The following is a 72,089-nucleotide window of genomic DNA, read 5'->3' as shown; positions in this document are numbered from 1 at the left end:
TTTCGGAGTCTAATGTGTCGCCTCTGATTAGGATGTCTTTATGTTTGGAGTCTTATGATTAGTTGTTGTTTTATGACTCAGTTGTTGAGATGAGATTTTATGCTTGGTGATGTATTATGGCTACTTAGAAATGTTTTACTAAATGTAGTTATCATGATGTTTTATTACGCTGCGACGTTTTGTGAAAATTATTATTTATTTATGTTTTATTGGAAGTCTCTTACTTTGTGCTTGAGCATTTGTAATCAGATATTGAATTTAGTAAACTCTCCTTATTAGTGCAATGGGTACAAAACTACTTCCGGATTGTGGAAGGAACCTATATAATTGCTTTGTGTCTTTCTCTTCTCTCTCTTTATCTTTACTTTATCCACTGCATTAGACTCTGAACCTTGTTCTTGAATCTGAACTCTAGCAGACTCTGAACATTGGACTTAGTTTAAAAAGAAGAAAAAGCTAACACAATTCAACCCCCCTTCTTGTGTTTTTTCAATCACTGACGAACTTCAGACTCTTGGTGATTTCAGACTCTTGCAACGTAGCTTCCCTTTAAAATTACTTTGCTCTCATTTGTTCTTCCAAAACCAATACTTTGTTTTAAGACTTATAAATTTTAATTTATGGTCCTGCGCACTTAATAAAATATTAGCATATCCAATTAAACTTTTAATACCTTGTTATCATCAAAAATTAAGGTGGCAATGTTAAACACATTTTGTTCCAACAACCAAATCTTTGTGGGCGGGCTTAAGTTCCTGACAAAACACATCGAGGGTCGCCGAACTAAGTCGTAGATGAACGCCTTTGATCGAACGCCTCCTTATACCGCAAAAGTCATTGAGCCATAAAGGCATCAACGACTTGGGGGAAAACTATTCTAGACCAGTACCAAGACCAATCCCACGTCTACACATAGACTACAATATGTCGCCTTAAGGTTATGCACTCAAGAGAGCACGCCAACTTGCCTGCACCGTGCCGTACAGGAGCACGCCTCCTCGCAAGGATCACATTATGTAACAACCCGATTTTTTCTAGAAGTATTTTAATTAATTATTATGTGTGTTTATATGTGATTATTTATCTCTGTGTGTACTTTATTCAGGATTAGTGGATTTTGGCTTCGAAAGGGTATTTTAGTCATTTGGGACTCAGGGGTATTTTGGTTATTTGGTGAGCAAGGGTAAAATGGTCTTTTGGGTACGAGGATTATTTTTAGTATTTTAAGTGAGAGAGGTTAGTTTTACTAAGTTATTAGTAAGTGGTGGTAACTAATTGGAGACGGTAACTATTCGTTATTTTTGACGGTTAAGAGAGTAGTAACTCAGTGAATTAATTAGTAAGACTTTATGCCCATTTTATACAACCAGGGTTCAGCACATTTGAGTAGTGACTATATAAGCACTAGTCTTATGAGAAATTAGGTCATATACTCAATCACACATTTCACAAATTTTTGAGAGGTAAAGAGAGAAAAAGAGCAAGAACAAGGGTTAGAGAAAAGAAAGCTTTGGAGAGGAAGACAAATGGTGGAGATTCAAAAGAGTGGAGCAAAAGTGAAGCCAAAGCTAGGATTTCCTTGGTGAGAGGTAAGGGTGATAGGATCCATTCATAATTTAAGTTATAATCTCTTTTTCTACTTAATTTCATAAGTGCTTATTTTGTTGTCATACCCCATTTTTGACTGTTTGTTTCTCATTTTACTTGTCTTTTAAAGCTGGCAATTTTCGTCGTTTCAGACGAAATTTTGGCAGAGGTATTTTAAAATACCTCATTTTTTATTCTGAAGGCGACAATTTAAATTTTTTAATTTTATCTTTTTTTATTCTGAAGACGAAATTTTGGCAGAGTGGTATTTTTTAAAATACCTCATTTTTTATTCTGAAGGTGACAGTTTTATTTTAATAATTAATTTGTTTGAAGGGTGTTTTTAAGCAATTTTAGTCCTTTTAGAGTCCAGTTTCTTTTTTTTTTTCCAGTCCTTATTCATGAATGTCCAATTATGTCCATAATTTGTCCACCCCAATAAGGGCATTGGTTAAATCACCTCTGCAGAGGTCATTGTCCAGGGACACCTCAACCCTAAACAAATCTCAAAATCTAGTATAAATATGACACCCAATCATTGGGCTCAAGAACCGAGAACAATTGATGAACCCTAATTTCATACACAGACGGCGCATACCCAAATCCGAATAGCAAGAATACCACAAATCTGCAAATTCCAGCAATGACAAACATTAAAACCTCAAGAACCGCAACATCCCATCATCAAAAACTCAAAGTTCATTTTCGAACCAACATCATAACAAACCAAAACATATACCCATTTTCGAATTTATACACCACAAATAAACCTTTTTATTCATCATAAGTTTTGAAACCGAGAAGGAAGAATACTAGAAAGTATAGAGATTTTTTTTCTTTGAAATGTTTCTTTTGGTTTCAGATCTAGAGTTTTTAAAGCTTGATTTCAAAAAACCGAGGCCAGATACTTGTTCAAGACAAAAATGGATGTCTGAAAAGTGTAAAACATTCTAAAGAGGTGGGGTTAAGCTTTCGGTACGGTGGATTAAGGATTAAGGATCGAGTGGATGATTTGGAAGTAAGAGATAATTTGACCGTTTTGACTTGGCCAATTAGGATTGAGGATCGATTGGTGAAGAATTTGCGAGGCAATGAGATCGTTTTATTGAAGGTGATTTAGGTTGGACAAACTGGCGAGAGTGCTACCTGGGAATCGGAGAGTAGGATGAGGATTTTGTATCCGGAGTTGTTTTCTTCAGATAATTTTCGAGGGCAAAAATTCTTTTTAGGGGGTGAGTTGTAACAGCCCGATTTTCGCTAGAATTATTTTAATTAATTATGTGTTTATATGTGATTATTTATCTATGTGTGTACTTTATTTGGGATTAGTGGATTTTGGGTTAGAAATGATATTTTAGTCATTTTGGATTCAGGGGTATTTTGGTCATTTGTTGAGCAAGGGTAAAATGGTCTTTTGGGTACGAGGATTATCATATACTCATTCACACATTCCACAAACTTTTGAGATGTAGAGAGAGAAAAAGAGCAAGAACAAGGGTTAGAGAAAAGAAATCTTTGGATAGGAAGATAAATGGTAGAGATTCAAGAGGGTGTTGCAAAAGTGAAGCCAAAGGTAGGATTTGCTTGGTGATAGGTAAGGGGGGTAGGATCCATTCATAATTTAAGCTATAATCTCGTTTCTACTTAATTTCACAAGTGCTTATTTTGTGAACTGAGATTTTTGTGAATTTAAATGATGAATTTCGTGTTCCTACTTTGATGCTAAGTTTGGGTATGTATGTTAAACATGTTGTTGTTGCTGTTGATTTTATATGTATGAAATATGTTCATGGGAAACCTTGGTTGTTTTTGCTCAATTTGATGAAAAATGATGTTGTTGTTATTAATTGTGGATGAATTCATGATTGAATGATGTTGTTGTTGTTGTTGAATTATGCCATGTGTATTCTTATCGGTGAAGTTGTGGTTTAAATTGTGAAGTTGTGTTGATTTTTATGTGTGAAGGACCAAAATGAACTAGACGATGATTTGAGACGAATTGGTGTTTTACTCTAATGTTTGTTGTGGTTTTGAATGTCTTTTTATGTTTGTAATCGAGTGTTTACACTATGGGGTCAAATTTGGGGTTGAAGGGATCAAAATTGGGGATTTTGGATGGAAAATGGTAAAAACCCCTAAGAGTTCTATCAGAACAGGGGACAACGCGCTTGAAGCGAGCTGGGAGCGAGTTCTCTTGGAAGCAACTTGCTTGAAGCGAGTAAATCTAGCTTGAAGCGAGTTGCTCAGGATCATGGATTTAAATTATCGATTTAGAGAGAATTAAGTTTGGTTTTTTCGCCGTCTTGCTGCATTGTTTTACTTTCCTTTCTTATTGCGGTGCCCGTTCGATTCAGATCGACAAATTAGCTCCATTTTTGTGCACATCAATGATTTTGAAATATTCAACATTATCAACATACATTTTGGACACTTTAATTTCGTCATATTTGTAGGCTTTACCATAATTGAAAGCATTTTTCCGTTATATTATATTAATCTAAATGTTGCGAGTTTGCTTTATGTTCATCTTGTTCGATTGTAGCGATTTGAATTTTGTGTTGTTGGATGTATTTCTTTCAATTTAAATGAATGAATGTGCTTTTTAGTAAAGAAAAAAGGCATGAAATATGTATAGAGGAAGAATTATAGAAAGAAAATGAGAACGATAATATTACAAGTGATGACATATATTACAGTGACACGGCCATGCGACTGCTGCTACATTTATTGAAATTCAGATAGATATCCAAGTAAACCAACTGATAAGTTGGAACAAAGATATTGTTTATTAAAAGTAGTATGTAGCTGCATATTTTGTTTCTAGAACATATCAAGATTAAGTGGCAGTCTCGACCGGCATCTTCAAGAATCCTTTTCCATTGGAGTAAGAGATCGTCTTCTGGAAGTTGTATTTTGCAGCTTCGTTATTGAGAATATCGAAGTAGCGTTCTGCTTCGACGTTGGAGGTAAAACACCTGCCATGTTTGATTTCAGAATTAGGATAATAACCGCAAAAGCTCCCACTTCCCTTTTTGATGCAGTCATCGTGAGATTGACATAAGTTGGGATGATCCTCGACCACCTTCATCGCAGTTGGTGTGGGAAAGCAAATACCACTAAATATTGAAAAAATGATGCAAGTACAACTTGGGCCACAATAATATACCTCAAATACTGTGCAAATAGTTCTTTCACATCCAGCTACCTTCTTCATTGGTGATATTACTGCAAATGGAAAATTCAGTTAAAATTCGAACAAATACAACCACATACTTACACAATCATGAATGCAAACTTACGGCCCTAGGTTATTGGTTATGTGGATCTTGGCTCTCACTATCTTTCTAATATCATGTATATATTAAAAATTGAATACCTATTTTTATAAGCCAAGAAGTAGGTTGGGCATCAAGCAACGCCAGAAACATTCCAACATATTATTAAAAAAGGGAAAAATATATATGCAAGAGGGAGACTAGGTCAAAACCCTTAAAAAGAAACGCATAAAAAGAAAATAAACAAAAGAAATCCTAGGGAAAAGGATAGTTAGGCAAGCTATTCTTATCCCTAAAGAAATTCTAAGACAGAAGTGACATATAGTAATATAGCTTGATAAAAAAATATATAGTAATATAGATATTTTTACTAATATCATATATACATAGTAACATATTATTATATACACATAGCAATCCTTTTATAAAATTATGGAGACCATAAAACGTATTGTGCACTCATTACTTTCTTCGTTTCTTTTTATGTATCGTTTGAGTAGAGATTTTGTGATTCTATTGAACTGTCATTTTTGTAGTTTAAGGTTATAATTTGTCAATTATACACTTTCTCGTCTACTTTACTTTTTTTGGTAAACCTAGAGTGAGGAAAAAAATCAAGGCGCAACACAAACCAAAACCCTTTCTCAATTACTCTTACAAATATTATTCATAATGTACACGCATTAGCACAATAAAAAAATGGACATAAAGATACCAAGTGCCCATCCGAAAGGTAGTAGTAGACTAGTAGTAGTAATAAATAGAAAATAATAATAATAATAATAATAATAATAATAATAATAATAATAATAATAATAATAATAATAATAATAATAATAATAATAATAATAATATATATTAGAACAATGGTTAGTTAGGTACTTAATAATTTATTACTAAAAAGACTACTCCATTATTTGGGAGTTGTTTCTGATAAATATCTCATGAATTCTTACATAAAATGAAATATATGGTATATAATGGCAAGACGAATAGTAAAATAGACGCAGATTGTGGCAATAAAGATGAGAGCCATAGTAATTGCTTAAATATAAAAAGAAATGCATGGTATGTATTAGTGAGAAAAGTTGTAAAATACTTGTGGCAAGGAAGACAACAGTCAAAGCAAGCTTAAGATAAGCCATTTTTTGATCGAAAGGATAAACTAGCTTCAATTGTTTGTTATGAAAGATTAGCTTTGAGTTGCATTAGTTTATTCCGGGATGCAACAATATATAGAGACATCCTGATAATAGTGACAATAATAATAATTGTATTAAATTGAGAAGGACGGATCATTGGATGAGTAAAGATAAATAAATATTACTACGACCCAAAAAAAAAAATTATTAAATTGAGAAGCAAAGTTCAATAGGATTAGAAATAAGTTGAGATGAGTCAAGCTCGTCTATGTTCGACTCAATAAGAATTGATTCAACTTGAGTCTCAGAGAAACTTTTTTTTTCTTCCATCTTGAGTTTGGGTAGTTAAAGTTGATAAACATTTTGGCTTGGCATAATGTTGCAAATTATTCTTTAAATGGTGATAGTATTAGTAGGTGTATTTGCATGTTAGTAGTATTTGATTGTTTTTATTAATATGTTTTTTTAAGGAATCAATAAGCCATGTTTAATGACCACTCTCATTTAGATTTGATTATATTAGTAGCTATAATTATTTTTTAGGGATATTTGGTTGTTTTTATTAATGTGTTTTTGACTCTATTTCAATATTATGGAATCAAGAATCAGGTGATTTAAATATTTTCTTTCAACAATCTACTTGATTTGAGAATAAAAAGTCAATTTTTTTTTAAAGTTTTGATTCTGTCATTTGAGATAATAATTCATGCCCAAAGACAAATCATTATAAAACTTGTTCAAGAACAAATCCGCAATGCTCCTTTACTTGTTGTTGCATATATGAATTTTATTTAATTTTTATATAATGAGTATTTTTTGTTAAAATTTATTCATACACTTGAATAGAAGGCAAGCGGACAACAAGGTGCGTCGCTATACCTTTTTGGATGGCAAAATCAATACTCATAAACACAACATTCATGGACTTAGGAGACATGACATTGCTATACATGCCCTTTTGGACTCTATATTATGTAGAATGTCAACAACCTCTGGTGCTAGGAAACCAAAAGTGTCAAAAAAATGGTATAAAAGCATGTTGATTGTCACAACACACTTTCTTATATTTAGCCACTTTACTTGACGCAACTTTTAGGGCTGCATGTCTTACGGTAAAAGGCCCGACACATAATCCCACAAGTGGTGAGACCCCAATCAAGTCTACACATAAATGTCTTCCTTCTACCCATCCATACACCATAACATCCACATACTTAAATATTAATCATTTATTAAGATAATTTACTTCTCATGCAATGCACGGGTCGAATTTAAATAAAAGTTAGTATGGACCACAACTTTTACAAATGAACCAAAGCACCACAACATCTGACATAGGCTGCTAGCAAACAGAGGTACTACGATACAAAATGTTAATTATCAGGCCACCTCCGTTAAATAATTAAATATTTTGGGTTTTCTTTTTCTTTTAAACAATATTGTGGGTTGTTGATTCACGGGTTGTGAAGGTAAATAAATATTTTTTTTTTGAGCAAAGTAAATAAATATTTATTCTTTGGTTTGTCAAAAAAAAAAATATTTATTCTTTCGTTAAAATAGTAAAAATTTCATTAATTATAAAATAAATGATCCGGCGAAGTTGATGAATAATTAATCTATTTTGTTTAAAATAAATTCATTCAGTACCCATTGCTGATTGACTGATCCCTCCTTCTAATATGATGAGGGTAGCAGGGAAATTTCCCCTCGTACTCACGTATTGAGTATTCATCGTGGGCATGTTCGCTGTAAACTACTAGAACATCGACCCGTGCGATGCACGGGTCCAACAAACGAAGAAAAGCGGCGAATAAGTTATATTGTCTAATTGGGTTGTAATTTAATAGTTTTATAAGGAATATGATGTATTACATAATTAATATTAGGTTGACATCGTTAGAGTTTGACATCATTAAAGTACAAATAAGAGACATGGACAATTTGTGCAAACACGTTCTTGGATTTACATGGACAATTTACAAAGCAAAATTTTACTACATTTGAATATATAACCATCTTTGATTTTTATAAACTCTAAATGGGAATGAAGATAATGGAGGTTAGATGTTTGAGACATGCTAACCTCTAAGGCTTAAGAGAGGTTACACGTTCATTCAATCCTAAATAGTTTCAAACATATACATTCATGTATGCTTTACCATATCTTACATTAAAAAAAGATAACTAATGATAGAAAAGTATCTTGGCCATTTTCTGATTGAAATTACATATGGATGCATGTTAAAATCATAAAATAAGTTGAACTTTTTAAAACTTGAGTACTATTAATATATCCAAACTGAGTTGAACTTGTCAACTTGTTCAAATTTGAGTATTTTAGATCCTCTAAATTTATATGTAGGTGACCTGCTTAAACTATATATCATGTGATGTCCAATAATTGTTAACTTGTAGAGAAGTAAGCTGATTTAATTATATTCTTTGAGGTATAGAAGCATCTTGCTCAAATTTTACACTATGTCTGAGCATATTTGATGTCTTATAGCTTTGCTTCTATCTTTTAAAATCACAAAATAAGTTGAACTTATTTAAATTTGAATATTAACGATGTATCCAAACTTTGTTTAACTTATTTAAATTTTGTTTACGCTATGTCAGCGCATAATTTTTTTTTGTCTTTTATATTTTCTTCTAGCACTATATCAGATGAGATAATTTGCAAATACATTATATTATACTGAATCAAAATAAAGGTGGACATATAACTTAAAGCAAAAGAGACATTCATTAGATTTTCCTAGGTTAAGGAAACATTTTACACGTTGTTACTGAAAATATAAAACAAAAATACATCTCTAAATCATCATTGGTAAGTCTGAGATTAAAAACAGAAACAACTTAAAAACATATAAGAAAAATACATAGAACTAACCACATCTGAATCCCGTGTATTACAATCAAAATTCGATTTTATCTACATTTTCAATAACCCCAATTAGAAATTTCTGAAACATGGAGTGACTCAAAGAAAATATGATGTATCTAAAATACCTTAAAAAAACACACATTTCCTTGACTATCCTGACCCGTGAGAGGGTGAAGATGATTTCTGCCGAGGGAGTTAAGCTTTAATAATAAGAGATAGACATGAGCATATGAATGTCATTCATTGCGTGACAAAGGGGTGAGAAGGTCAAATGTTAGAATTTATTGTATGGTTAAAGAGCATTTAAAATATTGATCTTAAAGAAGAAGGTCAAACAATTGCATTTAAATGAGGATAAAATTTTCGGATTTGATATGAATGAAATTCATTGCGTGACAAAGGGGTAAGAAGGTCAAATGTTAGTATTTATTGTGTGGTAAAGGAGCATTTAAAAGATTAATCTTAAAGAAGAAGGTCAAACAATTGCATTTAAATGTTTAAATGAGGAGAGAATTTTCGGATTTGATATGAATGGCAAAAGTGCATTTAATGAATGTCAAATGAGTGATAAGGTCAAATGTGAGAATTCGAAATGCTTTAAGGACATTTAAATGAGAAATTCAAACATGAATGACATTTATTGCGTGACAATTTCGCACAGTGATCCCTAGCAATTTGAGGTTTTGTAATTAATGTTATGAAGGTCAATGTTGTCTTTTTTCGATTTTTAATAAAAGATTATTTATAAGTAGATTTATTGTTAATTATCCTACATGGCAAGTCACCTCATCATTTTTAAATATAAAATATGAAAAAATTGACTTTTGTATGTTTGTTACTTGTATATACTTTAAAAGATAAAGGACCCAAATGTTAAAAAAAAAAAAAAAAAAAAAGATAAATGACTAAAGTGATACAAATAAATAAGATAAATGATCTTTAATGTAATTTTGCCTAGATTATAAGTCATCCTCTATAAAATCATACTTTATGAACTAACTTATCAATTATCCGTTATTTTTTATCAAACAAATCCTATGTTAATCAGCTTAATGCTCGACTCTGCAAAAATGGATGGGAAAATAATTCTTAATGTAATATCATCTTTCTAACTCTTTTTTGGGATAACTCATCTTTTGTCCCTATACATGAAACCATTTGATTGTTAGGTTTATGCTATCCTTTTGAAGGCAAAATCAGGTTAATGCAAAATGTTATTTGAAAACATTTTTCAAGTTCCAATCATGAAATGAAAGTGACTAAGGATGTGTTTATTAGAACGTAGCCACTAACCATATTTCTCGTTCCAGCTGGATGTAGTTGCAACTTTAAATCATCATAAATTATGTTTCTAAGTTGGAGAAAGTTGAACTTTGTAATAATTTCAATTTATTAGTGACTGAGATCATATATTTCATCCATTGTACTGTTTAAAGAAGTAATTCCCTGCAGAGTGACGGGGCTAATACTGAATCTGCTGCTGGCTCATAGCTTACTTTTTGGAACACCAATTGGTTCATTTCTGGATCTTTTTTCTACTTCTCGTGATACCTGTCTCACTGCCTTCTTCGGCAAATAACGTGGCCGGCTCAGCCAAAGTCCTCCATCAACTATCATAGTGTCGCCATTAATGTATTTTCCTTCACAAATTTAAACGATTGTTAAGTTTCCTTAGACAAATTAATTCGAAAATTAAAGGAATAAAATAGTCACTGTTTGAGATACCTAGGGTTACAAATCCGTTTCAAAAGAACTACATGGTTAGTATTCATTGAGTAAAAATGGGATAGAGAAACAAAGACTAACAATCTGATAATTATATGATGGCAAAGATGATACAAGGATATAAAAAGAACACTAACGAACCACCTTGCAAAATTCCTTTTTATCAACATATGAAAGTTCGTATGTTGGCTTCTAAACCCTTTTGTACAGTGTTTTGTTTGTACACACTCTCACACATATTCATCTGATACAAGGTTTATATTTATAGTGGAAAGCATCCCTCAAAATATAGAAACAATACAGGCCGAAAAAACACAATTTCTAATTTTGTTGTTACGCAAAATCGGCCACCGAATGCTCCAAATCGGCCACCGATTTTACCTACCTGAAAACTGATTTTGAGTCACTTTTCAACAGTCTCCTCCCCTTCTCCATACAAAACACACATACGTGACTCCCCTGGATCTAAAATGTGAGCGTGCAAGATTTGATCGTGTGGGAATACGATCAAGAAGTAAAGTTCATGAAAACGCCACAATATTAGACGTCGTCGGACTCTTCCATACATTACCAAACACCCCTTCTTCAAAAGAACTCAAACCTTTGTCTAGTAATAAAAGCTTCCCTAACACTCTCTAAGAATAGAGAACTAAGAAATGACCCTCCTCCTCCGGCATCCACATCCACACGTCCTCCTCCTCCCCCAAAACAACACCTTCAATAAGAGTCGATAAATTTTGAATTAAATCGTCTTCCCAATAAATTGATTGTCTCCTCCAACAAAGGTTCCAAGACGCCACCCCATCTTGAAGTCTCCAAAAATCCCCTACTTTGGCCTCTTTTTGAGTCGAAATAGAATAAAGTCGAGGTGATAGAGAGTGGTAGGTACCTCTCCCTCCAAAACCTAGTCTTCCTCCCACTAGCCACCCTTCGCACCACCCTATTTGTGAACCAATTTTCCCCCACACTCCCTTCCAAAGTCAATAAATCCTTCCAACACCCCTAGGTAAATCTTGTCCATCTAGTCCCCTCCACCGGCGTATAACCACTAACATTGTTCCCGTACTTTTATATCAACACAATTTTCTAAAGTAATAGAATCTCAGAGTAAACACCATTTCCACTTAGTCAAAAGACTCATGTTTACAATCTTCATGTCTCTTACCCCCCAAACCTCCCTTACATCTTGGTTGGCAAACCGTCCTCCATTTTACCCAATGAATCTTTCGACCATCTCTAATACCTTCCCAACGAAAATCTCTTTGAATACGGATCACCGTTCTAACCACTTTTGCCATAATTTTCAAGAATGACAAATAGAAGATTGGAATTGCATTCAATACGGGATTGAGGAGTATTATTCTACCTCTTACAGTCACATATCTACTTCCCTACAAGGTAAGCCTATTTCTCAATTGATCCTACATTGGCTCCCAGGTCGAAACCTCTTTTGGATTGGCTTCCACCGGCAACCCCAAGTACTTGAAAGTAATAGTTCCTTCTTTACAATGCAAGAAACCACAAGCCACGTCCATAAAGACTCTTGGGACATTCACCAAACCACTAAAGTCAACGGCCACCAAGAGAAACAAGAACGGTGCAAGAGGATCTCCTTGCTTCAAACCTCTTTGTACATTTATCTCCTCTGTCAGACTCCGACTAACAAGAATGGATGTATTCCCCCCAAACACACAAGCCTTCATCCACCTAACCCATTTTTCATCCATTCCAACCTTGTTCGTCATATATTTCAACAAACCCGAATCCACAGAATCATAAGCCTTTTCAAAATCAACCTCTAAAATCAAACATTCTCGTTTCGACCTTTTCACCAAGTCTACCACCTCATTCAATAACAACACTCCATCCACTAAATGCGTCTAGCCTTTTCATCAAGTAATAAAGTTAGTAAGTAGAGTATCGTATCCACAGGGATTGTCCTTTCGTCCGAACAATTCTAGTTACTTATTTTTGTAAGTTTGACGGTATAAAATTTAGTTGCAGTTTTTATTTGTTTGCAACAGAGCGAAATTACCTGTTTTGCTTGCAGAAAAGTAAGCAGCGGTTAGGATTCTTCGAATCCCCTCTGTATATTCGTTATTGGATAATACGTAATTTAAATGTCGCATTTATTTATCTTTTGGTAACTATAAAAGTGATAAGGTCGTTGGGAGTTTCCTAAATAGGTAAGGCACCACCTGACTCATCATCTACTTGGTACCTAATTAGGCCTTTCCCTCTGATGGCTAACTGCAACTGCTGATCACACGATAATCCTTACACGCGGGGTCTTGCTAATTCAAAAGTAATTGAAACATAAACTTTATATTGGCTTTCCAGGGTTTCCCAAGGCAATGAAGGCCAAGGTTCCCTTAGGTCTTCCCATCTATGAATCTTAGGACACTCATAGCACACTCTCTCTACACTTACTTATTAGTTCTACAAACGGACAAGCCTAATCTACGTCTACCTTACTAAGGGTTTCAAGAGAATGATTTTATTAGGTTATAGCCTTAAGTCGGATAGCTAGGTGTTTGTTTCCCTAATTACTAACTAGTTAATTCCTAGCTTCGGTAATGCACCACATGACCCAATGAGTAACATCCACTGGGTACCTACGTCTAGGGTCAACATATGGTATCTTCAGCTAATTAATAATCACTTACTTCCTAGACATATAGTTATGAGTAAAGGGATATATATATCAAGATATAAGCATCCGGTTAGTGATAGCAATATTAGGTCCTGTCACAACCTAAGTACCTAATCTAGGGATGCACCTTTCACAGAAATAAAGACTATAATCTAATAAAACTCTATATTGGACAAAATCATAAATAAAATAAATAAACGACAAATTGAATTAAAAAAATATCAATAAAAATATACAGAGGTTCATCTTAGAACTCTAACCTAAAAAGATTTAGTTACACATGGTAACTAAAAACAAATTACTAAAGATAAAAACATACCCTAGAAAATCAAGGAGAATATAGAAACTCTCCTGAAGCTCCAAAGTGGCCTTCCTCTTGAACTTCTCCAGTTCTGAACGAGATATTCTGAATGAGGAAGGCTGGTATTTATAGTGAGAGTTTCTACCTGGGTTAGGGTTAAAAGTGCGGGCTTTACCCAAAATGTAAGTAGGAAAAGACAGTAGCGCCCTGACTTTTTGCATGTACGGGGCGCATAACAAATGCACGGGGCGCATAGTTAGCACCCCAATCCATGCCCTAGCTAGGCGCATTCTGCCTTTCTTCCAGACCCAATCTCTGATTTTCCGTCGTTTTTAGGTCTTCGTCTTCAAATGACTTGCCTCGGTACTTTGGAACAGAATTCCTCTCATTTATAAGTCTTCTGAGGCCTATTGGGTCTTTATTCTTGTTACTTGAATCTTCACAATTCTTTGAATGTTCTTGATTTGCCGATTTGCATGATTTCTTCGTGAATTACTTCAAAAACCCCCTAAAATTGCTACGTTTCGGGAAAACTAGAATTACAGACTCAAATATGGAAAACATTACAAAAGTCCAGAAATCATAGGCAATCATAGGCAATCCTTTTAGCTGTTAAAACCTACTGAAAATGACAAAAAAACATGCTAAGAATAACGTAAGATGACTTATCATCACCTTTCGAGAAGGACGATTGCGACCCGGAAAATGAAAAAAATTCATTACCTTAGAAAGCCTTATCGCCAATACTTTTGAAAGGAGTTTATATAAACTTCCAAGAAGAGAAACTGGATGATATTCTTCCAAAGACATCAGTTCTTCACCTTCGGAATCAAAGTCACAAAGAATGAAAGAAAGCTCTTTAGAAGCTTCTAGTTGGAATAGAATTGATCAAACATTACTCGAACTTCATGTTTCGAAAGATACCAAAATTCTTTGACGAAAGGGAAATTGAAACCGTTGGGACCCGGGCTTTTATTACCATCAATTTCCTTCACCACCAATTCGATCTCCAATAGGGAGAAATGAAACTGTATATTGTTGTGGTGGAGGAACTCATAACCGAAAATGGTCACGGCGAAGGAACACATAATCAAAAACCGTTAGGACGGAGAATCATCGAACGATCCCCTCCTTCTATCACCAAATGATCTATCATCTGAAGATTATAGTTCTGAAATGGTGATTCACAGTGCTCTAGTGTGAAGGAGGATGAGCTTCCACAGCGGAGGAGAAAGGTGTACGCAGACCTGTTTGTGCTCCAATGCTCAAGTCACTATTTAGAGGTGGTTATGTGCGAAAAGTGGTGGAAATTGAATGTGTACCTTGAAGGTGATGCTAAGTCACCTTTATATTGGTGCAAAGGCTTCTAATAATCCATGTGTGATGTGGTGCGATCAACGGAGGCGGTTAGAGATGAAATCAATGGCAGAGATTGGCTTGAGGCATGTTTGAGTGCGGTGATATGCACAAAACCAAGCGTGCACCTTCAGTGTATTTTGGCCTTGTATGCTCTTGGGTTTTGTCTCTTTTGGGATGTTTTCACAAGGCTCTGGTCAAATCCAGAACACTTTCTGATATTTCTTCGAAATATATTCTAAATATGTTTGAAATTTACCTTAATTATGTTTGTATTATGTTTGCAATATTCTTTTCCTTAGTCTGAAATCCGTTTGAAACCAAATCAAATTAACTCAAATATCGATGTATAGATTTGCTGGAATTCTGTCTGAAATCTATTTGAAGGAATCTGGGACAGATGTTTTCCATTTACCACGAGGAGACGGGATACTTTCGTACGAAATCCGTTCGAAATGCATAATCTATTTGAAAACCGTCTGAAGTTTGTGGCCATTCCATCTCTACTTCGTCCCTAAATATATATCTGCAAAAGTGAAATTTTTCTAGTAATGATAGTTGAAATCTTAGTCTCCTTTGGAAAAATTGTTATATAAAATGTTGTTCCTTGACCATTCCATGGAAATTTGGATGATGGATGCTTTGGTTGGGTTGTCTATTTTCCCTCTTGAAACTTCCCTTTATTTCCCTTAAGTTTGCCCTCTCTCTCTAGGCTTCTCCACCACATTCTCTGTTGGAACAAAATGTGTTTAACAATGAACCTTAAAGAGTTTTGATGATAACAAGGTATTAAAAATTGTAAATTGGACTAGCTAATATTTGTTCAAGTGTACTGGACCATAGTTAAAAATTTACATCTTATAAAGGTTCTGAAGAACAAAAAGAGAGCTAAGGAATTAAGAAAAGTAAGCTTGAAAGCATCTGAAGAAAAGTGCATCTGAACGTAAAAGTGCTCCTGAAGAATGATGACATCATCCGAAGCTGAAGGTCATCAGAAGCTGAAAGTCATCAGAAGCGGATAGTCATCAGAAGCGGATAGTTCAGAAGCGACTTCATCAGAAGCTGGAGCTCATCAAAAGCTGATTATCACCAAAAGCTGAAGATTCAAAGATCAACACTTCAAAAGATGTCTATTGGAGTCGAAAACACTGAAGAAGACTAGTGGATGGTTGCAACGGTCATTTTGGTGAAGATTTGAAGGCTTTGGAACCTTATCTTCAAAAAGCGTTGACATTGTACTTTGTACGAACTGTACAACCACCATCTCCACTACTCTGTTTTGTGTCTACGCTACAGGACTAGAAAACAGCTCCAGAATAACAGCTATGCATGCAAAGATGTTCCTTCACAATGGGAATGGATTTGAAATTGGTTCTTCATAGGAAAACAACCAAATCAAGCAAAAGATCATTGGTGAAAGATCAAGCTTCAACAACGACTCTTTGATGCGCTGGAAATTTCACAACGTCTCTTTCACACCTCTATATAAAGGAGTAAAGACTTAGAGATTTGGCAATGTTGAACGAAAGACTCACAACATTTTTACAAGTGCCAAACCTCTACTGAAATTGTTCTGCATTCACTTAGAATTTTTGTGTCTCAAAGTCATATCTTAGAAATTCTTAAGTCTTAGAGTCTGTATCTGATGTGTATTATGAGCACCTTTGATTGCATATCAAGTGTTCAATCTTAAACAATTTTCTGTGTAATTTTGTTTAGAAGTCTCTTGCAGTTGTGCTTGAGCAAAGGAAGTCTCTTGTAGTTGTGCTTGAGCATAGAAGTCTCTTGATTGTGTTCTTGAGCATAGGAAGACTCTTGCAAAGTGTGCTTAAGCAAAGGAAGTCTCTTGCAGGTGTGCTTGAGCAATTGTAATCAGATATTACTCTTAGTGAAATCTCCTTGGAAGTGCAAGGGGGACTGGACTACTTCCGGATTGTGGAAGGAACTAGTATAGTTGCTTTGTGTCGTTCTTCTTCTTCTCTCTCTCTCTCTCTGTTTTATTCCGCTGCATCTGATTTTCTTATTATCACTTTAGAAGCTGTCTCACTTAGCTTCTGACCAGTGTGTTCAGTTTTTAGGAGAAATTGAAGAATTTTCCAAAACACAATTCAACCCCCCCTTCTTGTGTTTTTCTCACCTTCAATTGGTATCTAGAGCCTTGGTCTGTTGTTAACACTTAACCGTGCAACAGTAAAAGATCTGAGAAAAACATGTCTGGTCCTATTCCTACTCCTACTCCTGGTCAAACTAGCTATAATAATGTCTCACATGATTATAGTGATAGTAAGAAATCCAGTGTTGGAAAGATTCCAAAGTTCAATGGAGATGCTGAAGAATTTTCTTGGTGGAAAACCAACTTCTATAGTTATATCATGAGCTTAGATGAAGAACTATGGGATATACTAGAAGATGGTGTTGGTGACTTGGTTTTTGATGAAGAAGGAGCTGTTGTGGATAGAAAGAAACATACTCCTGAGTTGAAGAAACTCTACAAGAAGTATCATATTATCAGAGGAGCTCTTGTCACTGTTATTCCAAAAGCAGAGTACATGAAGATGAGTGACAAGTCCACTGCTAAAGCTATGTTTTCTTCTCTCTGTTCAAATTATGAAGGCAGCAAGAAGGTCAAAGAAGCAAAGGCCCTCATGCTTGTATATCAGTATGAGTTATTCAAGATGAAGGATGATGAAACTATTGAGGAGATGTACTTAAGGTTTCAAACCTTAGTCTCTGGGCTACAAATCCTAAAGAAGAGTTATGTTGCTTCTGACCATGTGAGCAAGATACTCAGAAGCTTGCCTGCCAGATGGAGACCAAAGGTGACTGCCATTGAGGAAGCTAAAGATTTAAACACTTTAAGTGTCGAAGATCTTGTTAGTTCTCTCAAAGTTCATGAGTTAAGTCTTAATGAACATGAGTCTACTAAGAAGAGTAAATCAATAGCTCTTCCATCCAAAGGCAAGTCATCAAAAGCTCTCAAAGTGGTTGAATCTGAAGAAGAAGAACAATCAAGTTCAGATTCTGAACCAGATGCTGCTGAAATGGCCATGCTCTCCAACAGACTTCAGTATCTGGCCAAGAAGAACAAAAAGTTTCTAACCAGAAGGAGCAACTCCAGAAGCTCAAGGAAAGAGATCAGAAGGGATGTTTCAACTGTAAGAAGCCTGGACACTTCATTGCTGAATGCCCTGATCTTCAGAAGGAGAAGACAAAGGACAAGTCAAAGAAGTCAACATTCAAACCAAGCAAATTCAAGGAGCAGATTAAGCAGATTTTAATGGCAACCTGGGATGATTTAGGAAGTGAATCTGGATCTGATAAGGAGGAAGCTGATGAAGACGCAAAGGTAGCTGTTGGGTTAGTAGCTACAACAACTTCAGAAGCAGGATCAGATTTAGACTCAGAAGATGAAAATGAGGTATATTCTAAAATTCCCAGAGATGAACTTGTTGAGTCACTTAAAGAACTTCTTACACATTTTGAAGTAAGAAACAATGAGTTGAAGGATTTAAAAGAAAAATATGATGATTTGGTAAAACAGCAAAAATCAACTCTATTGGATCTGAAAGCTTCTGAACAAGGACTTAGGGGCTTTGACTTCATGTGTAAAACATATGAAGATCAGCTCAGGTTCTTATGTCAAGCTACAGGAAAAGTGTAATGAAAAACCTTTAAGCAACCATGAAATTGCACTTGAAGATTTTATCATATATTGCATTGACAGAAGCAGAGTGGCTTCTATGATTTATAGCATTTACAAGAACAATGGCAGAGGAATTGGTTTTCCAGAAGTGAGACTTGAGAAAACCAATCTAAAATCCTATTGTGAATGCACCAAGGAAGGATTGAAAACCTTCTTTGTACCTGAAGGTGCTGAGTTGGAAACTGTTGTTCAATCAGAACCTGAAGCTTCTAGCTCTAAGGCAAAGATTACTTCAAAGCCAAAGAACTCTAAGCCAAAGGCTATGATCAAATCTGATTCCAAGACTTCAAAGGTTAGGATCCTGAAAAGATCAGAACTTATTCCTAATCTGAGGTTCTGAAGTCTAAGTTTCAGAAGAAGACAGTTACTACTTCTGAAGTACCAAAACCTGAGGTGATGGTTAATCAGAAGCAACCCAACTCACAGCACAAGGTACAAGAAGTGAAGAGTAAATCATTAAGTACTAACCTTCCAGGACCCATAGGAAAATGGGTACCTAAATCCAAAAATGTCAATGATGCAGGTATGTCTAAGAGCGGCGCCAAAGCAAAGATCATGGTACCTAGACAGTGGTTACTCAAGACACATGACAGGAGAGAAGTCCATGTTCCTCAGCCTAACAATGAAAGAGGGAGGAAATGTGAAATTTGGAGGCAACCAGTCTGGCAAGATCATAGGTACAGGAACCATTGGTAATTCCTCTACCTCAATTAATAATGTATGGTTGGTAGATGGTCTTGAACATAGCCTTTTGAGCATTAGTTAATTTTGTGATAATGGTTATGATGTGCTTCTTGAGAAAACCAACTGTACTGTAATCAACAAGGAAGACAAATCCATTGTGTTCAAGGGAAAGAGAGTTGATAATGTCTATAAAATCAATTTTTCTGAACTGGTTGATCAGAAGGTGATTTGCCTTCTATCAATGAATGATAAGAAATGGATGTGGCACAGAAGGTTGGGACATGCTAACTGGAGATTAATTTCTAAGCTTAGTAAGTTACAACTTGTCAAAGGCCTACCAGACATTGACTATCATTCAGATGCACTCTGTGGTGCATGTCAGAAGGGAAAAATTGTGAAATCATCTTTTAAAACCAAAGACATTGTTTCAACATCCAGACCCTTAGAACTACTCCATATTGATTTGTTTGGACCAGTCAGTACTACGTCCTTATATGGAAGTAAATATGGATTAGTCATTGTTGATGATTACAACAGATGGACTTGGGTGAAATTCCTGAAAAGTAAGGATCATGCATATGATGTGTTCAGTAACTTCTGCAGACTAATTCAAATTGAGAAAGAGTCAAAGATTTTGACAATCAGAAGTGATCATGGTGGATAATTTGAAAATGAGCCATTTGAAGCTTTTTGTGAAAACATGGAATTGCACATGAATTCTCTTCTCCTAGAACTCCACAACAAAATGGGGTTGTAGAGAGAAAGAATAGAACTTTACAAAAAATGGCCAGAACCATGATCCATGAAAACAATTTGGCAAAACATTTTTGGGCAGAAGCAGTTAATACAACATGTTATGTTCAGAACAAGATCTATATCAGACCTATTTTGGAGAAAACAGCATATGAACTCTTTAAAGGAAGAAAACTCAATATCTCTTACTTTCATCAATTTGGATGTACATGTTACATTCTGAATAACAAGCTCTACCTAAAGAAATTTGATGCCAAGGCCCAAAGAGGAATCTTCTTAGGTTACTCTGAAAGGTCAAAGGCATACATAGTGTATTATTCAGAAAAACTTTGTGTTGAAGAATCTATGCACGTCAGATTTGATGACAAAGAGCTTGAAGATAAAACTTCAAAGCAAGGTTAAAGTGTTGCAGAGCTACAGGTTCCTGAAGATACTCTAGAACCTGATCAGATAGCTGAATCTAAAGACAGTCCAGAAGCTGAACCCACATCAGAAGCACAAGATGAAGTTGCTTCTGATGAAGCACAAGATGGCTCACATCAAGCAGATCCTCCCAGAAACACATTCAAGCATAAGTCTTCACATCCTGAGCAGCTAATCATTGGAAACAAAGATAGTCCAAGAAGAACAAGATCATACTTCAGACAAGAAGAATCAATGATTGGACTAATCTCAATGGTTGAACCTACAACAGTTGATGAAACACTTTCAGATGATGGATGGATCTTAGCTATGCAAGAAGAGTTTAATCAATTTCAAAGAAATGATGTGTGGGATCTGGTACCCAAACCTCAGCACAAGAACATTATTGGAACAAAATGGGTATTCAGAAACAAGTTGAATGAGCAAGGAGAAGTAACAAGAAACAAAGCAAGACTTGTTGCACAAGGGTATAGTCAACAAGAAGGCATTAATTACACTGAAACAATTGCTCCAGGTGCAAGATTGGAAGCAATCAGGTTACTTCTTTTCTACGCAGTTAATCATGGCATAATATTATATCAGATGGATGTCAAGAGTGCTTTTCTTAATGGAGTCATTGAAGAAGAAGTGTATGTCAAACAACCACCTGGATTTAAGGATATTAAGTATCCTGACCATGTTTTTAAACTGAAGAAATCACTATATGGCTTGAAACAAGCTCCCAGAGCTTGGTATGATAGACTAAGTAATTTCTTAATCAAAAATGATTTTAAAAGAGGACAGGTTGATACAACACTCTTCAGAAGGACCCTTGGGAAAGATATTCTTGTTGTGCAAATATATGTTGATGATATAATATTTGGTTCTACTAATGCATCTCTTTGCAAGGAATTCTCTAAGTTAATGCAGGATGAATTTGAAATGAGCATGATGGGAGAGCTGAAGTCCTTCCTTGGCATTCAAATCAACCAATGCAAAGAAGGAGTTTATGTTCATCAATCAAAGTATACAAAGGAGCTTATGAAGAAGAAGATTGTAAAGTGATGAACACTCCAATGCACCCTACGTGCACCTTAAGCAAAGAAGATGAAGGAGCTAAAGTAGATCAGAAGCTGTACAGAGGTATGATTGGTTCTTTGTTATACCTCACTGCATCTAGGCCAGATATTTTGTTCAGTGTATGCTTGTGTGCATGATTCCAATCAGATCCTAGAGAATCTCATATGACTGTTGTCAAGAGAATCTTCAGGTATTTGAAAGGAACAACTAATCTTGGACTCCTTTATAGGAAATCCTTAGATTATAAGCTAATTGGATGTGATGTTGATTATGCTGGTGATATGATTGAAAGAAAGTCAACCAGTGGCAATTGTCAATTTCTAGGTGACAATCTTATATCCTGGGCTAGCAAAAGACAAACAATTATTGCTATGTCTACAGCAGAATCAGAATACATTTCAGCTGCAAGTTGTTGTACACAACTACTTTGGATGAAACATCAGTTGGAATACTATCAGATAATTGCTAACGGTATTCCCATTTATTGTGATAATACTGCTGCTATTTGTTTGTCTAAAAATCCAATTTTGCATTCAAGAGCTAAGCATATTGAAATCAAACACCATTTTATCAGAGATTATGTTCAAAAAGGAGTTTTAGATATACAATTCATTGATACTGAGAATCAATGGGCTGATATATTTACTAAGCATTTAACTGTTGAAAGGTTTGATTTATAAAGAAAAATTTGAACATGCACTACGTGGATGATTAAATTTTGCTTGCTCCTGAATAGGATTTTAGGTTCTGAAGTCAGTTCAGAAGAAGTGGTCCATCAGAAGCTCTTTATTGAGGTTTTGAGGAAAACTCGCTTCTGATGATGACGTCAGCATCTGAAGTCCAGAAGCTGGATTTTATGCTTCTGAATAGTAGAGTTAATGGAAAAGTTGGGAGTTACTTTTTATGGTAACTTCTGGCCCACTAACGTGGTAGTTACTCTGAGAATTTCTGACGTGGCCTGTCTGTATTGGTGTATAACTCAAAAGGGCAATGATGATTTAATAGCTTTGAAAGTACTTTCACGCGCCCCCAATTTTGTCATTAATGTTATGTTTGTTTGTCTCTTTTGAATTGCAATCGTTTTTACTCTTAACACTTTGTCAATTCACAGACTACTCACTTCACAACAAACACTTTTCTTTCGAACCTGTTCTTGCGAAGTTAGCGCATTCTCTCAACCCTAGAACACTAAAAGTATCATCTTCATCTCCAATCAAATGGCATCATCAAGCTCAAATGCTCCAGAATCTACCTCAAACATGCAACCTCAAAGTGTTCCAGAATTAGGGTTGGTCATCAAACCAAAGACCATGTCTATTTCTGAAGAAAATTTGATTGTTCAAAAGGAAACACCTTTTGACTTCACTTCTCTGGAGAAATACGATGTGAAGTTGGAAGCCTACATCAAACCATAGAAGCTACATGGTTACTTCCTTATGTTGAATGGTCCAACATTTGAGAATCTGGTAAAGGACTTCTGGTTAAGAGCTGAAGTCTACGACAAGGAAGCAGCAAGACAGGAAAAGAAAAGGGCTGTAAAGAAAGATTCAAGTCTAAAAGGAAAAAACAGAGAAGAAATGGGTTTAAAACCTTTTGAAGGAATGGAGATTAGACCTGCAGTAATGGGTATCCCAGTAGTCATCACAGAAAGAGCAATTTCCAAAGCCTGCAAGGTATCCTCAAAAGGATTCTTCAAATGGGATGTCAGTTCAGATGATGTTCTGTTACAGAGCTTCGTGAATCTGTTCTACAAAGGAAATCCTAAGACTAAGACTGCGGAAATGGAGGTGTGTCACAGATTGTTGTTAAAGTTCTGTGCACATTGCTTCTTTCAAAGAGGATGAGGAGCTGATCAACCAAATAAGGATCATCAACTAGCATTGTACTCAATGGCTACGTTTCAAAGAATTGATCTTCCAAAGTACTTGTTGCATCATCTGTGTTGGGCTATTAAAGAAGGTATCAGCAAGGAAAGAAAGCAAATACCTTATGGAAGGCTTCTGTCAGAAATCTTTCCTCAAGGAAAGCTGCTGGAGATTCTGAGGAATTTCAAACAAGCTTTTGATAGCTGTTTCTCAGTTTCAACCTCAGACCGCATCTGGAACAACAAATCCTTGTATGCTATGAAGGTCATCAGCAAACTTCCTGTTGATGAAAAATGGGTAGAACTGACCACAGCTGAGTCAGAACCATTGAAGAATTTTCCCTCAATTCTTCAAGAAAACAATGCTTAGGTTCTGGCCAGTCTGGTAGCTGCTCATGCCAGAGAATCAGGAGTCAACATTGTAGCTGTTGCTGCTGCTCCTGATGTATCTAAAGGAAAGAGGGCCAGAACCAGCTCTGACTCTGACGCTGTTGGTACAAAGAAATAGAAAATTGGTGCTACTTCTATTCCCAAGAAGAAGAAAAAGCAAGCATCAGAGCCAATCTTCACTCCAATGGTGGAAGTAATTTCAGACATGAAGAAGAAGGCTGATGTGCAAGCTGCTCAGATGTTAGCTTAACAGAAGGAAAGGGAAGCTAAGAAAAGGAGGGATATGGATGAAAGGCTTAAAGCCTCAGGCCATGAAAAATGTGATGAGTTCTTCAAGGAGAAGTCTGTGCAAGTCAAGGAAGTGGCTGATAAAGCTTCTAAGAAGGTTGGTGCTTCAGAAGTTGTTCTACAAGTTGATGTTGTTGAAAACATAGAGCAAGGTCAAAAGGATCAGGGAGAGAATCTTGGAACAGCAGAAGCTGATGCTTCAGGTTCTATTCCTTCAGCTGGTGCACCAGTATCCACTTCAGAAGCGGATAACTCTGTCAAGGTATGTCAGATTCCTGTCAGCTCTACCCTCATCTCACCCTCTTCATCACAACCATCAGCACCTGAACAAACAGAAGACACTTCTGTCTTGGACAATCTTGTTAATCACTACTCAAGTGAATTACCTAAAGATAAGCCTAACTCAGAGAAAGCCTCGGAAACAACCCCAGAAGCAGATGCTTCTGATAAAGTTGTTTCAGAAAGCCCCCAACAATATACACCTGAACCACATAAGACTCCATCACCCCAACATCAACAATCACCCAAAGCTGATAGTGACCCCCAACCCAACATTCAACCAGAGCAAACATCACCCCAACCAAACCCACAACCAGAGCAAACATCACCCCAACCAAACCCACATCCAGAGCAAACATCACCCCAACCAAACCCACAACTAGAGCAAACATCACCCCAACCAAACCCTCAACCAGAACAAACTTTACCCCAAGCTACTTCAATGGATATTGACAATCATCAAGTCAATCTCCAAGCCTCAACATCAACTGTACACGTTGCTTCTGACCAACCATCTTCTTCAACCCAACAACTCATCATCCCAACATCTAAACCTGTTCAAGATCTTTCTCTTAGTGACTCTGACCTAGAAATCCTTGAACAACCACCCCTGGATATATTGGAATCTGAGTACATTGACTATGAGCTACTTAAGATCCTTTCAGCGACGCATGATCTAGTACAGAACAGAAGGATGATTGATCTGCCATCAGCTTATGAAGAACAATGGGAATCCTTGCAGAAGAAAGCTACTGATCTGATAGCATCTGTAAGTAGAAAATGTATCAGAATCAAGACTGCTGATGTAAGGAGGTTTTTGAAGGGTCTGAAGTTAGCCAAGGGAGCTAGAGGTCCAAGGCTGCTTCTGACAAATGAGCCATTCTACGCAGAGGGAGATTATATGACAAGAGAAGCTAGGATGTTCAAGCTACTAAGGCAGAAAATGGCAAAGCAACAGGAGGAAGCTAAAGCAAGGGAAATTGCTCTTCTTCAGAGGCAACAATCTCTTGAAGAACTGGTGAAGAAGCAAACAGAACAAATGGAGAAGATGATGAAACAACAACAAACAGAACCTTAGTTGCACACCCTAGTGTCTATTTTCTTTGTTGTTTGTTTTAGTTGTTTCAGTTCTTGCTTCTGAACATTTCATGCTTTAAATTTCCTACTGTTTCTGAATGCTTAGTTGATTCTGATTCTTAATGCCTGGATATTTTTGTTCATAGATATATTCATTGCTCTGATTTACTGATTTATTTATGCTCTGATTATATTTTGATAAGATTATAGGTTCTGATTGTAGTTATACTCTCTTCATGTTTGAGTTTTTCTCAAATCTTTTTGTCTTTATTACTTATTTGCTTTTTCCTAATGACAAAAGGGGGAGTATATGTGATAGTATTTAAAGGCTATGAGCCCCATTAATGATATTTGAAAATTATTTTGAAACACTTCTATCTTTTTTACCTGAAAGGTATAAGCTATGAACGAAAGAAGGAGTATTAAAGTCAACTTGTTAATTAGATTAACAACAATTGATCAATTTTAAATACTATTGTTTGTCATCATCAAAAAGGGGGAGATTGTTGGAACAAAATGTGTTTACCAATGAACCTTAAAGAGTTTTGATGATAACAAGGTATTAAAAATTGTAAATTGGACTAGCCAATATTTGTTCAAGTGTACACGACCATAGTTAAAAATTTACATCTTATAAAGGTTCTGAAGAACTAAAAGAGAGCTAAGGAATCAAGAAAAGGAAGCTTGAAAGCACCTGAAGAAAAGTGCATCTGAACGCAAAAGTGCTCCTGAAGAATGATGACGTCATCAGAAGCTGAAGGCCATCAGAAGCTGAAAGTCATCAGAAGCGGATAGTCATCAGAAGCGGATAGTTCAGAAGCGACTTCATCAGAAGCTGGAGCTCATCAGAAGCTGATTATCACCATAAGCTGAAGATTCAAAGATCAACACTTCAAAAGTTATCTATTGGATTCGAAAACACTGCAGAAGACTATTGGATGGTTGCAACGGTCATTTTGGTGAAGATTTGAAGGCTTTGGAACCTTATCTTCAAAAAGCGTTGACGTTGTACTTTGTACGAACTGTACAACTACCTTCTCCACTACTCTGTTTTGTGTCTACGCTACAGGACAAGAAAACAGCTCCAGAATAACAGCAATGCCTGCAAAGATGTTCCTTCACAATGGGAATGAATTTCAAATTAGATCTTCATAGGACAACAACCAAATCAGGAAAAAGATCATTGGTGAAAGATCAAGCTTCAACAACGACTCTTTGATTCGCTGGCAATTTCACAACGTCTCTTTCACACCTTTATATAAAGGAGTGAAGACTTAGAGATTTGGCAATGCTGAACGAAAGACTCACAACATTTTTACAAGTGTCAAACCTCTGCTGAAATTGTTCTGAATTCACTTAGAATTTCTGTGTCTCAAAGTCATATCTTAGAAATTCTTAAGTCTTAGAGTTTGTATCTGATTTGTATTGTGAGCACCTCTGATTGTATATCAAGTGTTCAACCTTAAACAATTTTCTGTGTAATTTTGTTTAGAAGTCTCTTGCAGTTGTGCTTGAGCAAAGGAAGTCTCTTGCAGTTGTGCTTGAGCATAGAAGTCTCTTGATTGTGTTCTTGAGCATAGGAAGACTCTTGCAAAGTGTGCTTGAGCAAAGGAAGTCTCTTGCATGTGTGCTTGAGAAATTGTAATCAGATATTACTCTTAGTGAAATCTCCTTGGAAGTGCAAGGGGGACTGGACTACTTCCGGATTGTGGAAGGAACCAGTATAATTGCTTTGTGTCGTTCTTCTTCTCTCTCTCTGTTTTATTCCGCTGCATCTGATTCTGATTATCACTTTAGAAGCTGTCTCACTTAGCTTCTGACCAGTGTGTTCAGTTTTTAGGAGAAATTGAAGAATTTTTCAAAACACAATTCAATCCCCCCCCCCCCCCGCCTCTCTTCTTGTGTTTTTCTCACCTCCATTCTCTTCTCTCCTAGGAAAAATAAAAATATGTGTTCAACATTGTGTGTCTCTTTCTCTTGCTAACAACAAATTTAAACTCAGTACAAACACTTTCCTTCAATTTCACCAAGTTCACTCCTCATGGTGTTTCTGATATATCCTTCCAAGACTCAAGTAGTCAAGTACTGTTGTAGCCTTTTAATTTTCATTCAACTAATTCTAAAATATTGTATATAACCATATTTTATCTCAATTCCGAGAACTCTTTCTTTGTTTGTAACCCAAATTTCCACTTCATATCATTGTTTCGCAACATATATATCAAAGTAACTTTTAAAACCATAATCCAACAGAGTTATTTAAGATATGGTAGTAAGTTACAATATCTGCACCCTTGTTTTCTTAGCGGAATTCATCCTACTAAACCGAAGTTCGGTCGGAATATGAATAAAGTATGATCAAGAATTTTTCCCATCAAAAATCGAACTTTGGTTCTCCAAACAATTCGACTTAGTGAGAGCACATTAATCATTTGAGCCCAGGGTCGTCCCTGGGGAGGTGCAAACAGCTCAATGGTGCTGGGCCTCCCCAATTTTAAGGGCCAAAATATTTTTTTTTAATATATAATGCTCTGAAAATAATAATATATAGGCGTAGTATTGATGTATTGACAACAAAAAGTGTGTGGCCCAGTGGTAAAATTTGGCGGTGTGATGCTTAGAGGCCACAGTTCAACTCCCAGGGTTGGCATTTTATTTTATTTTATTTTATTATTTTTTCAGTTGTATTTTGTTCCATCAGGGTCTTTTTTGGGCTAATTTTATTGGAATTGATGTCTATATTACATCAATATTTTCTCTTCTCCTTCTAATTACATACAAATAAAAGTATAATATTACTTTTTTTTATAGTACTTATAATTTTTGGCATATACTTGTCGTATAAAAGCACAAAGATCTAACAACAAACATTATAATTATTTCTAAGAAAATTATTTTAACTATAATGTTTTTATTTATTTTATAATTACTAAGAAAATTAAATAAAATAAAAAACATTATAGTTTTTTTCTTTTAAAAAAATTGTATTTTTTTAGGGGCTTATTTATATTAAGAGAGCCGGGTCTCTTATTTCACAGGGACGGCCCTGTTTGAGCCCAATCACTTAGGTGTGTATTTGTAATCAAGGTACTCGTTTCAAAATACAGTTAAAACTCTATAAATTAATAATGTCAGGACCGGAGAAATTTATTAATTTAGCGAGTTATTAATTTATCGATAAATTAATAATTATTAATTTAAAGAGTTTTTCAGTAATTATACTGTACATACCAAACAAAAAGACAAATTAGTCTATGCCTCTTAGAATTACGTTGCAGCGAACTTTGGGACTCAACGTAAATTAGTAACTACTGTGTTCATATGCATTGGAAATCAATAATGACTTTTGAAGTACAGTAAATGTAAACAAGAGGAACAAATGTGTTCAATGTATTCTTAATATATTTTTTTCACTTTCTATGAATTATTAATTTATGATTTTCTTGGGACCAAAAATTATAAAGGGATCTCCCGAAAAATTATTATCTTATTATTTTATCGAGTTTTTCAATTTTTTACATTGGCCCAAGTCGGGACCGGAAAATTTATTATTTTAGAGAGTTTATTAATTTACCGAATATTAATTTAAAGAGTTTCTACTGTGTTGTATATACTATTCAAGATTAAGTGGCAATCTCCACAGGCATCTTCAAGAATCCTTTTCCATTGGAGTAAAAGATATTCTTGAGGAATTTGTTTATTGCAAGGTTGGAGAGAACCTCGAAGTACTGTTCTGCTTCAACGTTAGAGGTAAAACACCAGCCATGTTGGAGCTCAGAATTAGGATAATAAGCGCATAAACTCCCAGTTCCCTTCTTGATGCAGTCGTGGTGAGATTGACATAAGTTGGGATGTTCCTCGACTGCCTTCGTAATAGTTAACTGTGGTCGGCAAAACCCAGCCAATCCTGCCGCTGCTATACAACCACAACCACTGCTACAATGATATGACAGCAGGGCTGGCCTAAGGGCCAAGCAACCCAAACAAGGGCTTTAGGTCTCAAAATTTTGGGTGAAAAAAGTAGGCCTCTAAAAAAAAAAATTTTTACCAAAAAGACCTCAGTTACTCTTGGTCATGAATTCAAATTTTGGTCTCCACAAAATTCATTTTATATAAATATTATGTTAAAAAAATAATAAATTTAAAGTTCACATTAATATTTTTGATTTAGGCCTTTTAATTTGTTGACAGTTGATATGGCGAGAACAGTTGTTAGTTAGGTACTTAATGATTTTGTAATTGAAATACTACGCCAATATTTTGGAGTTGATTCAGATTAATTTCTCATGAGTTTCTAAGATATAAAAAATAAATAAAAATGCGTGGTATATGTTAATGCCAAAAATGGTAAATACAGACAGATTGTAGCGAGAAAGACGACAGTAAAAGCAAGCTTTCCAGAAGCCATTGTTTGATTGAAAGAAATAATTACCTAGATAGAGCTTTGATTTGCATTGCATTAGTTGATTCTAGGATGCAACAATATATAGAGATATCGTGATAACAGCAACAATTAGAGTGTGTTTGTTTCAAGTGTAGCAAATTTATTCCTAGGAATAACATTCCTTGGAATATAAAAATAGAAATTTTATTCCAAGGTATTTAGAAAAAAGATGTTTGGTTAACATTATAATATTCCAAGGAACCTTAAAAATAGGGAATATAATAGGTAATTACATATAATTTTATTCCCATCTCCATGGGAACTTTATTCCCACCATTTTCTTTGGGAAAACTTTTCTATTCCCAGGAACATTTTATACCCGGGAATAAAATTTAGTAAACTTGTAACAAACGTAGGCATATGCATTTTTATGATTTTATTATCAGGAATCTATAAATATAACTTGAAACAAACACACCCTAACGCTTTTTGGTTACACAACAATAAGGCTAAATTTTCTTGAAGAATTTTGTCGTGATATATAGCAATGCTGTAAAAGCAATTGTATTAAATTTGGAGGCAAGGATCACGGGTTAAGTGAAGTTAAGGCTTAATACAATACAAAAGTAATTGCATTAAATTGGGAAGCAAGGTTCACGGGTTAAGTGAAGGTAAATAAAATAGGCTTAATGATGTCTTTAATCGTTGCAATTAGGCGCCATTTAAAAATTCGTCCCTATAATCGCTAATCCTTGCAAACTACCCTCGCAAAATTTAATCATTTAAAATTTGGTCCCTGAGCCCAGTTAATTACTGCCACGTCACTGATTAGCTGACGTGGCAGTGGGACTCAACAATTATGGACATGAGCAGACGAAAATGCCCCTAAAGGTCTTAGCCAAACGTGAAATGACACATTTACCCTTAAATCTTCTTCATTCACTCAAGAACATTCACTACCCCAGAACAATAGAACATCATGAACTCCAATCCAACTATGTCTTCATCACGTGCATGCTTCTGTTCTTGCAATCTTCCTCCAATCCAATTGTTCATTTCCCCTTCTTTTGTTTGATTTGCAACTCTTCTTCTCCCATGAACATCTTCAACATCCATGAATTAATAACCTAGGATTAAATATAAACAAACATGAATTTCCTATGAGTAAAACATTATGAGCTTCAAATCAACAAATTACAACAAACCCATTGTTCATCAACCAATAAAAATCAAACCCTTGTTCACAATTTCAACACCCAAGAAAGAAAAAAAAAACCCCTTTGTGGGATGAAAGAACCCTTTGTGAATGAAAAGCTGCAAAATTTGGGGATGAAGATTGAACATCGAAATCCCTTTTGATGAAGACGAAGCAGTCCAGAAAAGAGTAAGTAAAAACTTATAATTTTTGGGTGTCACAGATCCGATTGAAAAAGCAGAAGCTTTGGACGATAATTCGTGGGTGGTGGACGGTGAGATCTGCGTAGCAGCGAACCCAATAGCTCAAAACCGCCACCCAAATCGCCGGAATTCACCCAACCTGCATGGACTCCCTTTGAGCTAGATCCACCGCCGCCGAAATCGCCAGAATCCATGATTGGAGATAGGATGTACCTCCCCACATGTTTTGTTTTGTGTTTGTGTTGTTGTTGTTGTTTTGCATTGATGAACATTCACCAAAGTTATGTTTTTGTTGTTATTCATGTTGTTGGTGGTGGTGTTTGTTGCTGTTCAAGTTGTTCTGGGAGTGAAGAGATGAAGGTGGTTTATGTGAGGAGGAAGAAGTGGAGAAGTTGAATTTGAGGGCATTTTCGTCTGCTCATGTCCATAATTGTTGAGTCCCACGGCCACGTCAGCTAATCAGTGACGTGGCAGTAATTAATTGAGCTCAAGGACCAAATTTTAAATGATTAAACTTTGTGATGGTAGTTTGCAAGGATTAACGATTACATGGACGAATTTTTAAATGGCGTCTAATTGCAAGGACTAAAGACATCATTAAGCCAATAAAATATTGTTAAAAAAAATATAAAATTCATTCCATATACAATAAATGTGGTGGCTTGATGGTGAATAATTATTGGATCACGGGTTAAGTGAAGTTAATGCTTAATACAATACAAAAGTAATTGTATTAAATTGGAAAGCAAGGTTCACGGGTTAAGTGAAGGTAAATAAAATATGGGAAATATTAACAAGTGTCATCGGGACACTCTTTAAGCACTTTAAATGGTACGTTTTTAATGAAAAGTTATGTATTGAATGCATTGGAAATTGTAATAGTTAAGTTTTTAAAAGAGTAATTATTAATTTAGGATGCTTAAAAAGTGCCCCGGAGGCACTCGTTAATAAGACCCATAAAATATTCAATCCTTGGTTAAAAAAAATATAAAATTCATTCCATATACAATAAATGTGTTGGCTTGATGGTGAATAATTATTTTAATTTTTTAGGGAATAGTTATTTATTTATTTTAGTTTGTGTATGAGTGTGAGAGACGTGACAGAGTTATATCTGTGTTCAAAAAAATTTACATATTGCCTAAAAAGGTATTGCCCTAGCAACTTTTGGACAACAATTTTTATATGTTGCCTAAAAAAATGTTGCCATAGACAATAAATGTTGTGTGTATTTTAATTTTAATTGTTGTCGTGTGTATTTTAATTTTTTTTTACTGAAACTACGTAGATTTATATATGTAAAATTGTTCATGTTTTACAACTTTATATTTTGACGAAGTACTCAAAATGATTAATGCGGCATATGCTAAAATATTGTTAATGAAACAACTCAAATTTTATGTTACGAAAACCACATCAATATTTAACAAAATTATTTTACAAAAAACTATAAATAAAATGTGACAAAAGAGCATAGTTCACCGTATAAAGTGCAGGTGTCCTAATAACATTATTTATGTTTTCTCAACTGGGTAACCTCTTTTTATGAATGGTAAAACAAATTTTCACTTCTTATATCATTGTTATTAAGTTTGGCACCATACCGATATGAACTTTGAAATATAGAAGAATTTTTTTTTTTGGTTACAAAGCTAATCAAAGACAAAAGAAAAGAAAGCAAGAAATAAAAAGAAAACTAGGCCCTAGGGAAGAGGACTCCCGAAGCGTCACTCCGAAGCAGCAAGAGGAGGTCTTCCGGAGGAGCAGTGTGGATGACGAAATCAGCGAAATATGGAAGAATTAATGCCACATATACGTCAACTTTTATTTTCTTTACCAAAACCACACTCGCATCTCTTTTTCTTCTTCTAGATTGTGGTTTAGGATCAATATTTTTTATCCGAAATCACCCATCTAAATCAATTTCCTCCTTCTATTTTGTTTAAATAAGAGATTTTCATATTTATTTAGTTTCTCCCTTTGTGATTTTATTATCTAAGAGCGAATTAAGTTTGCTTTTTTTTTTCTGCCGTCTTGCTGCATTGTTTTGCTTTCTTGTCTGGTCTCGGTGTCTGTTCTGTTCAGATCGATAATTTGCACCATTTTAGTGCACATTAATGACTTTGAAATCTTCAACGTTATCCAGATACATTTTGGACACTTTAATTTTGTCATATTTGTAGGCTTTTCCATAATTGAAATCACTTTCCCATATGTTATTAATTTGGATGTTGTAAGTTTGTTCCAAGCTCATCCTATTCAATTGTGGCGATTTGATTTTTGTGTTGTTCGATGTATTTCTTTCAATTTAAATGAATGAATGTGTTATTTTTATAAAAGAAAAAAGGCATGAAATATGTATAGTAGTGGAAGAATTATAGAAAGAAAATGAGAATGATAAAATTATTTTTACAGTGATGACATATATTACAGTGGCACACCCATGCGCTTGCTACATTTATTGAAATTCAGATGGATATCTAAGAAAACCAAATGATTAGTTGGAGCAAAGATATTGCTTATTAAAAGTAGTAGTGTTAAATATGTTTTTGGTCCCTATAAATATACCAACTTTTCGTTTTAGTCCCTCTAAAATTTTCCTTCAATTTTTAGTCCCTATAAAATTTTCAAACACTACTTTTGGTCCTTATTTTTAAGTTATTTTTTGTATTTTTTAATGAAATTGTGCAGAAATGTGTAGAATATTGTAAAAAAAATCCCCCCCCAAAAATTAGAATTTTTTAACAAAACATGAATTAATTATGAATTTTTAACCGTCAAACATATAAAAATTCATATTAAATTTATGTTTCGTTAAAAAATTCTAATATTTTTTGGGAGAGATTCTTATAATATTATGAATTTTTCTGCAAAATTTTATTCAAAAATATGTACTCTACATATGAGTTTACTTTAAAAGAGGGACTAAAAAGTGAAGATGGAAAATTTTTTAGGGACTAAAAGTTGAAGGAAAATTTTAGAGGGACTAAAACGAAATGTTGGTATATTTATAGGGATCAAAAACATATTTAACCCAAAGTAGTATGTAGCTTCAAGTTACTACCTCCAGTGCTATTTATAATAGAAAGTTGAGTCAACAAAAGTCGATGCATCTGGTTCAAAAGTTCAGTCCAGTTACATCAACTTTTGTTGACGAAAATTTCTCTTATAAATAGGACTAGATGGAGTATAATGCATGGGTGATTTCTTGCTGCATGGACATATTAACATTAAGTGGCAATCTCCATAGGATTCTTCAAGAATTCTTTTCCATTGGAGTTAGAGATAGTCTTCTGGAAGTTGTATTTTGCAGGGTCGTTAGTAAGAATCTCGAAGTAGCGTTCTGCTTCGACGTTAGAGGTAAAACATCTGCCATGTTGGATTTCAAAATTGGGATAATAACCACAGAAGCTCCCACTTCCCTTTTTGATGCAGTCGTAGTGAGATTGACATCAGTTGGGATGATCCTCCACCACCTTCATCGCAGTTGATGTGGGAAAGCAAACACCACCAAATATTCCAAAAATGATGCAAGAACAACTTGGGCCACAATAATATCCCTCAAATACTATACAAGCAGTTCTTTCACATCCAGCTTCTACCTTCTTCATCGGTAATATTACTGCTAATGGAAAACTCGGTTAAAGTTCGAACAAATACAACCACATACCATGAATGCAAACTTATGGCCCTAGGTTATTGGTTATGTGGATCTTGACCCTCACTATCTTTCTAATATCATGTATATATTAAAAATTGAATACTTTTTTTTATCAGCCAAGAAGTAGGTTGGGCATCAAGGAGCGCCAAAAAATCCGAACTAGGTTGGTACCTAACTGAAACTCTCATCCTCTACTGCCTACTCCATATATATTATTAAAAAAGGGAAAAATAAATATGCAAGAGTGGACTAGGCCAAAACCATAGTTTTAAAAACCGGACCGGACCGGCCGGTCGAACCGGTTGAACCGGTAACCGGTAGGGTTACCGGTCCGGTCTGGTTATTGGATCGGCCATGTTAATGAACCAGTGAGAACCAGCATGAACCGGTCAAACCGGAATAACCTGGCGACCCGGTGATTTCTTCAAACCGGCCGGTTCAACGTTTGAACTCTATTTTTTTTTCAAAAAAATTGAAAAAAATGGCATCTAGATTTTAGTAGAGATAGAGAAAATCGGAAGAGGAAATAAGAAACAAAGAAGGAAAATTTAGATAGATTAAACATTGCTCATGTAATAGGAGACTGCTCCAATTTTTAAAGAAGTTGAATCCATATCTTCTTATTGCCATTGTTGTTAATTATAATTAGATGGGGAGAAGAGATGAAGTGACGGCTGATATTTTTTAGAGTTGCTTCTTTTACCCCTTTATACCAAAGAAAGGAAACCCTACATATAGTAAAATGTCAACATTACCCTCCATCTTGTGATGTTCTTAATTAACTCACGTGATGTTTGTTTACACTGCTTGAAGAAAGCTTTGCTTTTACTCATAGTTTGACACAAAGTATATCTTATGTTTTCTAAATGATACAACCAATAATTTTTAAACTAATTAAATCATTTCTCTAGAAAAACTAATTAAATTGTTTGGGTCTAATTTTTCTTAAGAGAATACTACCCTTCAATTTTTTTTTGTACTGTGTGTTGTGCCTAGAAAAAAGTTAATCCATATGTGGATTATATTTGTCTTATGTTAATTTATTTTATGAGTAAAAAAGGTTAATTTATTCTATTATGATTTTTTATTTTATAGGTATCATGACACTTGAATATTTTTATAGACTGAATCATCTGATTCAATAAAGGTAAATCATAGAACAAATATTTTCATAGAGACCGATTCATACTACCGAGTCATCCGGTTTAATACGGTTCAGTCATGCGGTTCGATCAGTGACCCGAAGGTTCCACCAATGACTCAATGACCCAGTACCTTGACCGAGTCGATATCCGGTCCGGTTTTTAAAACAATGGCCAAAACCCTCAAAAAGAAATGCAGAAAAAGAAATGAAACAAAAGAAATTCAAAGGAAAATGATAGTTAGGCAAACTATTCTTATCCCTAAAGAAATCCAAAGACAAAATTGACAGCATCGTCTCAAACCAAACAACTCCAGCAAGAGCATGCCCATGAGATGCTAGCTTATCCGCGCATTGTAATTTTTTCTAAACAAATATCTTTTTTAACATCATATATAATAGTATAGCTTGATCAAAAAAATATATAGTAACATAGATATTTTTACTAATATCATATACACAATGTAACATATATTTTTTGGGTTTTGCTATAAGCCACCCATGAAGGTGTTTTTTAGCAAGTCATGCCTCAATGTGTGATTTCCACTTTTTAGTTATAAATTTGCTAAAAGACACCTTCATAAAAATTATTGTGTCTTTTAGCGAAACCCATAAAAGGTGTATTCTAGCAAAACCCATATTTTTTTAGGGATACATCCCTTATTCTTAAAAGTTGTTACGCATTGCAATTGCTTAACCCTACAAATTTGAATCTAATTTTGCTGCATTAATTGCTAATTAGGTTAACCCTAAAAAACTTCCATCCTTCTGTTAAATTTGAATTTCAAATTTTCCTTTGTCATTATTAACTTAGACTTGGTTTTAGCAGTTGTTACTGTGATAGTTTCCAAAGCTCAATTTCTCTCTCATCAAATATTCGGAAACAGAGCTATCCTCCATCTATCCATACCTCAAATTATCTCTTCACTTCCTCTCTCTCTCTCTCCATGAAATCAACCACATCCTTCCCACCATCTCACCAATTCGAGTTCGGACCCACCGCCGCCGCGAACCACCGCCTCCGACGAAGATGATAGCAATTCCGTATCTCACAACATATTTCAATTCCGTGATTTCTTCCGAAAAATCTTTGACTGGTGCAGTTCCAATAATCTTCAGGTTCTTCAATTTTTTTCAGATTCTTTTTTGGTCAATTGAGTCAAAATGGCATTGAGTCAATTTTGTCTTTGAAAAGTATTTTTGCACACATTGCACCAATGAAACTATTAGCAGGATGAAATAAGTCTCACTAAGATATGTTATCATTACATTTTGTCTCCGTTTTGTTAAAATTTTTGTATATTATTCTTATTCATTGTTGCTATAACATCCATAGCCTGCAGTGACGGTTTATGCGGTGGTGATTGCCTACAATGGCTCGAATCCTAATTTGGATGGTAAATCTCAGTTTCTTATTAAGCTGTTTTTGTGGTCTATCTGCTGCTGATAGTTTTGTTTTTTGCTGCTGCTGTAGTTTTGTGATAGTAGTAGGTTTGTCTTGGTCCTGTAGGTGCTGCTGTCAGCAGCTTTGGGCTGGTTTTCATCCTCCTTTAGGGGGCTGCTTTGGTCTTTAGGTGTTATGTGTACGGTGGCCTCGTTGTATTGTCTGTTTGGATAGCCGATTGCACGTTTTGTGCAGGTTTACGTTAATAATATTTTCCATTAAACAAAAAAATGGTTGATGATCATATTAGTACATTTACAGATGAATTCATATGTCACATTTCTCTTTTCTCCTAACTAATATATTAACCTTCTTCTTCCATGCATTTAGTTTTATTTAATCATCTTTTGTTAAAGTTTTTTAGCGTTACCTACTTCTTCCATGCATTTAGTGTTACCTACTTTTCCCTTCAATGGTCTGTTCTTTGAAATTTCTCTTCGATGGCATAAATGGCGTTTTATAGCTAACTTAATTATACTTCTGTGTTTTTTCCTATAGTTACAAACAGTTCAGGTAAAGCCAGCGTTGATGATAATGTTAATCGGAGCGACTTTAGCGTAGAAAACTGTTACGTGGCAAATCCCAATGAAGCAAACAGTAAATATTATCAAAAAACAACTCCAGGTACCCATTTTTTTCATGTATTTTGTCTTTGTTAGCTAGAGAAAAGCATTCTGATGGTTCATTGTTTTTTATATTCACCGTAATTTGGAGAAGTAGTTGTTATAGCAGCACATAGTAATTTGAAGTTCATTATCTGATTTATAAATCTTAGGATTTTTAACAATTGCATTGTTATGTTTCTATTCACCGTAATTTAAAGAGTAGTTGTTTTAGCATCACTTACTAATTTGCTCTGCATTCTCTGATTTAGAAACTGTAGGATTTAAATAATTGCATTGGTATGTTTTTGCTCACTGTAATTTAGAGAAATAGTTGTTATAGCAACAAATACTTATGATATTCTTTTACAAACATTTGTATTTACACAATAACTGCTTCTGATATTCTTTTACAGAAACAGACTTTCACATGAAATCGAATGTTGAAAGTCTCAAGCAGAGTAGACGACTTGGACCCAGCAATTATGTTCTAACAAAAAAAAATATGGGAAAGACTGATAATATTTTGGAATGTGTAATACTCCATAGACAGTTCATATATTTGTTGTAACCATCACTTGAATGATGAAGATATTGATGAGACGTCTAACGTCGTGTACGAAGAAGTATTTTGGAATGTGTAATACTCCATAGACAGTTTATATATTTGTTGTAACATGTATGGTTTGTGATACGATATTTCCTGAATCGGTAGGTAATGTATTTTGACTTTTTAAATTATGTTCCAACATAGAGTATTTCATTTTATTGTGTATTAAATTATTCCAACTCATAAGACTCGTGCAGCGCACGGGTCGGCCTTCTAGTAGTAACATATTGCTATATACACATAGCGATCTTTTTATAAAATTATTGGAGACGATATAACATAAGGATAAGATTAATAAATAAGGGATAAGGATTAAAATATCTATTAAATTTTTGCTTTGAAAAATATTCACAATTATTGGAGAGAGAAATGAAAAACATATATGACGCAAATTTACCGCCAAAATTTTAGGATAAAGTTGTTGCAAACCTAATAAGGGATTAATGGAGGGAGAAATTAAGTTAAAACTTAACAAAATTAATAAATAAGGAGCCAAAATTTTAGGATGAAGTTGTTGCAAACCTAATAACTTGATGACCCGTGCGCTGCACGGGTCCTATGAGCTGAACTAAAAATAATAAGTGAATCCTTTTTTTATGGAGTTGAACCATAGAAGGAGAATTATAAGTTCAAATATTAATATGTTCCATATTAATTGTAAAGGTGTTTAATATGCATAAAAAAAATATGGTCTCCATGCGGCTTAATAAGAGATTAACAAATTGAGTATGGTGTTCTGAGACATAAAAAGAAAGTATATTAAAATATAGCATGCCATTTCCTCCTCTTGTATTAATCCTATTGCCATTAATCATCTCCATTCATCATAAAAAGTCTAGGGAATCATCACCCTTTTAGTGAGATGCTTTGATGTCCATGGATATCATGACTCCATGAGTGCTTAAGAATCCCCAATGACAATATGATCTTTAACTCTTATATCCTTGAGCTGAAAATAGTAAACAAAATTAAAAGGAAGGCAAGAAAACCCAACAACAAAAAACCAAAATAAAATGAATGAGATCAAAAACAACAAATTCGCAATATAAGCATGAATATTGTTTGAGAAATTGAAGCCTGTATTTTAGTTACAAATCAAACCAAGTAACATTCTAAACATAAGATTTAAGCATTTAATTTCTTATCCAGGATTGCAAACACATCCAATGAGTTGAAGTAATTGTTAAACTATTATGATTGATTTACAAAAGTCCACATTGATGAAATTATTACTATAAAGAATATAAAGCATTATGATGAAAAACTAACTAACTACCTTCTTAAAAATGACTAAAGTTGAAACTGAAATAGACAAACAACTAAAATAATCAGGAAACTTTTTCAACATACACATCAAGAGGCATAGAACAATATCTCTTTAAATTTCTTGATAGGAGGCAAAAGAAATTATCTTAAGTTCATACTGGTGGAGTATTCATAGGGGGTAATGCGGAATATGTACGAGCCCCCTCAAATGGAAAAAATCCATCAACAATAAAAGCTTTGCAAGAAGCATAATCAGTTAGAGATATAATGAATGCTCATCTTAAGATGAAGGACTACTTTTCCATGAGGCTTGTTAATATAGTCATAAATCTAAAGCCAAAATGTAGAGTATCATCCGAGGACTACAAAAAAAGTAGCATAAATCAAAATTTATTCCCTCAAAGAAAGCAACAGATTAGTATATATGCTTATTAGAGTTGCAAAAAAGAAAAAATGGAATTTGATAATATGGAGATTCAAAAAATGTCAACAACCTCAAATTATAGAAACCAACCAATTTTCTTAAAACAGATTGGCATGTGATAGATCAATGCCTAAAATAACTTCAATATTGAATGAAAAATATGCATCAATCAATTCATGTAAGCATCATTTTATTTTATTTTTGAAATGGCATCATTTTATTTTATTTTTGAAATAACCAAATTTATTGAAAGCAAGCCTATGCAAGACACACACGGTTGCCAAGAGAAAAAAAAATACAAAGGTTCGGTATGTATGCAGACAAACCTTAAAACCCAAAAAACACTCCCAATTAAAAACACACCTACAGCTACCGAAAGACCACCCTAACAGGACCATTGCTGGTCGTATGTGAGTAGACAGCAGTAAAAACTCCCCTTGACATCAAGGAGACAGCTAAGTTGTGCTTCTATAACAGCCAGCTAAACAACTCTACCACCAACACAACAAGGAAAACCACCAGGACAACAGAAACAACCGATAAAACACACCAAAAACCACAATAGCTACAGTCCTTTAACTCGTTCAGACCGTAATTACAGAATTACAACATTCTCCTAGCCCTTATATTCATGTATGAAATCATGTAAAAATGTTCCAATTAATAAAGAAAATGGATTACCTAAACTACATCAACCTCAAAGGGAGAACTGTTCCCAACCAGTTTGACATATGATTGAACAACAATGCCCACAATAACTTAAATATTGAATGAAACATGTTACTAAGATTTCAATAGCCAGATAATTTGTCATCTGTATCGCACAGTTGGATTTAGAAATCCTTATTCTTCGATTTGCAATTAAAAGATCCAGAACACAATATAGTAATCAAAGCTTAACAAATCCATCAACTCTAAATTAAAATTGCAAATAAAAAACAACAAAGGCCATGCCTCATAACAGCAAAACCTGGAAGCAATATATAAGTAGATATCTCTATCTTTGCTTGTAAAGATAAATACAGTTTATCAAAATGTAGTTGAGACAATATGATTTCAATTTTATTATAGTCAAATGGCACACGATAAATACATGAAATAATTGATAGATAGAATAACTATACTTACCCAAGTATCATGCTTCAATAAACCAAAGCTAAGGATCCATATGTAAAAATAAAATGGATTCGAGTTAAAGGGTACTGACACCTGTATAAATAGCAACAAATCAATACTCTTTTTTCCTTTACTTTGCAAAACTGATACATACCAAATCCAAGTTAAAGCTTTTTTCTCCTTTATCTCATTCCTCAATGGCTTTCATTCATATTCATCATCATAAAAAACATCATCTATCAATAGACTACTTTCATATTAAGTTGCAGTGGTTCAGTAAGTATGTTATTCACTACAAAGTATCAATTACCATATTGGTTTTTACAAAAAAAGAAATACCACGAGTGGTTCTAGTAAACCATGATTATAAAGTATCAATCATTTTATTTTATTAACATCATTCCTACCAACTAATGAATATGTTAAAATACACGATAGTAAAATTTGATACTTGTTTGTTACCTCTAGAACCTTCTTCCATTGTCGTCCTAAGCCAAACTTGTTCTTACGAGAATTCGAATTGAAAGCAACAAATGGAGACGATTTGAAGATATGGCTCATTAATGTATTATTTCAACGAGGCTTTTGATCAAATATGTGAAAGGATATGTAACTAATTCTAGCATATTTGAACCCAAAGAAAAGTAGAGCATCACATCATTTCCTCACGGCAAGTAGGTTTCATGCTCCATTTGAGTTCTTTTAAGATGATGTTACTGTGAACCAAAAAAAGACAATAAAATAAACACCAATTACTTAAAATATATACACAACAAATGGACAAAACTTACTATCAAAAACCTCTTAATTCCATGGAAATTGCAAACCTTGGTTGCAAATAAACAATGATGATAAAAACACAACAAATTTTTAAAAATTCGGATCTCCAAGTCATGGAACAGAATATCTTATTTTACAGAAACTTACAATCAACAACAATGGTTCAATGAAATGGATGAAATCAAATATTTGGAGGCAAAGAGATATCAGAAAGAACACAAAAATCTAGTTTAAACATTAAAAAAAACCCACCAATTCTGTTGATTAAACAAAACTCCACCATTCCTTTTATCAGTTTTCATTCTCAACAACACCATTATTTATACAATAAAACCAAAAAAAATAAAAAAACTGATTGAGTACCTTGAGAAATGAAAGAAGGTCAACAAAATCAACATGTTTTCATGGGTTGAAACCAACTGATTGAAATGCAGATGATTTTGAGATTTGGATTTGATGTGGTTTCTCAACTTACGATCCTTTTGGTGATTTACGTTAAGGTGGCTGGAAGTGGAGGCTATGAGGAGGAAAAAGAGCAAAGCAACGGCTGAGAAAGGAGAAGAGCGGTGACTGAGATAGACTGAGAGAGAGAGTGGAGCAGTGATGGAGAGAAAATAAGAAAGAAGAGAAGCGATTTTGTATTAGGTTAGAAACAGAATAAGGTGTGTTGAAATTATCAGTCAATAAATGTTAATTAGTTTAGAGTCGCGCGCCTGTTTTTGGAAAACATAAAAGTTATCATCATGGGTTTTGAACATCATTTTTTTAAAAGAATAAATTCAAAATTGAGACTGGCATGGGTTGGAAGAGAAATATTTTTAGAGTTGAGCTCATTAGCAATTAATGCATCAGATTTAGAGGGAAAAATGTAGGGTTTAGTGATTGCATACCTAATAACATTAAGGAGTAAGGGATAAGGAGCCAAAATTTTAGGATAGAGTTGTTGCAAACCTAATAAGGGATTAATGGAGGGAAACAATTAGGTTAAAACTTAACAAAATTAATAAATAATTATAAGGATAAGGATTACAACGATGAAAAAAAATTTGTATTAAATTGAGAAGCAAAGATCAGTAGGGTTCGAAATAGATTGAGTTGAGTCAAGCTTGTATGAGTTCGACTCAATAAAAGTTGGTTCAACTTGAGATTTAGACAAGATTTTCTTCAGTTTGAGTTTGGGTAGTTAAAGTTCATGAACATTTTGGCTTGGCATAATGTTGGAAATTACTCTTTAAAGGGTGATAGTATTAGTAGTTGTATTTGCTTGTTAGGAGAATTTGATTGTTTTTATTAATATGTATTTTTTGTTTTATTACAATGTTAAGGATCAACATGCAGATGATTTCAATATTTTCTTTAAACAGTATTGAAAATAAAAAGTCAAAATAATTTAAAGCTTTGATCCTCTATCTTTTGGAAGCAATGTTTAGAAGTGATAATATTAGTAGTTGTAATTATTTTTTACGCGTAGTTAGTTGTTTTTATTAATTAATATGTATTTTTGACACTATTACAATATTATGGAATCAAGAATCAGATGATTTAATCTCAAGCTGCAGTGCTTCAGGAAATGATCCATCACTTAAGAAAGAAGAAGAGCAAGAAAGGTGATCTTATTCTCAAGCTTGATTTGGAGAAAGCTTATGATAGATTGGATTGGAGGTTCCTTCGCCAGACTCTAAATTGTTTTGCCTTTCCTGAACCTATTATTTCTCTTAGCATGCATGGTATCTCATCTTCCTCCATATCTTGCTTTGGAATGGCAGTAGGACTGAGAGCTTCACTCCTAAAAGGGGTTTATGACAAGGTGACCCTCTATCTGCCTGTGTTATACATGGAGAGGCTTGGATGCATGATTACCAATGAAGTGAATGCTAATAGATGGATGCCTATTCAACTTTCTCAGAATGGCCCTAGTTTTTCTCATTTATTTTTTACAGATGATGTGCTTCATTTTGGGGAAGCGAAAGTCTCTCAGGCTCGCCAAATCAACAAGGTGTTGGAGAATTTTAGTGCTTTCTCAGGATTAAAAGTCAGTCTCCAGAAATCAGTTATTTTTGCTTCTGCAGGTGTTACTAATGCTAAAAAGAATAAGATTGCTGGTATCACCAATATGAGATTCACCTCTAACTTGGGAAAATATCTCGGCTTCAAACTTTTCCAAGGGCGTATAACTAGACAAGACTTTGAGGATGTGGTTGATCGTGTGGAGTCCAAGATGACTTCTTGGAAAGGGAGGCTCCTCAATAAGGCTGGTCGTTTAGTTCTTGCGACTACGGTTATTAACTCTATACCTTCATATGGGATGCAAATTCAGTGGTATCCCCAATCTATTTGTGATTATCTTGACAAAGTTGCGTGTAGATTTGTTTGGAAGAGATCCGAGAACAAAGGTATTCATTTGGTTAGTTGGGTTAAAGTGACCCGCCACAAGAAATTAGGTGGCCTTGGTATTCGCATTGCTAGATTCGAAAATGTTGCTCTCCTTGGCAAGTTGGTGTGGGATATTCTTAACTCTGAAGATAAATTATGGGTTAGGATGTTTAAAGATATTTACTTGGGGGAAAATTTGGTCTTAAATGTTACTAGTCGAAAGGGGTCTCTTACTTGGAACTCTATTGTCAAAGCTATTGAGCTCCTTAAAGATGGGTTTCAATTCAAATTGGGGGATAACTCTAGTTTTTGGTATAGCCCTTGGCTAGATAAGGAACCTCTTTGTACACATGTGCCTTACGTTCACTACCATGATATGAACTGGAGTATCAAGGATCTTGTTGATGGGAATGATTGGAAACTTTCTCGTTTATATTATATACTTCCCACCAACATTATTAATAAGATTAATTTGGCTCCTCATTTTCTTGTGCATGACGTTCCTGATGTATGGGTGTGGACCGACTGCACATCTGGCATATACTCCGTTCGAGAAGGCTACCAGTGGTTAATGGGAGCGCAGACTTCATTGCTTGAGGAAGAAAGTTGGAATTGGATTTGGCGCCTTTGTGTTCCTTCAAATATTCAATTCTTCTTATGGCAATTGTGCCACGACTCTGTTCCCTTCAAGTCTGTTTTATTGTCTCGTAATCTTATCTCTTCTAACATATGCCCTATTTGTAATCAAGGTAGTGAAGATATGTTTCATGCTTTGTTTTCCTGCCCTCGTGCCAAGGACGTGTGGTCCTTTTGTCTCCACAAGTCGGTCACTTCTCCAGATCGAGATAATTTGCGTACTTGGATGAAATAATTTATTTCAAATATTGGCCCAGTTGGTCCCATTATCATGTGGAAGATTTGGTGTTCTCGCAACAAATGTATCTTTGAGGATATTAAGCATTCTGTCCAAGAAATTGGCGCTCAAGTGTTATCATCTCTGCATTATATCTTGAAAGCTTTTGCTCATCCTACCCCTCACAGTGTTCAACAGCCTGCACGTATTGTTAGTTGGCAACGACCTAGTATGGATTCAGTAACTCTTAATGTTGATGGAAGTGTGTTCCTTGATTCCAACTTGGGAGGTTTTGGCGGTCTTATTCGTGATCATACAGGTTCCTTTTTGCATGGTTTTTTTTGAAAAATTAGTAGACCTTGCATCCTCCATACTGAGATTTTGGGTTTATACCAGGGTTTGAAGTTGTGTTGGGATACTGGATTTAAACATGTGGTGTGTCTCTCTGATTCAACTATTGTTGTTGACCTTATCCAAATTTTGAATGATCATCACAAATATGGAAATTTAGTCATGGCTATTAAACACCTTCTCCGTAGAGATTGGGTGGTTAGTTTACAACATATTTTGCGTGAGGGGTAACGCTGCAGCTGATTTTCTAGCCAAAAAGGGTGCTCTTAGTGGTATTAGCTTTGTTATTTTGAATGAAGCCCCCTCCTGATATGACCTCTGTCCTCTTAGCAGATGTCATGGGTGTTGAGTTTGTTTGACCCTAGTATGGGTCCTTTTTAGTTTTTTTTTCTTCCCTTTTGTTACCAAAAAAAAGATGATTTAAATATTTTCTTTCAACAATCTACTTGATTTGAGAATAATAAGTCAAATTTTTTTAAAGTTTTGATTATGTCATTTGATTTGATTTAATCTTAGATTTGGTTTGATTGCATAAAAATAAAGTAAAGTTTGTTTTAAAGAATAAGAGAGAGATTTAGCTTTTGGTGCAAAAACAAACGCATGTTTCGCTTTGGATTCGTTTGGTGGAGTTACCACAAGACTATTGGCGAGAGAGAACCTTGAAGAAAATTGCAAGCGCAATTGGAACACCTATAGATATCGATGGGCCAACTAGAAATCGTACGTTTGGTCATTATGCTCGCATTTTAGTGGACATCGATTTATCGAAGAAAGCATATGATGAGGTTCTTGTTGAACGTGATGGGTTTGCGTTCATGATGGAGATACAATATGAACAGAGGCCTTTGTTTTGCCATCATTGTTATTCCATTGGTCATCACGACTTGTCGATGGTTAAATACGCAAGTCGCCAAAGAGAAAGTGGATCGTGCGAAACAAACGGCCAAAGAAAATGTTGGTGCGTCCCCTAAATCATGACAACACTTTGGTGGGGGGTGCTGCTACATCAACCTTGGGAGGTACTGAGTCATGGATTCCTGTCAACTCCACATTTACCACCACTACCAGGACTACGGTCTCAGCTTCTCAAACAATACAGGATACTTCAGTTCCGACCCCTGTCAACAATATCACTCAATCAATTCCGGTTTCATTACCAGCAGTGCCGGTTTCAGACTTATCATCAAACTCGTTCAACTTTCTGCATCATAATGTTTTCGATCGTATTGATCGTACATTAAATGATGAGTTAGATATGCCTAGGCATGTGTTGGAGAAGGTTGTTTCCCCTGTAGAGAATGATGACGTGCAACCTGTAGAAGCGGTGAGATCTCATCAGACATCGCGGGAGGTGTTGGAGAACCCCACGATGACTGTTGTTTCTAACTCGCTTCTGGATAGTGTGAAACACAATCATGTGAGCCCACGGGAGCTGGTGGAGAGTCCTAATGGTTTTATTGAGTGTGTAACACACTTATCCCCTCTTGGGCGTGAGGACATACGACCTGACAGAGTGGAACATCCAACTCAGACATCGAGGGAGGAGTTGGCGATTCCCACGGTTGATGATGTCTCTGAACCGCTTCAGGATGGTGTGGAACATGATCATGTGAGCCCACGGGAGTTGGTCGAGAGTCCCAAGGGTGCTCGTGAGAGTGTTGCAAGACCATCCCCTGTTGAGCATGATGACATGCATTAGGTGTCGGCTGATTTCCAAGACCATCACAATATTTCTCTCATTATCCTCCAATTGTTACAATTGAGAATTTTGATGGGTTGATAAAGGGTACAGATGATGTACTTATTGGTTCACAAGCACTGAAAACACCTATGGTTACCGAAGCATCAAGTGTGGTTGATGGAGGTATGCCCTCGGCAAAGGATCAGAATGTGGTTATTTTGCAAAGACAATAGGTTCATCCTAGCAAGAATATCCAACATGGTTTAGATTTGTGGGAAAGAGTCCGGGATTATGATGCAAGATCAGCAGCTGAAGCAGCTGCTGGTTTCATGCCCGTTCTTACACGAAATTAGAAGCAAAAACTTAAGGTACAACATGTTTTATCAAAGCAGCCTTCCAAATCTCGTGCACGGGGTGACACTCAACCGTGAAGGAAACTGTTGTGTAGATAAGTTAGCTGCTTTGGGTCACTCCATTGTTGGTGAGATTTGGCTTGACAATCTTCCAGATGAGGTGAAGATTGATTTTTATAGGGACAAATGTGGGTTACCTAAGTATAGATTCCCTTAATCTATTTTTGGGCTGTTTATTTGTTTCTCTGTTGCTTTTTTTGTTTTCTGCTGTTTTTTTTGTGGGTTTTGGTATAATCCCCCCACCTTTTGTAAATATCTTTTTCCCCCTTTTTCTAATAAATTTTTCGAGTTTGGCGGCATAGGATGGAGGTAGCTCGGGGTGCCAACCTAGTTGGGATGTCGATGCTGTCTCCTGATGCTTGTCCTCTCTCCTTGCTTATAAAAAAATGTCATTTGAAATAATAATTCGTGCTTAGTGATAACTCTCAATTATACTAATAAGTCTCCAAAAAACGTAACAAATTATTATATAATTTGTTCAAAAGCATATCTGCAATGCTCTGCTGCATATATGAATTTTATTTCATTTTTAGTTAATTAGTATTTCATGTCTATTTATTTAAACATATGATGAAATAGTCTTTTAATTTTATATATGATAATGCAGTTTTATTAATATTAGTCATTAATTAACATAATTAACTTCTGATGCAACACATGGAGTACAAGTAGGGATGAGAATAGGTTAGGCCGAGCTAGGCTTTGCAAAGGTTAAGTCTGGCCTGTCAAAATTTTTTAAGGCCTGCCGCCTGTCATATACTTACTTTTTAGGTCTGAGTTTGACCTTCTGAAAGCCTGTTATGGCCTGCTAGCCTGTTTAAAAGTCTATATCATATGGACACCTTTAAATAAACAATGTTATCTAAGTTTAAATAAACTTGCAAACTAATAGATCAATCAGATTAAACTATATTTTGATAATCAACATGAGTTTTTACAGAATTTGACTATATATTGTATCATATTTCAATTCTAGTTTATAATAATACATTTATATATGCGAAAAATTAATGTACATTAATAAGCTTAAATTATTGAAAAATTGACAAATTTATATTATAATTCAAAGTACAGAATATAATATAATAATATATAATATTATTCATATTTACTTAAATAGGCCGGCCTAATAGACTTAAGAGAATTTTTGAATTGTATGCGGCCTAGTATTTTAAGCTAAATAAGCTCCTAAAAAAGCCTAGGCCTTCTCTATTTAAGAAAAAAGTCTGGTGTGACCTAGCTTGTCGTAAGCTAGGCCGTAGGCCCCTGTAGGCCGGTCTGACTTATTCTCATCCCTATGTACAAGTACCAATTTAAATTTTGTCAAAAAAAAAAGAGGAAAAGTACCAATTTAAATAGAAATTAGTAAGGACAAGGTAATCTCGTCTATCACTTTACTCCGAATCGTGGAAAAAGACATTTTGAAATGAACGAACCAAAGGCTGCTAGCAAACAGAGGTACTATGGTACAAAATGTTCATTATCAGGCCACCTCAGATAAATGACTAAATATTTTGGGTTTTCTCATTCTTTTTGACAATATTGTGGGTTGTTGATTCACGGGTGCAGTGAAGGTAAATAAATATTTACTCTGTTAAAAAAATAGAAAATTCTTTTGATTTGATTGGATTGAGTTTATTTTGAGCTTATAAAAAAAGAGTTTATACACGTAAATAAGTTTTTATCTTTATTTATAAGTTTTCACTAACGAAAATTATAGATTCATAAACTACATTAACAAACTTATAAATGATACATTAAGACATATTTATTTGCATAAACTGTTTTCATAAACTTTAAAATAAGTTAATCCAAACAGGACAAAAATAAATGAGAGGGCTTGATGTTGGTAAATAATTATTTTATTTTGTTTAATATTAAAGAGTAGTGATATTTGAACATACATTTAAGACAATCTTTTTGACAACTTATTTTTTCTCTCTTTTCATTGGTCAAAAACAATGGAGAAAGATAAAAGGGAAGAGAGAGAATAAGAGAATAATGTGAGTATGAGAGGGAAAGTTGTCAAAAAGTTGTCACAATCATTTCTCATCTATAAAACGACCGTAACAATTTAAATGCCTAACCAGGAGAGAGGTCGTCTACCTACAACTTATGACTTGATTGAAGCTCATCCGCTCTTACAATTTTCTATTGATGATCCCCATTGTTGCTTGACTGATCCCTCCATCGTACTCATGTATTGAGTATTCATCGTGGGCATGTTCGTTGTAAACTATAAGTCAGATGCTCTTTGTAATTTATGTCAGAAAAGAAAATTTGGTAAAACTTTTTTTAAAACTAAAAATATTGTTTCCACCTCTAGACCAATTAATATCGTCTTTGTTTTTACACGTTGACTTGTCTAGGCCAATTAATATCGTCTTTATTAATGGAAAGAAGTATGGATTGGTCATTGTTGGTGATTTTTACAGATGAATTTGTGTGAAATTCTTGAGAAGTAAGTTCTGTAATATAAAGAAAATTGTTGATGACTTTTAGTGTGTTCTCTAATGAAATTTTAAATTAAAAAGAAACAAGTATTTTCAAAATTAGAAGTAGTAATGGTGATGATTTTGAAAACGAACCTTTTAAAAAAAATAGTGAAACTTATGGAATACTCCATGATTTTTCTTCTCCAATAAAATCATAAGAAAATAAGGTTGTAGAAAGGAAAAATAGAACTTTGTAAGAGATGACATGCACCATGATCATCGAATCTAAAATTGCAAACATTTTTGGGTAGAAGCGATAAACACATCATGTTATGTTCAACATCGAATCTATATAAAACTTGTATTGAACAAGACTCCATATGGATTGATTAAGGAAAGAAAACTCAATATATCATTTTTTTTCATCAGTTTTGGTTTATCTATTACATCTTGAACACTAAGGTTCATCTAAACAAATGTGATGTTGATTCTCAAAAGTGTATCATTTTAGGATACTCCAAACTCTCTAAGGCATGTACAATGTATATATTTCTAAAACTCTAAAGGTTGAAGAATATATACATGTAAAACATAATGTCAAAGAGCCTGACAATGAAATGTCAGAGCTAGAGAAGAAATTTCCGATGTGAAAATAATAGCTCAACCTACTCCCTATGTACTTGAAACACCTAAAGAACCAGAAGATGCCCATATTGTGATACATCCTTTGGACAACTAGGAAACATTTCAAAAGTTGATTCTCTCTATGGACGTCCATTCAAGTACAAAGCCTCTCATCCAGAAGATCATTTCATTTTCAAGAGATATCATTTTCTGAAGACCAGATCATCATTTAGGAATGAATCTTATCTACTAGGACTTATGTCAATGATTAAATGAACCCTTATTGATGATGCTTTAGGTGATGATTGCTGGATTATAGCTATGTAATAAGAACTTAATTAATTTTTAAAAAAAATAATGTTTGGGATTTGGTTCCAAGACCAAAGGACAAGAATGTCATTGGAACATAATAGAAACAAATCCAACGAACAAGGTGAGGTTGTAACAAATAATGCTAGACTAGTAGCTAAAGGTTATTGTCACTCATATAGCTAAATTAGAAGCAATTAGACTCTTATTCTCATATGATTGTTAATCTATATCAAATGGATGTTAAAAATTTGTTTTTTAAAGGTGTAATTTTTGAAGAAGTGTATGTGATACAACGTCTTGGGTTTGAAGATATAGAAAACCTAAAACATAATTTTAAACTTAAATTCATTGTATGGTCTGAAGAAAAAAAACCTAGAGCTTGGTCTTACAGACTACATAACATTCTTTTGAATTTTCTCGATGACAAGTTGACACTACACTGTTTAGAAAGTCATTGAAAAATGACATTTTAGTTTTTCATATATATGTTGATCCAAACACTCTAAGTCATGCACAATGTATATTTCTAAAACTCTAAAGGTTGAAGAATTTATACATGTAAAACTTAATGACAAAGTATAACAATGAAATGTCAGAGCTAGATGAAGAAATTTTAGATGTGAAAATCATAGCTCAACCTACTCCCTATGTACTTGAAACTCCTAAAGAACCTGAAGTTACTAGAAGATGCCCATATTGTGATACATCCTTTGGACAACTAGGAAACATTTCAAAAGTTGATGCTCTCTATGGACGTCCATTCAAGTACAAATCCTCTCATCCAGAAGATCATTTCATTTTAAAGAGATATCATTTTTTGAAGACCAGATCATCATTTAGGAATGAATCTTATCTACTAGGACTTATGTCAATGATTAAATCAACCCTTATTGCTTTAGGTGATGATTGCTATATTATAACTATGTAATAAGAACTTAATTAATTTTAAAGAAATAATGTTTTGGATTTGGTTCCAAGACCAAAAGACAAGATTTTAGCTTGTGCAAAAAAAAAAAAAAGACCAAAAGACAAGAATGTCATTGGAACATAATAGAAACAAATTAATCCAACGAACAAGGTGAGGTTGTAACAAATAATGCTACATTAGTAGCTAAAGGTTATTGTCACCAAGAAAGTTTAGTTTTCATTGAAAATTTTGCTCATATAGCTAAATCAGAAACAATTAGACTCTTATTATCATATGATTGTTAATCGGTCTATGTCAAATGGATGTTAAAAATTTGTTTTTTAAAGGTGTAATTTTTTAAGAAGTGTATGTGAAACAACGTCTTGGGTTTGAAGATATAGAAAACCTAAAACATAATTTTAAACGTAAATTCATTGTACGGTCTGAAGAAAAAAAACCTAGAGCTTGGTCTTACCGACTACATAACATTCTTTTGAATTTTCTCGATGACAAGTTGACACTTCACTATTTAGAAAGTCATTGAAAAATGACATTTTAGTTTTTCATATATAAGTTGATCCAAACTCTCTAAGGCATGCACAATGTATATTTCTAAAACTCTAAAGGTTGAAGAATGTAAAACCCATACTAGAAATTACCTAGGATATCTAGTATGCTCGTTAAACTTGGCATTGGATACATTAAAATTACAATAATAAAAAATTTCTTATGGACATATTATAAAACTATACATTTGAAATAGTACCACTGAGGTGTACAATATACATGCGATGACAAGTAAACATCATAATTGTCCAGCTTCTTCTGTTACTTTATCACGACCTGCCCTGCTTGCGAACCACATGTTCATCTGAAATAAAATAAAATGGATTGGGGTGAGACGGAATGTCTCAGTGAGTTCCACCTATCCTAGGTTGTAGGCAATCTCAGGGAACCTAGGATCGCCATCTGTCTCTAAACTCAACCCATTTTGGGTTTATACAGTTTTGTCATGCATAACTGAGCGATCGGGGGATAACTAGTATCGCTGTCTGAAATAATGATATAATCCTGATACTAATGCTGAAATCATACTCATAATTATAGTCATAATGTCTGTCATATTATGTTAGAAATGTTAGCGTTGAACAAACAATATTATCTGAGTTGATTTTAAAAAATAAACCCAAGTGGAGTAACCCCGGAATTTATTCCACTACTAACCCGTAATAATTCCAACTGGCGGGAACCCAACTAACGGGGATACCGGACTCCTCTTATTATCGTGGGGTCATCCTCACGAATAATACACGTTCCAACTGGCGGGAACCTTTTGTACCCTAACTGGCGATGATAACAAAAGTCACGGCTTATAAATTATTTAATGTCATAACTGATAAAGAGACTTAAATTCTCGTCTCTAACTGATAAGTGTCAAAAAAAATAACTATGTTTCAATAATGTAACTTTCCGGGTTAGTGACTCTTTGTATGTAACCCAAATTTCCACTTCATATCATTGTTTCGCAACATATCAAAGTAAATTGTAAAACCATAATCCAACGGAGTTATTTAAGATATGGTAGTAAGTTACAATATCTGCACCCTTGTTTTCTTAGTGGAATGCATCCTACTAAACCGACGTTCGGTCGGAATATAAATAAAGTCTGATCAAGAATTTTTCCCACACAAAAATCGAACTTTGGTTCTCCAAACAATTTGACTTACACTACAAAAAAACTGGTAAATAGCGGCGGTTCTATTACGGCAGTTCCAAAAACCGCCACTATAAACAGTACATTGTGGCAGTTTTAAAAAACGCCGCTATGCACGGTACATTGCGGCAGTTTTACCCGCCCCTATAGACAAAATTGTATTTAACAATTCATAATGGCCATTCTGGCAGTTGTAGCCGCCGGTATTCTCAAAATCATTTTTGTATTCAAACTTTAACATTTCACTTTCCCTCTTCCCTTGTTTTAGTGAAATTATCCCTCTCTTTTCTTCCCTCGTTTTTTTCTTGAATTTATTCTTTATTATTAATGTTTTTACCCTAAATTTTTCATAAACCCTCCAAATTGACAATTTCTTCTCTCTCTGGACAAACCCCTCAACTCTCACTCCCCCTTCTCACAAACCCTTTCATCTCTCAAATGATCAACCTCTCAAACCCTTTCATCTCTCAACCGATCAACCTCTCCACCGTTCTCTCAAACTGAAACCCTTGACCTTTCTTTCTCTGTTCACAGATCCAACCACCTCCCGCCGCCGATTTTTGTCTATTAAAACCCTTTCTCTTTTCCCTCACCGATTCTCTGTTAGATATGAAAAGCAAACTCTACTGAAATAGTTCGAAGCCCTTTGTAATTCATTCTTAGTCGCCGTTCTCGTTGTAGTGAGTGAGTGAGATAGGGTTTACCGAAATGAAGAGAAACGACCGTTGCAGAAGACGAAAGCGAACGGAGAAGAAGACGAATCCGCTGCCGTATCTTCCTCGCGAATTGATCATTCAAATTCTACTGAGATTACCGGTGAAGTTTTATCTTCTGATTGTAAGGGATTCAGTTTCATGATTTTCATCGATTTATTTGTTAGATCTGAATTTGTGATAGCGTGTTTGATTTTCTTTCATTTGACTTTTTTTTTTAGCTTCAAGGCAGGGGCTTTAATGCTGGCACGAACCTGTCATAAAAAGCTGCTAAGGACCCAAACAATCCAGATAGACCTTCGACTGCTTTCTTTGTTTTCATGTAAGTTTCAGTGATGATAAAAATTGTTTGAATGATAAGTGTTATCATTTCTCTTTTACTAACCAATTGGTTGTGGTGAAGTTCGATTTGATTATAATTTGAGTTGCTTGTTTATTTTTGTTGATTTTTGGTCTGAGTTCTGAGAGGTTCAATAAGGAAAGTCATAGGAATAAATTTGTTATGCTGGTGAGATTTGTTATCTAGTGTTACTGTTCTTAATTATGGTTAATGAAATTTGAATGATGATTTGAGTTTTATTATGCTATTTTCTTTGAATTTCGAGTAGGTTGGCAAAGACGGTGAATAAGAATGGAAAGTGATATTTGGTGCTATAAGTAATTCACGTTTGTTTCACTGAAGAGAATTTATCAAAATACTTAATCGTGTCTTGATTTTAATATAGATTTGTGATTATGTGGTGTTTAGGACAGGTTTTGTGATATTGATATAGTCATATCTGTTTTGATTTTAATTTAGTGGTAAGAGTTGCAACTATATTGAATGTTCTTGTTTCTTTGGCCGGATCTTGTTTTGATTGAGGCGCTTTTCCGGCACACAACGCGCCTTCTCACAACTATATCCTTCATATCTGTTTTGATTGAGGCACTTTTCCGGCACACAACGCGCCTTCTCACAAGTATTCAGGTGTGATTGTGGCGAGTTTGCTTTAGCACTTCCTTCCAGATCTATGTATAGTATTTGAATGTCTTATCACACTTTTTGCTGCAGAAATTCACAGCCCGGCCTGATATAGCAGATGATTGTTTTTTGTTGGCTTCAAGGTGTATTCGCTACTGTCCTCAGTTGTTTATCCCCTCGCCAGTTTTTCCTTCGTTAGTTGATTGCTCTATGATTGGGATCACAGTACAGCATAGGTATGGTCTCTCTCCCACACACATACAATTGCACAATGTTGAAAGCATCCTACACTATTCTAAAATGGTATCATTATCATGTGCATTCTCACACTTTTTTTGTGCTTATTTATTCTTGAGATATCAGGAATCCCATAATTATTTTTCATACAGTTCCATGTCTGATTTCCTCGCCTGCATAAATCTCTGCATTTTACTTTTATTTTAGGCTCATTGTCTATAAGTTAAGGCACCATCTGCATGGAAAGAGGGCATGTATGAAATTTTTTGTTTATTATAACATATATAGAGTTACTTAAGGAGTAGATGCTTATTGAAATTTACAAGTGAAATACTTCCCTCTTAAAATACCAGTTATTTTATAACAAGCGACAATATTGATTGATTTTTTTTCTCTACCTTCAAACCTGTTTGTTTTACTTTTTAGTATGATTGCTGCATGTTAACTTTGAGTGCTTGTTACTCTTGACGAGACTATGCTATGTGAGTTGAATGAATATCTCAAAATTTTCAGCATTTTGTGGCATGTTTGTTTACCCTTTCCATGTATCGCCCACCATATATCGCCCAAATAGCTCTTCGCCTTTCGGGAGTCGTTAGAAGAGTTCCTGAGAGAAAAAACCCAATATAACTAAATTGGAATGTAACTTGTAGCCAATTCGATTTGGTTATGCTCTATACCATCATGTACTAAATTCGATTTGAACGAGTCCTCTAAATTTCAGAAATTAGTGTCTAATACTACTGCTTTTTCAGTTTGGTGTAGGAGGACGGATGAACTTGTCAATGGCCCTAATGTTTCACATATTACAGCAACTGCAATGGATAGGTGGGAATCAAGATTGGACGAACTTTTCCAAGGGCGTCCATTTGATATGTTTGATGCTGCTTTATCAGATACCGTCAACAGATTTCCTGTTGATATCCAGGTATTGATTAATTTTGTTCACCAAGTTAGATATATACATGAAAACCATCATTAATGTTGTTTTCTACTTGAAAGGCAACGAGTGGTGAATGATTTTATGAACTTCCTGCAACCAGCCTAGGTTCTTTTTGTCCCCACTTATAATGATTTTGTGGAACACGTAAATATGTTTTTTCTCATGGCTAGAAGATAGCAAAGTTAGGAAAAGAAACTAATTGTAAACATGGTTATTATTATTTCATCTAATTCTGTTTGGTGTAATGACTGAATCATCTCAGAGTCTAACTTTGCCAATTCCAAAAGAGCTGTTATTTGGTTACTTTCTTGACTATATCCTTCCATGTAGCTTCTAACCTTGCCATTCTTAACTGCTTTGGAAGTGTTAGCTCTACCAACGTGCCTACCTACTTCAGGACAATAGCACAAGATAAAGATTAAAGACATAAATATTTAGTTGTTGGACGTGTCATAGCATTCTATATTGTTTTTACTTTGGTTTTTTCTCCGTCTTCGCTATAGCATGCAGGCTGATTTGTTCTAATTATGCAGGATTTTGGTTCTATGTGAGGCTATGGTGTGAGATTTATATGGTGCGTGATGAACACAGACAGGGACTGACAGCATCACTAACTCAAATTTATTGCCACTAGAATAATTTGTTGGACTATGAATGTTACACTATGTATGAAAAATAATTTATATTAGTACTTGTAATTGTTATTTTTGGTGAAATGTTAAAACTGGTGGTACTAGTATTTGTTATTAGTAATAGTAATTTTTTTTTATAAATTAAATGATCATTACGGCTGTTAAAACTGCCACTATGCATATTTTTTTTAAAAAATAAAATGACAATTATGGCGGCTAAAACTGCCACTATCCGCAATTTTTTTTGCTGAACTATTGTACATTATGGCGTTTGAAACTGCCGCTATACACAACAAACTAGCCGCCGTTTTCATCAACGCGTATTCTGGCGGTCTACATGGCGGTTTGCATTAAACTGCCATTTTATTCGTTGTGGTAGCAAAAATTCCGGCAGTTTTGGAAACCGCCAGTTTAGGTAATAGTGGTGGCTAAAACCGCCGCAATAAGCTAAATTTAGCCGCCGGAATTATCGTGTTTTTTTGTAGTGTTAGTGAGAGCACATTAATCATTTGAGCCCAATCACTTGGGTGTGTATTTGTAATCTACGTACTCGTTTAAAAATATTGTATATACAATTCTTTATGTTTTCTCAATCCGTGACCTCTCTGTTTGTATGTAAAGCAAATATTCCCTTCAATCATTGTTTCACAACGTATAAAATTGAATCGTAAAAAGAGAAATGAGAATCATAACATTAATTTATTTATATTAAAGCGATGGCATATATTACAGTGATACACCCATGCGCATGCTACAGTTATTGAAATTCATGAATGATATCTAAAAGCCAACTGGTTAGTTGGAAAGAAAGATATCGTTTATTAAAAGTAGTATGTAGCTGCATAATATAACGCATGGGATATTTTGTTTCTTGAACATATCAGGATTAAGTGGCAATCTCCACAGGCATCTTCAAGAATCCTTTTCCATTGGAGTAAAAGATATTCTTGAGGAATTTGTTTATTGCAAGGTTGGAGAGAACCTCGAAGTACTGTTCTGCTTCAACGTTAGAGGTAAAACACCAGCCATGTTGGAGCTCAGAATTAGGATAATAAGCGCATAAACTCCCAGTTCCCTTCTTGATGCAGTCGTGGTGAGATTGACATAAGTTGGGATGTTCCTCGACTGCCTTCGTAATAGTTAACTGTGGTCGGCAAAACCCAGCCAATCCTGCCGCTGCTATACAACCACAACCACTGCTACAATGATATCCATTAAATATTGTACACCAAAAGTTCTCACATGCTTCTATCTTCGTCATGGGGAACATTACTGCAAATGAAACTTGAAAGTTAGTTGAAGTTCGAACAAATACAACCACATACATCAATGCAACATATGGTATGACAGTTGATCGGTACTTAATAATTTTGTAATTGAAATACTAGGCCAATATTTTGGAGTTGATTCACATTAATTTCTCATGAGTTTCTAAGATATAAAAAAAGAGATAAAATACACACAGATTGTGGCGAGAAACACGACAGTCGAAGCAAGCTTCACAGAAGCCATTGTTTGATTGAGAGAAAGAACTAGCTAGAATTGTTTGTTACGAAAGATCAGGTTTGAATTGCATTAGTTCATTCTTGGATGCAACAATATATAGAGATATGGCGATAATAGCGACAAAAGGCTTAATACAATACAAAAATAATTGTATTAAATTGGGAAGGATCACGGGTTTAGTGAAGGTAAATAAAAATATTCAATCCTTGGTTAAAAAAATAATAAAAATTCCATTCCACATATAATAAATGAGCTGGCTTGATGGTTAAGAATAATTTTTTTTTGGGGGAATATTTATTTATTTATTTATTTTAGATTAGGAGTAACAATAAATAAATTCATTCCTTTTTTGGGGGAAGTAAGGATCACGGGTTGAGTTGAGTGAAGGTAAATAAAAATATTCAATCCTTGGTTAAAAAAATAAGGCTTAATTAATGATTTGATCCTTAAGCTATTTGTTGGTTACATTTTGGTCCCATAAGTTATTAACGTTACAATTTGGTCCCTTAAGTTATTCGTTGGTTACATTTTGGTCCCATAAGTTATTAACGTTACAATTTGGTCCCTTAACTTATTTTTTGGTTTCGGTTTGGTACCTTAACTCTTCCTCCGTCAACCATTATGGTCCTTTATGTTAGGATGAATGTGGGATCAAAACGAAACCAACAAATAAGTTAAGGTACCAAAACGAAACCAAAAAATAAGTTAAGGGACCAAATTGTAACGTTAATAACTTATGAGACCAAAATGTAACCAACAAATAACTTAAGGGACCAAATTGTAACATTAATAACTTATGGGACCAAAATGTAACCAACAAATAACTTAAGGGACCAAATCATTAATTAAGCCAAAAAATAATGAAAATTCCATTCCACATATAATAAATGAGCTGGCTTGATGGTTAAGAATAAATCTTTATTTTTTTTAGGGGAATATTTATTTATTTATTTTAGATTAGCAGTAACAATAAATAAATTCATTCCTTTTATTTTGAAACATCAAGACTTTGAAGAAAGGTCAACCAAAAAATCAACATTTCCAATGGTCCTAAAGTTTCTCTAAACTATTGTTGCGGTGATTTTCGGATATCAAGCAATTGATTAACGTTGACTCGCAAATTTTGATTCACCACCGAGCTTTTATTTTTTCCAACAAAAAGGGGAAAAGATCGAATAAACCCTAATTTTTTAGAGATTAAATGTTCGTGGGTTAGTTACGTAAAGGGAAGTATTATCACCCTAAACGTCTATAGTACTCTATAGGAACCTCTTGCTTTTATTTATTTTTGTGCTAAAATTGACTGCTTGCTTGTAAAAAAAGTTAAGTGTAAATAAAGAAAGAAAGAAAATGTTTTTTGTATTTTTGTTGATTTGGAAAGACAAAGTCTTTTTCCTACATACCCGAGCTGGATCAAAATCACGTAGTTTGGGGTAAAAAGTTGGATGATTGATTTTAAAGTTTGAAAATGTTTTTAAAGGTAAAAAGCCGAAGTGCCATAAAAATGAAGTGTGATTGATTGATTGATTGAACTTGATTTTGTGAAGATTTGAAGGCATTGGATGCTTATCTTCAAAAAGCGTTGACAAAGTACAATTGTACGAAGTGTACAACCACTACCTCCACTACTTTGAAGTGTCCATACTACAAGACAAGAAAACAGCTCTAGAATACAGTCTTGCCTGCAACAAAGTTCCTTCACAATAGGAATGGATTTGAAATTGGTTCTTCATAGGACAACAACCAAATCAGGCAAAAGATCATTGGTGATTGATCAAAGCTTCAAACGACTCCTTTGATGTGCTGACAATTTCACAACGTCTCTTTCACACCTCTATATAAAGAGTGAAGTCTTAGAGAATGGTATCAGAGTTAACAACAATTTACAAGTGCCAAAACTCTGCTAAAATTGTTCTACAATCATAGTTCTCTTAGAATTTCTGTTTTGAAGTTCATATCTTAGAAATTCTAGAGTCTTAAGAGTATGTATCTGAATTGTATTGTAAACACCACTGACTGTATATCAAGTTCAACCTCAAATATTTTTCTTTGTAATCTTGTTTGATTAGAAGTCTCTTGCAGTTGTGCTTGAGCAATAGAAGTCTCTTGATTGTGATCAGGAGCATAGGAAGTCTCTTGCAGTTGTGCTTGAGCAATTTGAAGTCTTGCTAGTTGGAGCAGTGAGCAGTTGTAATTTGACGTTACATTTTTTAATGAACTCTCCTTGGAAGTACAAGAGGGACAGGACTACTTCCGGTTTGTGGAAGGAACATGTATAATTGCTTTGTGTCTTTCTTCTCTCTCTCTCTCTCTCTCTCTCTCTCTCTCTCTCTGTTTTTATCCGTTGCATTTTAAGTACTGAACTTCACTTCCGAAGCAATTCATATTTTGCTTCTGATCAGTGTTTTCATCCTAGGAGAAACGAAGAAAAATCTAACACAATTCAACCCCCCCTTCTTGTGTTTTTCTCACCTTCAATTGGTATCAGAGCCTTGGTTTGTTGTCTTAACACTTAATAGTGTAACAGAAAAAGATATGAGAAAAACATGTCTGGTGAATCCTCCAACACTGGTCATACAAACAACAATACTGTCTCACATGATTATGGTGACAATAAGAAATCTAACTTTGGAAAGATTCCTAAGTTCAATGGAGATCCTAAAGAATTTTCTTGGTGGAAAACCAACTTCTATAGCTATGTCATGGGTTTAGATGAAGAACTTTGGGACATACTTGAAGATGGTGTTGGTGACTTGGTTCTTGATGAAGAAGGAGTTACTGTTGACAGAAAGAAACATACTCCTGCTTTGAAGAAGCTTTACAAGAAGCATCATATTATCAGAGGAGCACTTGTCACTGCTATACCTAAAGCAGAGTACATGAAGATGAGTTACAAATCCACTACTAAAGCTATGTTTGCTTCTCTCTGTTCTAACTATGAAGGCAACAAGAAAGTCAAAGAAGTAAAAGCTCTTATGCTTGTACATCAGTATGAGTTGTTCAAGATGAAGGATGATGAAACTATTGAGGAAATGTACTCAAGGTTTCAAACCTTAGTCTCTGGACTACAAATACAGAAGAAGAGTTATGTTGCTTCTGATCATGTCAGTAAGATACTAAGAAGCTTGCCTGTTAGATGGAGACCAAAGGTTACTGCTATTGAGGAAGCTAAAGATTTAAACACTCTAAGTGTTGAAGATCTTGTCAGCTCTCTCAAAGTTCATGAAATTAGTCTTAATGAACATGAGCCTGCTAAGAAGAGTAAATCTATTGCTCTTCCATCTAAAGGGAAGTAATCAAACGCTCTGAAGGTTGCTGAATCTGAAAAAGAGTCATCTGATGGAGACTCTAGTGAAGACCCTGCAGAGAAGATGGCTATGCTTTCCAACAAGCTTGAGTATATGGCAAGAAAGAACTGAAAGTTTCTAAGCAAGAGAGGTGGTTATAAGAGCTCAAAGAAAGAAGATCAGAAGGGATGCTTCAACTGTAAGAAGCCTGGACATTTCATTGCTGATTCCCCTGATCTTCAGAAGGAGAAGTCAAAGGACAATTCAAAGAAATCAAGTTTCAACACAAGGAAATTCAGAAAGCAGATTAAGAAGAGTTTAATGGCAACCTGGGAAGATTTGGATAGGGAATCTGGGTCTGAAAAGGAAGAAGCTGATGAAGATGCTAAGGTAGCGGTTGGGTTAGTGGCTACTGAGACTTCAGAAGCAGATCCTGAATCAGACTCTGAAGATGAAAATGAGGTATATTCTAAAATTCCCAGAGAAGAACTTGTTGAGTCACTTAAAGAACTCCTTACACACTTTGAACTGAGAACCAATGAGTTGAAAAATTTAAAAGAAAAATATGTTGTGTTAATGAAACAACAAGAATCAACTCTATTGGATCTGAAAGCTTTTGAAGAAGGACTTAGAGGTTTTGACTTCATTTGTAAAACTTATGAAGAAAAGCTTAAGTATCTTTGTCAGAAGCTACAAGAAAAGTGTAATGGAAAGTCTTTAAGCAAGCATGAGATAGTTCTTGAAGATTTTATTATATCTGGTATTGACAGAAGCAAAGTTGCTTCAATGATTTATACCATTTACAGAAACAATGGTAGAGGGATTGGATTCTCAGGAGGGAAGCCTAATGAAATCAGTCTCAAAGCATGTTATGAATGCAACAAAGAAGGATTGAAAACCTTCTTTGTACCTGAAGGTGCTAAGTTGGAAACTGTTGTTCAATCAGAACCTGAAGCTTCAAGCTCTAAGGCTAAGATTAACTCAAAGCCAAAGAACTCCAAGCCAAAGGCTATGATTAAATCTGATTGTAAGACTTCAAAGATCAGGATTCTAAAGAGATCAGAACCTGTTCCTCAAACTTTGGTGAAACCAAAATCTGAGGTCCTGAAGTCTAAGTTTTAGAAGAAGACAGTTACTGCTTCTGAAGTACCAAAACCAAAGGTTGTTAAACCTAAGGTAATGGTTAATCAGAAGCAACCAAACTTACAGCACAAGGTACAAGAAGTGAAGAGTAAAACTTCTAGTAATAACCTGAAAGGACCCATAAAACAATGGGTACCTAAATCTGAAAATGTCAATACTGCAGATATGTCTAAGAGCAAAGGAAAAGCAAAAATCATGGTACCTAGACAGCGGTTGCTCAAGGCATATGACAAGAGAGAATTTTATGTTCCTCACCCTCACTATGAAAGAAGGAGGAAGTGTGAAGTTTGGAGGCAACCAATCGGGCAAGATCATTGGTACAGGAACTATTGGTAATTCCTCTATCTCAATTAATAATGTGTGGTTGGTAGATGGTCTTAAACATAACCTTTTGAGCATTAGTCAATTTTGTGACAATGGTTATGATGTGATGTTTGAAAAGACCAACTGCACTGTAATCAACAAAGAACAAATCCATAATATTCAAGGGAAAGAGAATGGAGAATGTCTATAAAATTAACTTCTCTGAACTAGTTGATCAGAAGGTAATTTGTCTTCTGTCAGTGAATGATAAGAAATGGATGTAGCACAGAAGGTTGGGACATGCTAACTGGAGATCAATCTCTAAGCTTAATAAGTTACAACTTGTCAAAGGCCTACCAGACATTGACTATCATTAAGATGCACTCAGTGGTGCATGCCAGAAGGGGAAGATTGTGAAATCATCTTTTAAAACAAAAGACATTGTCTCTACCTCCAGACCCTTAGAATTACTCCATATTGATTTATTTGGACCAGTTAGCACTGCATCCTTATATGGAAGTAAATATGGATTGGTTATTGTTGATGATTACAGCAGATGGACTTGGGTAAAATTCCTGAAAAGTAAAGATGTTGTTTGTGATGTATTCAGTAACTTCTTCTCTCAAATACAATCTGAAAAGGAAATGAAAATTTTAAAAGTCAAAAGTGATCATGGTGGAGAATTTGAAAATGAGCCATTTGAAATCTTTTGTGAAAAACTTGGAATTGTTCATGAATTCTCTTCTCCTAGAACTCCATAACAAAATGGGGTTGTAGAAAGAAAGAATAGAACTTTACAAGAAATGGCTAGAACCATGATCCATGAAAACAATCTGGCTAAACATTTTTGGGCAGAAGCAGTGAATACAACATGTTATGTCCAAAATAGAGTCTATATTAGACCTATCTTGGAGAAGGCAGCATATGAACTCTTTAAAGGAAGAAGACCCAATATCTCTTACTTTCATCAATTTGGATGTACATGTTACATTCTAAATAACAAGCTCTACCTAAAGAAATTTGATGCCAAGGCCCAAAGAGGAATCTTCTTAGGTTACTCTGAAAGGTCAAAGGCATACAAAGTGTATAATTGAGAAACACTTTGTGTTGAAGAATCAATGCACGTTAATTTTGATGACAAAGAGCCTGGAAGTAAAACTCCAGAGCAAGATGAAAGTTTTGCAAAGATACAGGTTCCTGAAGATACTCCAGAACCTGATCAGATAGCTGAATCTGAAGATAGTCCAGAAGATGAACCCACCTCAGAAGCACAAGATGAAGTTGCTTCTGATGAAGCTCAAGATGGCTCTCAGCAAGCTATTCAATCCAAGAACACATTTAAGCATAAGTTTTCACATCCTGAGGAGCTAATCATTAGAAACAAAGATAGTCCTAGAAGAACAAGATCATATTTCAGACAAGAAGAGTCTATGATAGGACTGTTATCAGTGATTGAGTCTATGCAAGAAGAGCTCAATCAGTTTCAAAGGAATGATGTGTGGGATCTGGTACCCAAACCTCAGCATAATAACATTATTGGAACAAAATGGGTATTTAGAAATAAGTTGAATGAACAAGGTGAAGTAACTAGAAACAAATCAAGACTTGTTGCACAAGGTAACAGTCAACAAGAAGGCATTGATTATACTGAAACATTTGCTCCAGTTGCAAGATTGGAAGCAATCAAGTTACTTCTTTCCTATGCAGTTAATCATGGCATAATATTATATCAAATGGATGTCAATAGTGCATTTCTAAATGGAGTCATTGAAGAAGAAGTGTTTGTCAAGCAACCTCCTGGTTTTGAGGATCTTAAGGATCCTGACCATGTTTTCAAACTAAAGAAATCACTATATGGCTTGAAACAAGCTCCCAGAGCTTGGTATGATAGACTTAGTAATTTCCTGATTAAAAAAGATTTTAAAAGAGGCCAAGTTGATACAGCACTCTTCAGAAGGACTCTTGAGAAAGATATTCTTGTTGTGCAGATATATGTTGATGATATAATATTTGGTTCTACTAATGCATCTTTTTGCAAGGAATTTTCTAAGTTAATGTAGGATGAATTTGAAATGAGCATGATGGGAGAGTTGAAGTTCTTCCTGGGCATTCAAATCAATCAAAGTAAAGATGGAGTCTATGTTCATCAAACAAAATACACCAAGGAGCTTCTGAAGAAGTTTATGCTTGAAGATTGTAAAGTGATGAACACTCCAATGCATTCAACCTGCACCTTAAGCAAAGAAGATACTGGATCAACAGTTGATCAGAAGTTGTACAGAGGTATGATTGGTTCTTTGTTATACCTCACTCCATCTAGTCCAAATATTTTATTCAGTGTATGTCTGTGTGCAAGATTCCAATCAGATCCTAGAGAATCTCATTTGACTGTTGTCAAGAGAATCTTCAGGTATCTAAAAGGAACAACTAATCTTGGACTCCTTTATAGGAAATCCTTAGATTATAAGCTAGTTGGATTTTGTGATGCTGATTGTGCTGGTGATAGGATTGAAAGAAAGTCAACCAGTGGCAATTGTCAATTTCTGGGTGATAATCTGATATCTTGGGCTAGCAAAAGACAAGCAACTATTGCTATGTCAACAGCAGAAGCAGAATACATTTCAGCTGCAAGTTGTTGTACATAACTACTTTGGATGAAACATCAGTTGGAAGACTATCAGATTAATGCTAATAGTATTCCTATTTATTGTGATAATACTGCTGCTATTTGTTTGTTTAAAAATCCAATTTTGCATTCAAGAGCTAAGCATATTAAAATCAAACACCATTTTATCAGAGACTATATTCAAAAAGGAATTTTAGATATAAAATTCATTAATACTGAGAATCAATGGGCTGATATATTTACTAAGTCTTTAACTGTTGAAAGATTTGAAAGATTTGATTTTATAAAGAAAAATTTGAACATGCACTTTGTGTCTGATTAAAGCTTACTTGCTCCTGAATAGGATTTTAGGTTATGAAGTCAGTTCAGAAGCTATGATCCATCAGAAGCTCTTAATTGAGGTTTTGAGGAAAATGTGCTTCTGATGATGACGTCAGCATCTGAAGTCCAGAAGCTGGGTTTTGTGCTTCTGAATAGCAGAGTTAGTGGAAACGTTGGAAGTTACTTTTTATGGTAACTCATGGCCCACTAACTTGGCAGTTACTTCGAGAACTTCTGACGTGGCTTATTTGTATTGGTGTATAACTTAAAAGGGCAATGATGATTATAGCTTTGAATGTACTAAACACGCGTCCCCTTTGTCATTTATGCTATGTTTGTTTGTCGTTTCTGAATTGCAAACGTTTTTACTCAAAACACTTAGTCAATTCAAACACTACTGACTTCACAACAAACACTTTCACTCTCAAACCATTCTTTGCGAAGTAAGCGCAGTTTCTCTGTATCTCAAACCTAGAACCCTAAAATCTTCATCATCATCTTCATCAATGGCATCATCAAGTTCACATCAAGATATTCCAGAATCTACATCAAGCATGCAACAACAAGATGCTCCTAAATCTACTTCTTAAGAAGCCCAAGCCTACGAAATCAGAGGAAGAACCTTGGAACTAGAAGGGTGGCAGTTAAAGGTTCAAATAGAGAATCATGTGGATTTTGAGTCTTTAGCTTTCCGTGGGTGTGACATCAGAGGTTTCTACGAAGCTCAAAGTCTCATGCCATACTTCAAAATGTTGAATGGACCAACATACAAAGACTTGGTAAAGCATTTCTGGGTAATAGCATCAATATATGATAAAGCCGCTTCTGAAGCTGAAGAAAAGCAGAAGGTTTTCCTTGATCCCTCTCTGGAAGGAAAGACGAGAGAAGAAATGGGGTTGGAACCATACATTGGGATGGAAATCAGGTCAAGCGTCCTGGGAATTCCAGTTTTTATTGCTGAATGGCAAATAGCATAAGTACTCAGGTTAGATGCTTCTGGTAAATACTCAGGAGTGGATATTGCAAAAGCCAGAAACAATCCCTGGAACGAAATAGTAAACCAGTCCATCTTCAACTCCAGGATTCCAGGAAAGTATGTTGAGTTAGACATTAAGAAGAAGCTGCTTCTAAAGATTCAGAATGAGAATCTGCTCCCAAAAGGTGGTGGTGGTGATCAACCTTCATTGGGGCAGAAGGCCTTTCTTTATCACTTTATTGAACATCATAAAGTGAATGTTGCAAAATACTTCTTCAAGTATATGGTTAAGGAGCTGAAGGAGAGTCAGCTTTTGGAAAAGAGTTTGGGTTCCTTATGGGAGACTCATATCAGAAATCCTTCATTAAAGAGGGATTCTGAACTTAATCAGTAGTGTTGAAGCATTCTCAGACCAGCAACTTGACACTAAGACTGGGAAGTTCATCAATGCTCAGACTCTCAAGAATATGAAGCTGATCAGTGTTGTCACCAAGCTCAAGACTGACTTGAGTGAAACTAAAGCTCAATCTGATCTGATGAAAGACTTCCCACCCATCTGCAAGAAGGACCCTATTGAAGTTCAGATGCATTTTATCATAGACCACTTTGAGACATATGGCAAGGTCATCAGGCTGGATGATGTACTTGAGGAAATGTATGGTGGTGCTCTGCCGGTTGCTAAGGGCAGGAAATCTAAGAGGAATGCTACTTCAAAGGAAGAATATCTTGAAGCTGAACAACCTGCTAAGAAGTCTAGGAAAGGGAAAGTTGCTGCTGACAAGCTGAAAATTGGTGGTTCTGGATTACCATCAATTGAGGAGGAAGTTCAGGACCTGGATGCTAGTGAGGTTCTGAACAAAAGGACAAGGAGTGGCAAAGCTGCTGCTTCTTCAACTGTAACTGCTTCTGAACTTCCACCTGTACCTAAAAGGAAGCGGAAGCCTGCAATCAGGAAAATCAAGGAGTCACCCTATGTGACTGAGGAAGTTGAAGGAGTTGAAGCTGCATCTTGTTTGGTAACAAGGGAATTGAAGAAGAAGAAAGCTGAGGAGGCTGCATCACTTCATAAGGCATTGGAAACTGCACAAGAGATTTAAGCTCCTGCAGCAAGTCTAGTTAGAGCAGATGTTGCTGCTGATGCTAAAGAAGTTGTGAAGGTTGCTGAAGTTGTGCAAGAGCTGGCCACTTCAAAAGCAGAGAACTTAATGATGATTGTGAGTGTTGCTGAGTCTGAAGCTGCTGAACCAGAAGCTACATCAGGTAACCCTGGTTCTCCCACTACTTCTGTTATTAATGTAGAATCAGGATCATCCTCACCTTCCCAATCCACTTCATCTTCATCAACCTCTGACTCAGATGACATACCTTTAAGCATGAAATTCAAAATTAAATACAAAAAACCTAAAACCAATGTCTCTCAAGAACCTGTTTGAACTGAAATAGATGAGAGAGTCATTGGCATGGCTCAAAGGAAAGCATACTTTTACAACAGATATCCTGTTAGTAATAATCCTTTGAGACCACCAATGACTCAAGCTCTAAACGTGGTTCCCTCTGAGAACATTGAGTTATCTTCATCATCCCAACCTCAATTCATTCCACCCTTGAACATGGTTGCACCTGATGAAGTTACTGCTGAACCCTCATCATCATCTCAACCACCAGCTCCTGAGCCAATACAAGACAATAATATCTTAGATAATCTGGTTAGTCACTATTCAGGTGAACTACCAGAGGTTAGCCCTAGCTTACAAAGAGCCTCTGAAGTTACTTCTGAAGCAGTTGCTAATGAAGAAGTCACTTTAGAAAATCCCCAACAACAAACACCCAACACACATATAGACCCACAAATTAGCTCTGAACATACAACTAGCTCTGGATATGTCTCTGCATCTGAGCGTGTTTCAATTCCTGAGCATGTTGTTCCTGAACAACTTGTTCCTGAACATATCCCCACCTCAAACATACCTGAATATATTCTCCCTGAACACTATGTTCCTAGACAAATCCTTAAACCAACCATTTCTAAAACCACAATTGAACCTAAAAACTTGACCACATCAGAGACAACTGACATGGAGATTGATCAATCCTTCTCCACTGAGGTCATAGCAACTGTCTATGATCAACCTTCAACCAGCAATTCTCAAACTACAAATAACCTACCCTCATCTTCAAACCTAGCCATTGTATCTTCTGCTAATCCAAAACCCACAAAGATACCCTCACCTCCAACCATATTCCTTGATTCTACATTATTACAGAATGTTTGTGAGAATATTGGACAGGAATTGGTTGAGCTGATTCTAGCAAGAGCTAATCTAGTGTATGAATAGAGCTATGAGAAGTGATGGAGCAGACTGAAGGAAAGAGTGGAATATGTTTTGTCTGCACTCCCGTCTACATGCATAGACATTCAAGCTCAAGCTCAACAGAAACTTCAAGATTGGATAAAGGGTGTTGATAATAGTCTACAGAAAGTCAAGGTCATGAGAACATGGGTGCAAAATCCTCCAAGCATCAAAGGAAGAGAAGTTACAGACTTCATCGCCTCAGGAGTACATCCAAGAGATCTAGATCTGACTTTCCTCACCAATGTTAACCTAAAGACTGCATCTCCTGATCTAGCTTTGGTTCAAAGAAACATTATCTTGGAAAAGCATGTCAAGAAGCTAGAAAAGGATTTGATAGAGCAGAAGCTACTCATGCTGGAATACAAGACTTCTACAGAAGTTAAGCTAGAAGAGGCTAAAGAAGCATTGAGGGAAACTAAGATCAGAGAGGACAATCTGATCAAGAGTAATGAAGAGTTCAAGCTTGAAATGAAGAATCAGCAAGAAGCCATGCAGAAGAAGCAAGATGACACTCAAGAGATGATTAGAAAGATGATGGAAATGATGAACAAACAAGCCAACCCTTAGTTGCACACACTTAGCTTGTTTAGATTTCAATTTCTTTCATTTTACTCTAACTTATTTTGCTTCTGAACTCATTGCGCTCCTGATTAATATATGCTTCTGAACTTCATTATCTTGCTTCTGATATATCTTATGTTCATATTCTGATATTTGTCTTGCTCTCATATTTATTTGATTATATTGCATGCTCTGATATTTATGTTAATGCTCTGATTAGTTTATTTGTTTTTCTCAGTATCTTTTAAACTATTTCTTTTTTTTCATGTCTTTAGTTTTCTTTAAAACTTTTTGTTGATGACAAAAGGGGGAGTAGTATGTATAGTATTTAACAACTTTAAATTAATAGGACCAACTTCTTATCTCTTAGTCTATTACATGTGAGAAATTTCTGAGAGTTATTTCATTTTTAATGATGAATTTAATTAACTTGAATAGAACTCAGGGGGAGCTTACAAATCTCACCTTAAGGACTATTAGACTCAGGGGGAGCTTGCAAACCTCAAACCCTTGTTGTCAACTTGTTAATTAGATTAACAACAATTGCACATTTTAAATACTATTGTTTGTCACCATCAAGAAGGGGGAGATTGTTGGAACAAAATGTGTTTAACAATGAACCTTGAGAGTTTTGATGATAACAAGGTATTAATAATTGTCAATTGGACTAGCTAATATTTGTTCAAGTGTACAGGACCATAGTCAAAATTTTACTTCTTATAAAGGTTCTGAAGAACAAAAGAGAGCTAAGAAATCAACAAAAAGGAAGCTTTAAAGCTTCTGAAGAGAAGTGCTCCTGACGTCAAAAAGTGCTCCTAAAGACAAAGTGCTCTTGAAGATGATGACGTCATCAGAAGCTGAAGTTCATCAGAAGCAGTTTATTCAGAAGTGGCCTCATCATAAGCTAAAAATCACCAGAAGCTGAAGATTAAAGAATTAATACTTCAAAAGTTGTTCAATGGATTCGAAAGCAATGCAGAAGACTGGGAATACAAAGCAACAGTCATTTTGTGAAGATTTGAAGGCATTAGATGCTTATCTTCAAAATGCGTTGACAAAGTACAATTGTACGAAGTGTACAACCACTACCTCCACTACTCTGCAGTGTCCATACTATAAGACAAGAAAACAACTCTGGAATACTACCTTGCCTGCAACAATGTTCCTTCACAATAGGAATGGATTTAAAATTGGTTCTTCATAGGAGAACAACCAAATCAGGCAAAAGATCATTGATGATTTATCAAAGCTTCAAACGGCTCTTTTGATGTGCTGGCAATTTCACAACGTCTCTTTCATACCTCTATATAAAGGAGTGAAGACTTAGAGAATGGTATCAGACTTAACAACAATTTACAAGTGCCAAAACTCTGCTGAAATTGTTCTGCAATCAAAGTTCACTTAGAATTTCTGTTTTCAAGTTCATATCTTAGAAATTCTAGAGTCTTAAGAGTATGTATCTGAATTGTATTGTGAACACCACTGATTGTATATCAAGTGTTCAATCTCAAACATTTTTCTTAGTAATCTTGTTTGATTAGAAGTCTCTTGCAGTTGTGCTTGATCAATAGAAGTCTCTTGATTGTGTTTA

The 72,089-nt window shown here is 35.0% G+C and overlaps 3 protein-coding genes, 1 long non-coding RNA gene and 1 pseudogene across 4 annotated transcripts; 2 read left to right on the top strand and 3 right to left on the bottom strand.

Annotated features, from left to right (window-relative positions):
* Positions 1-4,230: 4,230 nt before the first annotated feature.
* On the bottom strand, positions 4,231-6,067 carry LOC146898864 (albumin-1-like). The gene is made up of 2 exons (XM_085738090.1): positions 5,962-6,067; positions 4,231-4,812 (listed from the first exon to the last, which is right to left on the bottom strand). Exons 1-2 carry the CDS (start codon positions 6,005-6,007, stop codon positions 4,424-4,426), a joined length of 435 nt encoding a protein of 144 aa, XP_085594216.1. The 5' UTR covers positions 6,008-6,067; the 3' UTR covers positions 4,231-4,423.
* Positions 6,068-12,037: 5,970 nt separating this feature from the next.
* Positions 12,038-12,361, bottom strand: LOC146898863 (uncharacterized). Its single transcript, XM_085736630.1, has one exon. The coding sequence runs from the start codon at positions 12,359-12,361 to the stop codon at positions 12,038-12,040; it is 324 nt and encodes a 107-aa protein (XP_085592756.1).
* A 41,934-nt stretch (positions 12,362-54,295) lies between these two features.
* Positions 54,296-57,600, top strand: LOC146898862 (uncharacterized). The gene is made up of 5 exons (XR_015022013.1): positions 54,296-54,772; positions 54,870-54,970; positions 55,700-55,845; positions 56,602-56,774; positions 57,323-57,600. It is a non-coding gene; the product is annotated as an uncharacterized LOC146898862 (long non-coding RNA).
* A 501-nt stretch (positions 57,601-58,101) lies between these two features.
* On the bottom strand, positions 58,102-58,993 carry LOC146898861 (albumin-1-like). The gene is made up of 2 exons (XM_085738089.1): positions 58,885-58,993; positions 58,102-58,693 (listed from the first exon to the last, which is right to left on the bottom strand). The coding sequence occupies exons 1-2, from the start codon at positions 58,931-58,933 to the stop codon at positions 58,308-58,310; spliced, it is 435 nt and encodes a 144-aa protein (XP_085594215.1). The 5' UTR covers positions 58,934-58,993; the 3' UTR covers positions 58,102-58,307.
* A 2,480-nt stretch (positions 58,994-61,473) lies between these two features.
* On the top strand, positions 61,474-68,680 carry LOC146898860 (uncharacterized; annotated as a pseudogene).
* The last annotated feature ends 3,409 nt before the right edge of the window (positions 68,681-72,089 follow it).

Source organism: Medicago sativa, chromosome 8 (genome assembly GCF_051527215.1).
Source record: "Medicago sativa cultivar Bolivia chromosome 8, Bolivia_mono, whole genome shotgun sequence".
NCBI lineage: Eukaryota > Viridiplantae > Streptophyta > Magnoliopsida > Fabales > Fabaceae > Medicago > Medicago sativa.
This window is presented reverse-complemented; position numbering and strand designations above follow the sequence as displayed.

Excerpts from the sequence above, each read along its gene's own strand:
- LOC146898864 (XM_085738090.1), bottom strand. The coding sequence starts at position 6,007 with ATGGCTTATCTTAAGCTTGCTTTGACTGTTGTCTTCCTTGCCACAA. Across the intron at positions 4,813-5,961 it reads TGTTGTCTTCCTTGCCACAA|TAATATCACCAATGAAGAAG; the intron begins GTATTTTACAAC and ends TTCCATTTGCAG.
- LOC146898863 (XM_085736630.1), bottom strand. The coding sequence starts at position 12,361 with ATGACGAACAAGGTTGGAATGGATGAAAAATGGGTTAGGTGGATGAAG.
- LOC146898861 (XM_085738089.1), bottom strand. The coding sequence starts at position 58,933 with ATGGCTTCTGTGAAGCTTGCTTCGACTGTCGTGTTTCTCGCCACAATC. Across the intron at positions 58,694-58,884 it reads CGTGTTTCTCGCCACAATCT|TAATGTTCCCCATGACGAAG; the intron begins GTGTGTATTTTA and ends TTTCATTTGCAG.